At 44.0% G+C, this 72,089-nt stretch overlaps 1 protein-coding gene across 1 annotated transcript; it reads left to right on the top strand.

Annotated features, from left to right (window-relative positions):
- Positions 1-30,844: 30,844 nt before the first annotated feature.
- GRPR (gastrin releasing peptide receptor) lies at positions 30,845-50,657 on the top strand (the record flags this gene model as incomplete). The annotated part of the gene is made up of 3 exons (XM_084261970.1): positions 30,845-31,263; positions 46,326-46,677; positions 50,265-50,657. The coding sequence occupies 3 exons, from the start codon at positions 30,845-30,847 to the stop codon at positions 50,655-50,657; spliced, it is 1,164 nt and encodes a 387-aa protein (XP_084118096.1).
- Positions 50,658-72,089: the final 21,432 nt, after the last annotated feature.

The following is a 72,089-nucleotide window of genomic DNA, read 5'->3' as shown; positions in this document are numbered from 1 at the left end:
CAACCATTTGACTGCAGACAGCATTCCTCTTCCCAGGAAATATCCATCACTCAATACCACTTGCCTCCAGGCCCCCCTTGGACATGCCTACACAATGAAAGGTAAGATCAAGGTGCACACCTTGCATCTGCAGCCAGCTATCCCAGTGCTCTGAAATGGCCAAAGTACCCAGTCCATGCTGGGTCCGTGGGGCAGCCTGTCAGATGGCATGGCATCACATCCAACTGAACGTGGTTGCTGCACTCTGAGGGGTGTGGTGAAAATGTAGGTGCATGGGATCATACTCAGCTTTGGGACATATGAAGGTCTTTGCTGTTTCAGCTCTTCACCATCAATTCCATAACGAGCTGTCATCTCTGAATTTGTAGGTGTAATAGCTACTTTCTGCTTATTTCTATTGTTTCGCTGCAATTTAAGAGATGGGATAAAGCTGATGAATCAATCCCAAGAGAAGCCACCACAAATCAGCTGTGTACACCCATGCTAATGTCAGCAAATCCACAGGAGGATGTGAATAATATGAGAAATGTAGAAATAATAAGAGGAATAAGGGAAATATTTTCATTAAGGTAATTTCCCTGGAAAAAGTTATTGCCCGAAGCAATATAACAAATGATATTTTGTTTATAGCTCAATGTAAAGAAATTATTTAATGATTCCTATGAGGGTTCCATGACTTCAAAATGAATACACTGTGGTCTAAGCCTGTGCCCAGAGGCTTGTTTGGCAAAACAAAGTCTTTCAGCCCGGCTCTCACTGTCATTAAAAGCATTTTCCATTCCCCTGCCGGCTTCAAGAAGCCAGACTTTCACCAGACTTAAGAATTAGGAATTGTACTTCTCCACATTTGGATGAAGTCCAAAAAGTATCCCAATACTAAGTACATTTTAAGCAGCTGAAGGCAGCTTTACATGACGAGAACAGTGGAGAGGCTCGTTAGAGCAAACGACTACAAGGTGCGACAGTTCCAGAGATGCACACTTTGGCCCCTCAGTAGTAACAGTGTTGTGCTGTTCTTACCAATTCCCATGCTAGTTATTTAGCTACTTCCCAAGGTCAGAGACAGGCTTGGGTACCAACATCACTGGGACAGATTCAGACCTGGTGCTTCTGACTGCTCCAGTGGGCAAAGAATTTTATTGTTGTTACAGAGTGTGTTAGCTGCAGTAAGCAGAGAGTTGGGATTTAGAACACAATTGGTTATGATTTTCCCCTATTTTTGTCATTTTGCCTGCAAATTCAAGCAGTACCAGGGACATTTCTGAGTCCTGCTGCCCCCATGAGTGGAAGATTGTTAGAGGTGTCCCAGGTAAGATTCTGCTCTGGGCCAGTCAGTACCTAACAGCCCCAGGCACCGTTCAGGAGCTGGCATGGATCAAGGTCACCTACAACAGCCAACAGTTTGGATAGCACTGTCTCATTTTGGAGCATCCCCCAAAAGCACCTGATGCTGCATAAACAGGCTTTTCCACACAAGCCGGATTTGAAAGCACAGGCACAGACCCCGTGTACCACTTGAGATCCGGTCTCCCATGCATTGCATCAGCAAGTCTCCCTCTCTCTCTCCAGCTCTGCTTGATGTTACAGCCTGATGTCAGCACTCAGTAAAAGCCCACTTGCTTTGGAAAGAAAGCAGCTTATTTTATCATAAGATGTGACAGAAATACATAGCCCCCCCCCCCCCCATTTTACCCCTGATTATATGCCGACATCATGAAAAGGTCTTCAAGATGAAAGGAAAAATTAGCAGTGTTACTTTGGAAATACCTCCCAGAACCAGCTCTGCACAAAGAGAAACATAAGGTAATAACATACTACAAACTATTCTATTAATATTTTTAAGAATATGTAATGAATGCTTTCAAATCATAACACCAAAACAGGTTTGATAAACAAGCAGCCTTTCAAACATCACAGAGGATTAGAACAAACCTGAAAAATCTGTGTCTTTTCACAAAGATTGAAAAGTCATCTATATTACATGGTGAATGACTAGAGTAAGAAACCTCATCATCACAAATCACCCTTTTTCCTTTCAGTCTCTTTGAGACATGGCCAAGTGCTCAGAAATTCAGCAGTTTCTCCTGAGCTGTGTTCAAGTGGCAGTGATTTACATTTGAAGTGTCCCAGTCTTACAGCTCCAAAAATAGGCATGAATTTAAAACTGACTTTAAGTGGTCATGTCATCATCTGAATTAGTCATTTTTTTTCAGTATTGCTCCCTTCTCTGCTCAGATGAATAACCAGTCAGTCGCAGTGTAACTTTTGGATATGTAAATTGAAATACAAAAATGCATGCAGGCTCACAAGTGTCAGGCTCCCTTTTACTCATGTTTCTGCCTCTCTCAGGCTAAATTCCTTAATGTTTCACTGCATGGTATGAAGAACTGCTCCTCTAGACCTGCAAATCGAAACTGGATTTAATTCTGCAATAACCTGCCTAGACTCTACATCCTTCTGAAGAACTGCAATAAAAGAAAAACAAATATTTAAAACAATTTACTATATAACAAAGCGAATAGACTATCCTGATTAGTATAAGAACACCTCAAAGGCTGGAATGTGTTTTCTAGTTGCTTCAGCAGACTGAATAAATCTTACAAAGCTCAATAGAGTTTCCATTGTATTCTAGAGACTGATAGAAAAACCTTGATGGAAAGATATTCTTGGTAAGTAGTTCTTTGCTAGGTTTTGTGTGTTATTTTGTGCAATTTATTCTGAAGTTTACTCCTGCTTTAATGATGAAGCTCATTCTTATGAGAACGTACAGCACTGATGGGAACAGGCTGCACTGTGGATGGCACACAGCCCCCTGCTCTTAATTACCACTCTAGCTCCGTTAGCCTCTTGCAGTGCTCAGGCTTAAAGACACAGCTGAAAGAGAGAGAGGGGGGGAGAGATTTATTTCCAGTGCACTGTGGATGTCACACCTTTACTCTGCTCCTGGACATGCCTTGGTGCGTACACAGAGCATTTAATTGGTGGTATATGTGCATCTCAAATATGTACAAGCACTGACACACTGACACAAGTCTGAAGAGACAACTTGTCAAAAAGCTGTGTTCATATGTATAATCTTGGTATTTTACCTTGAAAAATGTCTTTCAACATTTCTCCCACTGATGTAAAGTGCTGTTGTATGTGATTCAGAGCCTTTCATGGGCTCCACATCGAGCCCATTTCTCACATTTCACACCCAGCCACATGTTGTCCCTGTCAATACCCCTTCAGTGCTTCATGCAAAAGCAGTAACTGGTAATAGTTAGCTGCAAGGGGCACCCCTTCACTAAAATTCATTAGCCACCCTCAACATGGCCGCTTCACAAACTGGCTTCTGAGGGTTATTATTCAAGACACATAGACAAATGAAGCTGGGCACATCCTGCATAAGGAGAGGACCTGAGTGAAAAGCCAAGATGTTATTAACAGTCAGGATGGAGGAGAGCTCCATCTCCTCGTGTCACAGACAGCTCCCTCACTGAGCCCCTGGCTTGCCCTAGCAGAGGCCAACAGCAAACAGAGAGAAATCTCATGAAAATATTGATGTGCCTGGGAGCAGCTGCCTGTTTGTCCATGCAGCTGCAGCACAGCCAGCAGGGATGGCAGCCCAGGTTTAGGTGCAGAGGTGCAAGCACTCAGTGCTGTGGCCACGGAGCCTTGCTGAAGATGAGTGTGGCAAGAGGAAAGCCAATTGCAGGATCCCTCATCTCCTGTCACCTTGCATGGCACAGCTCCCCAGCTCCTGGACTTGCCCAGCCATTCAAACCCCTCTCCTGGTATTTCCTCTGGGACCTGAGCCGTGCCCCTCTCATACCTGGGGCTGGGCTTTCCCATAGTGCAAAGCCATGCAGGTGGAGAGGTGGCATAAGGCATCTTCGTACTCCTCCTGTAGACCCAACACCTTTATCCTGGAAAAGCCCATGAAGGCCTAACCAATATTAACACGGCTATCAAACAGCACAAATTAACTTATCCCTCTCTTGAAGATGATTGCTCTTAGAGGAGCAAAGCTGCAGCAGACACAAACATTACACAAAGAGATTACTGCCTTGTAACTGAAATATAAACACCTTCTCTGATGGAAAAAGCTATGTCATAAAACAGCCCAAAGCATGTTTTGCTAAAGTGGTGAAGTCTAGCACAAAAACACAAGCCTGCTGACTTCTGTTGGGAGGGTGAAGACGTAGCTCTGCCTTATTCTACCTGTTCAGAATGTCCTCACCAAACAGCGTGACCATACTGAGTGTCTGACTCTTCAACACCTGCTTAATCCTCAAGCGTCCAGAGAAAGGGTGTTTCTGGAGCAGTCGGTGCAATTTGCCAGGGATTTTCCATAGGAGAAAATGATGGGGTACTTAAAGTTTTGACAGTGAACTGTACCAACCAAATTTCTCTGTATTTAAGTGGTTTTTTCAGTTCATTCTTCCATATGCCCTGACACGTCATACAGCCACCAGCCATCTGTGTATTCTCCTGTCAGAAGATAAGATGATGTAAGTTTCCCCAAAAATAAGTAAACTCAGTCCCACTCCACACTGGAAGGATTGTCTGGAGGAGACTAACAACTTTTTGCTCTGTCCAACCCTCTTTTCAGACTGTCACAATATATCCACTAGCAAATTTCACACACACCTTTTTCCACAGGAACTTCATTGGGTTCGTTTACATTTAATAGAAAGAGTTGAGAAAGAAGCACTTCAGGAAAGAAACCAGCAGATTCAGAACATCAGACAAGAAACTGGACCTGCCTCTGACTTGTGCTGAGTAAATATCCATATTTACTGTCCTCCATCTGGGAATGAAAAAGAAAAGAAAATAAACTGGTTTTACTTAACACACACACACATCCCCCTTATACACAGCATCAACTGGACTTCATAGTGTTGAGCAGTTTGGGAGGATATCATCAATTTTATATGGGACTTGGATGTAACACTGTGCTACGAAGCAAGCGTGTTTGCTGGCTTTGATCTACAATTTCAGCTTGCAAGGTCCTTTTCAGACACCTTTGTAGTAAGCTCCCCATTCTCAACATATGATGTAATCCCTGAGTCATATATCTAAGACATACTGGTCTTCAATGGGCTGTAAGCTGGAGCATAGGAAGTTCCGCACCAACATGCGGAAGAACTTTTTCACAGTGAGGGTGACGGAGCAGTGGAATAGGCTGCCCAGGGAGGTGGTTGAGTCTCCTTCTCTGGAGATATTCAAGTCTCGTCTGGATGCCTATCTGTGTAATATGAGATAGGGAGCCTGCTTTGGCAGGGGGGTTGGACCCGATGATCTCTTGAGGTCCCTTCCAACCCCTAAGATTCTAAGATTCTAAGATTCTAAGATTCTAAGATTCTAAGATTCAATCATCTTCCCACACTTTAAATGCAAAATAACCAATCCACTCTATCAAGAATATCTTTGCATCAATGTTAAAATCACAGTTCTAAATAAATACACTTTTTTCATCATTGAGTGCTTACTTTTATTATTTGCCAGTGGAATCATTACAAATAAAACTGGTAATAAATCTACTCCTGTAGTGAAGCATTTATGGAATCATTCTATTTTCTACAAACACATTTAATTTATGTAAGCAGTAGCAAATGTTTTCTCTGAGTATATTTCAACAGATTTATTTATTTATTTGTTTTTCTGCCTCCCAGAGCTGGTGATTGAAAGTTGGAGGCAGGTGAATAATGACTCGCGCACTCCAAGTGTTTAAAATGCAATATGGGCTCCATGGTGATACATTAAATGAAGTAAGAATTCATTACAGCTTTCCCAAATTTCAGGAAGCTGTCCTAGTTACTATAAATGATAAATATTGTTATGAAAATGAATGAAAACTAATTCACTGCTTTTGTTCCTTGGAATATTCACAGATCACTCACAGTAATGAGTCAAGATTAAATACTTATGCAGTCTAGCGGACCTGGAGTGTTGAAACTTGAGGCATGAAATACCTGTGGTTCCTGAGGCTTTGTCTCAGGTTCCCACTGCTACCAGAAGCTTTGCATAGGGTGGGATTCCCGACATCACCGAATGGCCCTTGCCCAGCACCTCAGCATACAGCACAAGGCTGGATTAAAGTGATGCCATTTCCATTTGAGAAAACTCGATGGAATTTCCCTCCTCTGACCAGAATTGTGGTCCTTGGGGATATGGATTACATCAACACCAGGGATTCCTGATGGTGGCCAAAACTTTAGAAATAGGTGTGATTCATAAGGGAAACATGGGAAATAAAGTTGTGAGCTCTGCTGACCTTTAAAGTCCTACCCCCAGTGGGGGATGCTGTGGTACGTCACGGATGTCCCACGCAGCACATGTGCAGTGCAAGACCCATGGGAAATCCTTTTGTTACTCGATTTTCTAACTGCATTTCCACCTGCTCCACAGGGATGAGATGCCCTTTCCTCTCAAATCATCCAGTTGAAAGCCGAGCTCAGCATAAAGACTCTCCACCTGTCCTTGTTGTTTGGGTTGGAGGGCGTCTTACAGAGCAAACTTATACAACAAGAAATTTGTCCCTTTTTTCCTACATAACAGAGTGCTGCCAAATTGACATTGCTGTTTTTAGCAAGACAGGTAATACCCCTGATGTCCTGTGGCATTGCTGAGCGCAGTCACCGTGATGTTACACCCTGCCCAGCGATGGCAGGTAATGGTTTAATGCAAACAGGTCAAGACTCCCCTACATCCGAAGCCCACGGGCAGCAGGAACAATGTGTAACAGCTCACATGTGGGGCCATAGTATATTAAAAGGGCTCAGGAACAGTGTCAAAACTGCTTCCAGAACTGGCAGGGAGCTTTTGGGAGGTCCAAAGGAAAGGAAGATTTCCCTTTGTAAGGACTGAAAAGGAAAGGGAGAAGGGGTTGATATGGGGGCAAACAAGGATGGTCTGCCTGCAGCACGTTCAAATAAAAGAAAGGATGCACTAAAACGTCTCTAACAGGCAATGAAAGAACTGTCACCAGTTTAAACACTTAAATAAACACTTTTTACGATTTTGGTCATGAGGCATCTTCTGTGACAGGAGACAGTAAACAGTGACTCTCGTTGAAGAGGGTTTCTTAGTGTGTGAGCTGAGTCTCTCGAGAGGTTTAAAGTCCATAGATTCTTCCCTTCTTAGTCTTCTTCCAAGGCTGGGGAAAACATGATATAAAGCCCTTAAGTGCAAAGGTAAGCGCATGGACAGGGTCACACACATGGAAGCGGTCACTGGCTGTAAATATTTCCAGCTTTATGGTAAGCAGGCAAGCCATTCCTCATTTTGAAGGAGAGCAATTGAAGATTTTAAGACTATTTCCAGCCAGACTCCTTGACTGCAGCTGTCAGAGGCTTGAAGCAAAATCCTGCCCTTCGCCTCCACTTCTTATGGGACTTACGTGTTTGAAAGCTGAGAGCTCAAGTGGGAAAACAGCTTCAAACCAAAATTTTCCCAGGGCCCAGAAAGGAAAGAACATACAAATGGGGCAGTCCATAAGAAAACAAGGTGATATTGATCCTAATTGCTTCAAGGATGCCACTGATCTGCCTCACCCACCACATGAAAAACATTCAGTATCTTTCTTGGGCTGTTTGTGGACAATCGGTCATGGCACCACGTTACTGAATGAACATCAGCTATTTTCAAGGACAAGGTCATGAGCTGTTTCATGGATTGGTTGAAGTATTTTATTAGTTGGTAGGAGATCAAGAGAGTCTTGTTGCCTCAAAAATGATGATACAGTCAGGAGGGGGTTGGGGAGCTGGTGAGGTGGGAGCAAAAAATGTAGTTTGTTGGAACTGTTCAGTTGGTTTGGAAGCCAACTGAGATTTCAACAGCCAGTTATACTGTAGTGAACAAAACCTCCTTCAGCCCTGATTTTGCAGAGGTACAAACATTTTATCAAGAGATACGGTGTAAACTGAAAAAGTGAATATATCATCCAGCCATTGAATATTAATTAACTAAGAAAAAATGAAAAGAGAAAAAAAATTAGTTGTAGCAACAAAAATTCACTCTGTGATAAATTCTGCAAAGCCAGTCTGGTCAAATTGGAAACTTTCAAATAATTCCTACCAAGACCATAAAGAGAGTTCTTGAGAAAACTGCAGTGAAGTCTGTAGCAATTAAAGGTGCGCTGCAGATGCTGGCCAGGAGAAAAACTGATGCACTTCAGTGCTTTAGCTTCAGAAGCTCTGAAAAGTTTATAGCATTGTAGATAAATCTGACTAAAAATGAGGGCTGCAGAAGAACTACTTGACTCTTTTGTTCGAAAACACTGACAGAAGGACAAGGAAAGATGATGCCTCTAGGGATGAAACCAACAGTGAGTTTCTATCAGTACCTAGAGGGACTTCAGTCTGAAAAATGTTGCTAACTGAAAGAGTGCTTTGTCAGGGTGACTGGCTCCATGTGTCTCAGTTATTAAAGAAACACTGCTGGAAAACAATTAAGAAAATAAATGATACAGACGGCAAACTGTCATCGTGGATTTTTCTAGCTGGGATAGTTACAGCAATAAAGAAGATCTATCTGACTTTAACTGCACCGAAATTCATCTTTTAACGGAATAGTACGGTGGAGTTTCTTAACTGCACTGTAGCTTAGACTTCGAGCAAGTCAGCAGTTATTGTAGATGTTCAAAGCCAGACATCCCCCAGCTTACATCTTCAGTTTATAAAATGTTTATAATAACACAAAACCGGTATTAATTCTCAGTAATTGATTAGGCCATTAAGTAGATAAAAGAAACTCGTCATTAAGAAAATCTACTCCCCTTTTTTTTCTGTCGTTCTCCGGACACCTTAGGAAAATTTGAGCTCTGCTGTATTTTTGAAGCTCCCATGCCTTTCATTGTTCAGGCTTGTTTGGACCTTTATATTCAAATCTTACAAGTAGCTCTGGTGGAAAATACAAAGCCAGCACATAATACAACGTCAGGGCCGCAGAGCGGCAGAATTGCTTTAGTACCCAACTGTTGGTGTCAAGGACATCTATAGGATGAGAGGTTCAGAAACCCAGAGAAGCTTTGAGAAAACAATGAATAAATCAATATAAAAGAAGCTGCTCAAGAATTTTGGCCATGACATGGTGAAAGAGGACACTTCTAAAATTCCCTGTAAGTATAAAAAACATTCAGAAAAGGGAAAAAGAAGCTTAAAGGGAAATTATCACCTACTACATAAAGGAAACGTAGGAACAGCATGAGAGATGTAGTGGAAAGGACACATATCAGGAGGGCTAGACAGAGGTAGCAGGTCAAACACAGCTGGGACGAAGCATTTGCAACACGTTGTCACTTACTGCATAACGTAAGAGAAATGACAATGCAGGTGAAAAGTCCCCCTCTGGAAAGGGCAAAAGAAATAGAAATTTTGGGCAAATGTCAAAGGGTGCAATTGTTCTGTTTGTACTGAATGAAAAATGTTCTGCAAAGGAGACAATTTACATAATGTGGAGGCATTGGGTATGATTTATAGCTCTGCTTTAAAGGCAGTGGAGTGAAAAAAGCTGTCATTATAAAACCTGCTTCTTATCAGAGGAATAATTGCTGTTGGAAAAGACACTTCAAGGAACATCAGGAGCTTAAAGGCCGGGGAGAAGCTGCAGGTGGCCATGTGCTGTTGCACAATACCTTTTCCCTACTACTGTTGTGGGGACCAGGAGGAAAATGCCTCACAGCCAGAGCCAGAGCACAAGAGGCATTGAACACACTTTCTCCAGTACTTTAGTGCCGCCATGGGGGTAAACCCTCCATCTTCAGCATAAAAGAGCTGCCTGCCCTGCTGCCTCCACCACCACCAAGTTGCCTGGTTGCTTGTGGTTAGCTCACTTGGGATGTATTTCCTGGCGACTTCCACACTCCAAACTAAGGGTCGTGGGATGGAGAAGACAAGGCAGTGCTGGGGTGAGAGGAGAAAATACATTGTCACGGATCTGGTTATATGTCAGATGCTTTCCTACAGGTCAGAAAGTGGGAGCACCCTTTACTTATCTAGCCTTTCTGTCACACCTCCACTGTTACAGGGGTTGGGAGGCAGAACCAAGCTGCAGTGCCAACCCCAGGGCTCACACTGCCCTCCTCATGGGATCCCAATGCACCTTCCCAGAGCTTGGTGCAGGAGGCAGCTGCTTCCTAGCTTATGGTGGAACTAGATGATCTTTGAGGTCCCTGCCAACCTAAAACATTCTACGATTCTATGATGTACCTGGGACCTCAAACACACACTGAGAGCTGGCATGAGTTGCTGAAAGATCCTGCCTCCTATTTTGCTGCACAAGGCAAGCTCTGATGCAACGCACGCTGCCTTTCTGGGCCAAACCCTTCGCCCCATTGCAGTACCTGTTGGGTGAGAAGTCTGGCCCATCCTCCTGCAGTGCAGACCTTGCCAGCTGAAGTCTCTCCAGCTTCCTTGGCCTTCTCTGGACATGGCTGGGAGCTAATCCAGCTTAAGAAAAGCTTTTTTTTATTTCTTGCCACTCCCGTTATCAGTCAGACCAGTTTCTTGAAGCTGCCCAGCTGCATGAGTGCTCAAAGGAGCACAACAGTGTATGTGGAAAATGCATGGCCCAGCAGAAGGGCAGGCAGGACTTTCCTTTAGACAGGTGCCCCCCACTTTTTGCAACTTAAAGCAGCTGCAGTACAACAGCCTCTTTCACCGCAGGGACACCTGTATGGAGGAGAGCTAAACCAGCAAGAGAAGCAACAAGGCATGAGGTTGTATCAGTCTCCAAATATAATAAATACAGCCTTCTGATCTCAATCACGTTGCACTCAAGTCAAGATAAAACATAGTTAGCTCGAACTTTCTCTGCTATGCTCATGTAACTGGGCAATCTGAAGCTCATGGCAGGAGTAACCTGGCTCAGAAGATCTGGCAGACCTTTTGAGACAGAGTTCATTGCAAGTGAGTTTCCAGATCTCAGTGGGCTGGGCTGCTTGCTGCCAGCACTCCATGCACATGCTCATGGGTGCCTGCGTGCTGCTGGGTGTCTAGAGACTAAAGTTGTACCCCAGCTTTGCTGCTGGGAGCAAAGGCCCTTCCATCCCCAGGCTACCTCTGGCCTGTGCTTTGCCCTTGCCAAGCAACTGCTTTTTGTGGGGAGATGCTACGTCAGCCACCCGCATCAATGCTTTCTGTGCCCACTCCTCTGTTTGGCAGCTCCAGGAGTGAGGCAGGATTAGCCCTTTCCAACCGGCAGGGAGCTGTTCCCATGGGCTCTGCGAGGCCTGCAGGATGCCGCCCCTCTGAGCAGAGCCAACCTGCAGCACTGCTCGCCTGGCTGCAGTGGAATTGGCCACCTGCTCATTTTGGTTTGGAGCAAAAGAGGTGATCGTCTTTTGCTTTGCCTGAGGGTATTATTTAGTGCAGGCTTTTAAAGGAAAGACTTTTTGCTTTGCTCTACGACATGTTGAGCGCTCCCAAATCTCACTCATCTAAATGAGAAACCACAATCCCCTGCCTGACAAGAGAGCTGTCTGGACCATCTTCTGGTGACAGTCATCAAGAAATGAGTGAAAGCTAGTGTTAAGTAGTCTTTCCAAACTTAACGTACTATTTACTTGCCTGAAAACGCCAGGATTAGGCTTTCTCAGCTAAGTACAAAATCATTTCTGCCAAAAAGCTACTGATGGAAGAAAGCTGTTCACATATGCTTTTGAGAGGGGTAATAAACAAAAAAAGAATGAGAACATTTTTGTGAAAACTGTCAGAGATAAAGTTTTACTGTTTACCTTCATAAAGAACAAGCTAGAATCTGCATCTCACAGTGCTGAGCTTCTGCTAACTGGGAGTTAGTTGATAATGTATGGAAAATCAATACCAGACAACTTAATTGTTCACTAATCTCAACATTCTTAAGGAAAAACATACTATGGAGCCTGCTGTTATTTTTATCCTGTTTGGTTAGTGAAAAAGGAAAAATTTGTTCAAAAAACTTGCCAGTATGTTAACTTTATAGATTGTCCTGTATAGATTGTCCTGATCTGCAAAAGTGAGGAGAGAGGAATTATACATCAGGTACAAAAGGCAGTTGGGTAATTGATAATTTGAGCTCTCTTCATAAAGGTTTTAGCTTTATAAAGTTAGAAAAAAAATTATCTTCAGATATGCAGTGTAACTCATTACCCCTGTCTGGTACTATAGTCTCCAGACTTGCCATTTGAGCACTATTTAAATAATTTAAACTCATTATGGACGGCAGTACCATCACTCAGAGTGAGCAGTGTCTTACGTCACGAGCGGTCTTCCTGATCTTGCCTATGGAATAAAGTATTGACCAATGTGGGTGCAGATAGTGCAGCAGGGTCCCAGGTGCAGCGGTAGCCATGGCAGAAAGAGCAATGAAATGTCAAGGTATTATTATGGCAGCACAAAAGGTCTTATTGTTCCCCATAGTCCTGACCACGTTCCTGTCACACGCTTGCTGTGGGATACTCAGGCTATTTCAGAGTAGCTATGACTCAGTTATAAATCTTCATAAACACAAATAATTGTCAGCATGGGCACAAGTGAATCCAGCACTTCCAAGGAGAAATAAATAGCTATTAAGAGGCGTAGTTCTCATTTCACATGTCAACTCAAGTACTATCTCACATCAGTCAGTTCTACACACTTTAAAACCTGTCCAGAGAGACTGCCACTGCACTTGTAAATGGGAGCAGAAACACTCAATAAATTGAAACAGTCACTGAAACACAGAGAGAGGGGTTGTCACAAAGCACAAAACCTGGCAAAGAGTCTCAGACAACAGCATGAGAGCCTTGACAGGGCTTGGATTGCATTAATGGCTTACAGGTAGCTGGTTGGGGGCTTTTTTTTAGGAGAAGAATCTTTGTTTCCTGGGTGGTTGAGAGTTTTATTTATGAGTTCATTCCATTCAAAACGGCACTTTGCTCGTATTTCTTTCTTTGAATCTCTCAAGCAATATACATTGCTGCTCTGAGGAAGCTTTTCTGCCAGAAGCACCACACCTAAGTTTGATAATGGTCTTGCAGGGAGATGGTTTAGATTTCAGCTGTCTTTCAGTTCATCCTCAGTGTCTGTTTCTCTCTCTGGTGGAAAAGAAGAGAGTCACCACGTACTTCACAGGACTTTGCACCAGTGGCTATAAAATTGCTGGATGATTACACTGATGAGGAGCTGCTCATCAGTGGCTGAGGCTGGTTTTCCATAAACCTTTAGTAAATATCAACAATTCCCGGATTAAACATTTCTCCTCCCCTGGCTGATGAGAATCACATTTATAAGAAAAGTCCCTTAACTTCCAGGACAAAATCCATCAGCATACACATATTTACCTCTTTATTTATAAGCTTTGATGCCTGAACCTAAAAGGAAGCATCAACCCATTTTAGATCAATAAAAAAAAAGAATTACATAAAGGAACATACATCATATCCTGCACCTCTCCCTGTGCTGCAGGGGCAGGGCCTGTAGTTTTAATCTAAAAATTTGGAATCCTTTCCTCTATTTCTATTAAATAATGAACTTTGAGGACACAAGGAGAGGGGTAGTTTTTTCGAGTCCTGGTATCTATTACAGAAAAAATGTTTGTACTTCATCCCTGACAAGTATCTGCAGAGTTTGCCAGTGTGCCAATTCCTTTTTATTAGGGCCATTTGGGCTAACTCCAGTGAAAATGTTAATGACTTTATTGAATCAACTACAGAAAGGATAAGGTGAGGGAAATTATTATTGATGGGCTGGTTGGAACAATGGCTGCTGCATTCCGGGCAGGTGCAGAGCCAAAGGCATTAACAGGGAGTGCAAGGCTCAAGAATGGGAAGAAGAAGAAAAGACGGGGTGAGAAACTGTGGATGGTCAGACACAGTGCTGTGTGTGTGCTCCACACCCTGGTCCTGGTAGTGCAGTGGGATCCAGTTTCTCATCAGCCTTGCCTATTTCCAAATTTAGCAATAGTTGCTAATCATTCGGTGAGGGAGAAGGTGTGGAGCCGTGTTTTTTTACAGGTGAAGAGGTTACAGATGAGAAAGTCTCTCTGGAAGTGCTGTGCCTCCATCACTGATGAGCTTTGTGGTCTTTAGGAGTCCCTCAGCTACCTCTGGGACCTGAGTCTGTTCTCAGGGCTTGGTCAGGATTTGGAGTTCCTGCAGTTTTATGAACCTAATTTGCTGAATATACACATTTCAGACTAAAGTTTACATGTTTGGAAACACTGACAGACAGATCCTGAAATTCTGAGCAAAGTTCCTGCCACTCTAAGTGTCCTGGTTTCAGCTGAAATGGAGTTAGTTTTCTTCACAGTACCCGGTATGGGGTTCTGCTTTGGATTTGTGCTGGAAACAATGTTGATAATACAGTGATGTTTTTGTTAATACAAGTGTTTTTTGTCACTGATGAGCAGGGCTCACACAGAGCAAAGGCCTTTGCTACTCCTCACCCCACTCCACCAGCGAGGAGGCTGGGGGTGCACAAGTAGTTGGGAGAGGACACAGCCGGGACAGCTGACCCCAGCTGACCTGAGGGATATCCCATATTATATGACAACATGCTCAACATATGTCGTGGTTTCACCCGGCTGAGGGCCAAGATCCACGCAGCTGCCTGCTCCTTAAAGGAAAAGAGCAGGTTAAAGGGAAGGGGAGGGGGGGGGTGAGGAGTAAGGGAAGGGAAAAGGAAGAGAAAGGGGCAAATAACCCCAAAATCAAGAAATTAAGAGGCCCGTGGGTTGGGATAAGGATAGTTTACTAAGATAACAGAAAAAATACAATGTAACAATACTAACAGGACTTCAAAGCAAAAATATATGAAGCTGCTGATACACAATGCAGTTTCTCACCAAACCCACAACTCAGGCCGTGCCACCCAGAGCCGTCCCAGAACCCGACCGTCCCCCAAGAACCGCGCGTCCCGGAGCCACCCCAGGCCTTCCTCCTGTCAGCCCCCGATATCCTGGGCAGGACGTAACTGGCGTGGAATACTCTCTTTGGCCAGTTGGGTCACCTGTCCTGGCTTCGCCCCTCCTTTCTCATGAAGAGCTGAGAAAGTCCTTGACTGTCTGACAGCAACTAGAAACATCAGGGTGTTATCAGCACTACTCCCATTTTACTCTCAAACACAGCATTCATCCGCTGTTACAAATGAAATTAACTCCTTCCTGACCAAAACCAGGACAACATACAAAGCTGGGGGAAGAAGAAAGAAGTGGAGGGACACATTTGGAGTGATTGTGTTTGTCTTCCCAAGTCACCGTTAGGCATGATGGATCCCAGCTTCCCTGGGAATGGCTGAACTCCAGCCTGCCTGTGGGCAGTGGGGATTGAATTCCTTGTCGCACTTTGCTTGTGCCCACGGTCTCTGCTTTGCCTACTGAACTGTCTGTATCTCAGCCCAGGAGTTTTTTTTCAACCCATGAGGTTTCTCACTTTTCCCCTTCTGATTCACTCCCCATTCCTGCCTTGGAGGAGTGAGCGAGCGGCTGTGTGGGGCTGAGCTGCCAGCTGGGATTAAACCGCGACACTAAGTAAAATTCTTTGAACTCCACGGACAGGTTGATATGTGATTTCTCAAAGTGGAAGATTTTTGCTTGTAGCGTTTTATTGTGAGTTAGTATATCCTGATGAAACACTGAATGAGCACAGTTAATAACCATTCTGAGTGAAAGAACAGCTTGGGCAGTGAGGTGAAGTGCCTTTACCTGCTGTGTTAGCCCAGATAAAAAGAGCATTTCAAATTGCCTTCACACACACAGAGGTCGCTGTCAAAAAAGGTATTTTCATCTACCAGCTCCTCACAAAGATTTAATAATGACATTTTCTAACTTTTCTGGTTCTTTAGTCTCAAATTAGAGCTATTCAGATGGGAAATGTAGGGTGTCTTCCTTTGTACAAATAACTTGATACTTCTCAGTCTCCAGTTTAGGCAAGGTTTTCATGACAGGAAAGCGCCTGTGGATAGACATTGGCAGAAAGCGCTCCCAGTTCAGCCTACCAGCATTAATGGAAAACCTCCCATTTGACAACTGAGAGTTTGAAAAAGAACTGCAAAGTCTGTACTGAGTTTTTAGACATGGCCAAAGCTTTATATTTGTTCTGGGTTGCCTCTGTCTGAAAACCTTTTTTAGATATTGCCAGGGACATAGTCTCATTTTACCTGCATCACATTTAAAAAGCTTGAAATTGTCTATTTGCATTATGCATCAGAGAGAGTAGCCTGAACTATCACTGCTGTAAAATTCCTCTTGATACTACTGATTTTATTTTTTTTTTTCATGTAAAGGACTGAATGGTTTTTACATTTGAAGGGCAAAGCATTTAATTATTTCTACTCTTTCTTCCACTAGCATTTATCATGGTATCTGTATTTTGGCAGATCCAGAAGATCAGACTGGATTAAACTGAAAGTTGAACCTCACAGAAGGTGAGTCAAAAAGCGTGTGCTCTATGTCACCTGGGAGCCTTGTGCTGTGTAACTACTAATTTTGTAGCTCCTGCCCGATGGCTGCTGAAAGGAAAACCTCTTCTAGAAGTGACACACATCTACTGAGCATACAGGAGCATATTATGATCAAAACAGTTTAATTCAGCCGGAAGCAATCTCTGTGAGCTCAAATTTACTGACAGCTATTAAGAGTTATTTTGCATTTTCTAGCACAGCAAATTATACCCAACTTAACAACACAGGAAAGCTAGAAGTATGCTAATAAGTGGATTGCACTGTGGATGAAAATCATCCTGAAATAAGTAAATGTCCTATGTGCACATGTCATAAGTAGAGGGATCAAAGGAAAGTGTCACAACTCCAGCTCCAGTTGAATGATTGCATAAAATAATTTTTTGGTAGAGGATTCTCAAAGCATTTGTCAGGTGCTTTTGTCTATTCCTTTATTCAAAGTTTCACTGAACTTCCGGGGAGATAGATTCACTTTGCACTTGAATTCCTGTCTCTTCTAATATTGCAATCTGACAGATAATAGGATTACTTCCATGAAATGCAGAAAACGCAATAGTTATACTTGTTGTATTGTAACAGAAGCCACTTACTGGGGATTTCTGTGAATAGAATGTTTGCTGAAGCACAGTGCTATGCTGAGGAAATGATTCAAAAAGTCATTTATTTTCCACCCACTTGTCTGTCTGCCCAGAAAACTAATAATTTGTTTATTTGGTTAAATAAGATGGGGACACTGACTTGCCAAAACTTAGAAACGAGTGTTGAGAGCTGTCAATACAAACATGAACGCAGATAGTTTTGTACACTAACTTTGATTTAATTTTAGCAGTGGGTTTATGCATCTTGGTGAAAGATTTTTTTCCCCTGTGGCATTCACAGTGAGGCATTCGGACGCTGTTAGGGCTGTAAACTCCAGGGACCTCTCATCTCTCTTATTTCATTTAGATAACATCCAGCCTAGGAAGATGTGGCCAGAGAAGAGCTGTATTTCAGAGGAATGACATAACTGAAATGAGGTCTTGGCAAATGATATCTGTAGGCACATCCTCCACAATGCTTTTCCAATCTTCTTTCCCAGTGAAGTTTAGGAACATGTTTATGAATGGATTCTCTGTAGAGGGAGCGGAGTTGCACACTGTGCCTTTCTTGCTTACAAAGGGGGATGAACTTTCTTCTCCTGAGTCAGGGACATCTTTTCCAAGTGCCAGCACAATTCTGTATCTCTCTGGGGTTGCTATAAATGCCGAATTGAATTTGCTGAACACACTTATGTGCATTTTTGTGGTAAATCAAGACAGTAAACCACTGAGTCAGGGAAGTTAGGCCATTAGAAAACCAGTGTGATGTCAGAATTGGCTCTCTGTCTCATTGCAAGCAAAACTATGCTCCAAATAAGACAAAGCTTGACCAATTTCACACTTTCAGGTTCTCTTCTGATGCAGTATCTATTCTAAAGATAAAAGGTCAGTTATTTCAGCCTTGTAATTCTATTTCAATACCTTTACCATCACTCTATCTTCATTGTAGTTGATCTGCAATGTTGCAAATGGTTTATGTATTTATTTTTCTTCTTTAATTTATCATCCTCAGAGATCCCACAAGACCATTATGAGTATCTGTTAACCTGTATGCTTTCAGAAGGTGTTTTATATGAAGCACTCCTCTGTACACAACATCTCTTTTGGCCAGCTAGCCTGCTTTCCTAAGAGTCTGCCCTTCACTTAAAACCACAGAGCCTGAAGCAAGTGTGTATTTTCACATGGGGAAGGCTGTAGCAGAGGTCCTGGTGGTAAGGGGTCCCGTTCAGTCCCAGTCCCCAGATGCTTGCTCCCAGCCCCACACCAGTCCATGTTGCCACAAGACCATGCTGAGTTTTCCTTGTTCACCTCTCTTCAGCACTATGGTGAAGGAAACATTCTTGCCAGGGAAGAGGGGAATTATTTAAGCTGCTGCTGTCCTCAAAGCCCTCTGGTTCAGTATAGATATCTCAGTTTTGAATAACTGTTCATTTGGTCATAACCTCCAACTTTATGCTTCATTTTGGTTTTTAACTCCCTGAAGTTTTAAATTGAAAAACCTTATCATTTTCTGTCACCTCATTGTCTTAATTTGTTAATAGAGCTCACTGAAACCAGCAGATCCTAAGCTGCAAATGTCTTTGACAATTTTGCTGTCAGGTCCACTCATTTACATCATTGTGATCTGATACAGTCATCAAATATTTCCTTCAAGTGTTCATAAACTGATAAAACAGTAGCTTGTTGCGAGCTATGCTACAAAGCAATCCAAGAGTGGGTTCATTTATTTTGCATAAATCAGTTTAGCTTTCTTCAAGGGATGATATCTTAGCTTCCTCTACTTGAATCTTAATCTTCTTCCCCTTCAAGAGCAGAAAGAGGACTGTGCCGTCTAAAGTAGGCACAAGGACAGCACGACATACATGCCACACAACAGGGGCTCTTGTGTTTTTTTCTAAGAGTGATTTTTCTGACAGAAAATACAAAAATCAAATTTACCATCAGGAAAATCCAAATTAAGTCTTTAGATTGGTTGGTTCAAACTAGAACACTCTGTTTTCCTGCTGCTGTCTCATTCAGCAGCAATTATTAAAAAAAGATAAATTAAATTATATACCATCTCAGCCCTCCCCTGCACAGGGCTGTGATTTATGGCCCTGTTCTCTTTCAGGGATGCAGATGTATTTTCCAAAGTGCAAATGTGTGTTTTTCTTGTGTAGCCAGTGATGTGGGGCATCACAGAGGACGCGGTAAGACTTAGCTTGTGAGGAGAGTTATGACAGTTGGCTCCCTGAACAAAACTGTCACCCAGTAATGTCACAAAAAGAGAAATGTAATGACTTACTCAGCTGAATCAAAACTAATTAATTTGAATTTATTGGAGAACACTGAAATGAAACGTTTTGAGTACATTGTCAATTGTCCTCATTTGGATTGAAAAAAAATCCTAGTTTATGATGGGAATCTGGGATTTCATTCAGGTGAACTGAACATGAAACTAAAAGCATGATCGCTGTCACAGCAATCCATATTTGTCTGAGGCTGTAGTCTCCTTTCATTGCCTTTCTGTCTCACTTTTATTATTTTTTTTCTAGTATTCTGACTTCTTAACCTTATGGCATCTCTAGCAGTAGACATAAACTTCACTGATGAGCAGGGCTGCAGAGCTCTTCGAGGTATCACTGAGGTGGAAATTACAGCATACATCAACTCTCTCCTCTGAACCCAAGCATGAGTATTGATAGACCTTCATCTCAGCTTGGATTCTGATAATATTGGGCTATTGTGGACAGTGATGCATTGGTTAGCACATTGGCAGAGCCCAGAGCTCATATCTGGTCTTTATAGATGAGATATGAGAGTTCATTAATGAACGTAAGCCTTGGATGTGTCGATATGTTAATTAGCACAAGAATGTCAAGAGCATCCAAATACCAGTATTTAACATTTAATCCACGTTTTATCAGTTCTGTTGGTCCATGGCCAATGATTAAGAAGTCGGCTGCAGATGACTGGATTCACAAAGCATTTAGTTGCTTAACTCCTAATGATAGCAATTGGACTTAGATTCCTAAATGCTTTTGTGGACCTGGGTCAATGGTGGTTATATGTCTTTATGACCAGACTTCTGGAGGTACAGACAACGGTGCCCATGGCTTTGGTAGCACATAACTCGCTTCTCAGCATAAGGCAATGGAAGTACTTACTTACATTCTGAAAACACAAAAAAACCCCCCAAAGATGCCTGCCAATGCTTCAGCATTTTCCAATTTGTTGCTGTACTGCAAATAAGGATGTCCCAGCAGCCTCAGACACTACCACATGATAACTGCTGGAAAATGCAGATTAAGACATTCCACTCCACACAGAGCAGCTCCCATTCTTTAATGCGATTATTGCTGTGGTTTGTAAGGGACAGGAAGCCCAGACAATTAAATTAATTACTCATTCCCTCTTCATTCCTTCATTGCTCCTTCCTTGTTGTTTACCTTTAAGTTTTTCGTGCACTGAGCTGATGTTTTCAGAGGATGAATCACAGTGATTCCAAAGTTGCTCTTCTTACTGGAAGCAAGGTGTTCAGATCCTATCAAACATGGGTATGATTAGTCAAAGTTGCTTATTCCCATGAGTATTAAATTGTGTTTCATGTAGTTTATTGTCCATCCCCTCAACCCAAGCATCAAATTTTCGGTCAGTCTTAGCAATCAGCTTTTCTTGTTATGGCCTTGAGACTCTCAGGACCACCAACAGCCTTTGGTCCCTCACAGCTCACTCCCTTTTACAGATGACTTCTGAATATCTCGGCCTGTACAGAGTGCAGGAGTGCTTCCCAGAGAGCCCCTCGTTGCCTTTCTCCTTGGCAAATAGTAACTCATTCCTACTCTTGTTATCCTACTTTTTAACTGTTATTAAACCATAAATTTCTGAAAGCTTTCAGAAATTTTAAGCACATGTTTCATCTGATTATTTGCAACCTCGCTTACTACAAACTTAAACAGTATAAGGTTTGTAAACTATTACTTCCCTCTATTAATATTGTATTCATTTTTCTCCAACACCATGTATTTTGTTTTTCAATGTACTGTCTTTTTCAGACACCAGAAGCAAGGTGCCTGTCTTGCAGCACCCTAGTTCTCTCTCCACACTTTCTGGACATCAGTGTGATATTTGTACCATCTTTCCTTTTACTACCCTTTGCAGAGCAAACCCATTTCTTGGCACAAAACCCAGTACTGTCAAATTCAGAGGAGGTGTTTTAAGAAACAATACTACACTGGTAGGTGGTTTTGCTTTCCAGAAAACCCTGCTCTTCCCTTGCTCCTTGTACAGGCTCATATCTTAAATTCAGCTAGAGTTAAGCGACAAGGATGGACCCAGTCAGACGCTTTGTTGATAGGCAAAGCCACTGAAATGAATCCTGCAAATGGGTGGTGGGGGTGAGGGAGAAACGCTCACCGAGTCAACCCCCGAGTTCCATTAAAGTGAGAAAGCTGAGTCCAATTTCTGCCACTCCTTCTCACTGCTGTGGGAGGATCCTCCAAATCCATCACTGATCAGCAGAGCTCAGTGCAGTGAGGTCGTTTGCTGGTATCTCATTTTCCCATTTCTCTGTGTCCTCCCATGAGTATGGTGACATCCTCTTAGTCATTTCTCTGTCCCAGAGGGTGGGCTTGTTTTCAGGTGTTCATGCTTTCCAGACACCTTCACAACTGGCTTGCCATCCATCTTACATGGCTTTGATTGTGACCTTACTAAAGATCTGTCTCTTTTCTTTTCTTTTCTTTTCTTTTCTTTTCTTTTCTTTTCTTTTCTTTTCTTTTCTTTTCTTTTCTTTTCTTTTCTTTTCTTTTCTCTTTTTTTTCTTTTCTTTTCTTTTCTTTTCTTTTCTTTTCTTTTCTTTTCTTTTCTTTTCTTTTCTTTTCTTTTCTTTTCTTTTCTTTTCTTTTCTTTTCTTTTCTTTTCTTTTCTTTTTCTTTTTTTTTTCTTTTTTTTTTCTTTTCTTTTCTTTTCTTTTCTTTTCTTTTCTTTTCTTTTCTTTTCTTTTCTTTTCTTTTCTTTTCTTTTCTTTTCTTTTCTTTTCTTTTCTTTTCTTTTCTTTTCTTTTCTTTTCTTTCCTTTCCTTTCCTTTCCTTTCCTTTCCTTTCCTTTCCTTTCCTTTCCTTTCCTTTCCTTTCCTTTCCTTTCCTTTCCTTTCCTTTCCTTTCCTTTCCTTTCCTTTCCTTTCCTTTCCTTTCCTTTCCTTTCCTTTCCTTTCCTTTCCTTTCCTTTCCTTTCCTTTCCTTTCCTTTCCTTTCCTTTCCTTTCCTTTCCTTTCCTTTCCTTTCCTTTCCTTTCCTTTCCTTTCCTTTCCTTTCCTTTCCTTTCCTTCTTTCCTTTCTCTTTTTCTCTCTTTTTCTCTTCTTCCCTTCCCTTTTCCATTTCACTTGGTTTTGCTCTGCTTTCTCTACGCTTGCCTGTTCCTAGCCGGCTTACTCCCCTGCTGACACAGTGACTGCAGAGAAGGGGCAGTCTCTACTCGCCCACCCGTGCATCCCCTCTGTCTCCTGTTACCTGCGGTCAGACACTGGGCTTGCTGTCCTGACCGGGAGGACAGAGTCCCCGAGATAATGAGTGCCTTGACGGCAAAAGCCGTACCCCGCCAGGAGCCCCACCATGGAGCGTGGAGACACCGCCAGGCCGTGCCAGCGCTAGGGAGGGGACAGGCCAGCTCGCACGCACCGTCCCTACCGAGGGCGAGCCCGGCAGCCGCCGCCGGGCCTGGCCCCGCGCCGGGGAGCGGAGCTCAGCCAGGAGCCCTCCTCAGCCCTGTCCTCTAGCGGCCGTGCTCACGCATCGGCCCAGGAGAGTGAGGAGGGGGTGTCCGGGGAGCCCCGGCCTACGCCGGGGGACGGCAGCCTCCCGCCTGCCAGCCCCGGGGAGAAGTGAAGGCGGCCCGGGCCCCGCCGACCGGCTTCTGCACAGGCCGATCAGTCTGAATAAATCACGAAGGGCTTTCTCAAGCCAAACTCCAGCCCACTCGTTTCTCCTGGAGAGAGTCCAGCGGAGGCTACAAAGATGATTAAGGGACTGGATCATCTCCCCTACGAGGAAAGGCTGAAGGAACTGGGGCTGTTCAGCCTCGAGAAAAGAAGACTGAGAGGGGATCTGATCAATGTTTATAAATATCTCGTGTGTGGGACACGGGGAAAATGGGCAGCCCCTTTTCAGTGGTCTGTGGGGACAGGACAAGGGGCAATGGCTGCAAGTTGGAGCACAGAAAGTTCCTCACCAATATGTGGAAGAACTTTTACACAGTGAGGGTGACAGAGCCCTGGCACAGGTTGTGGAGTCTCCTCTGGAGATACTCAAGACCCATCTGGACACCTACCTGTGCGACCTGTCCTAGGGAACCTGCTTTGGCAGGAGGGTTGGATTTGATGATCTGTGGAGGTCCCCTCCAACCCCTATGATTCTGTGATTCTGTGATTCTGTAAGGGTTTGGACGAGTGTGTGTCCCACACCCCTACTGTGGGAAGCTGCTGTTGCACACTGCAGGGGTGCAAGCCGGGGCTAAGGGGTGCAAGCCTCATGCTGGGGTTAATCCAGAGTTCCAGCATCTGCTGCTTCTTACCTGTCATGGCTGAGGCTGCCCCCCTCCCCCCCAGTTGTAATTTAGGAATTTAGGAGACAAAATCATTGCCCTTATCTGAGATCTCTCTTTCTCATGTGAGAGAAGATAAACAGAAAGCAAATCAGGGGCTAGACATACAGAAAAACATTTTGTTCAGTTATTCTTATTGAATGCCTCTGTATTATGATTTTTCTTTCGGAAATATCCCTCAAGTACAATACCAAGGCAGTAAATGGTAATGTTACATCGCCATGTTCCTCTAGTACATTTCTCAGTGATTTTCACCAGCTAGCTTTGCAATCACTTGTTTTGAAAATAAAAAGTTTAAACAGCCCTGTTGACAATGTGCCTCAATGTTTTTTTCCTAAAATATATATTTGATGCAGTGTTGTTTCCTTTGTTCCCACCTCCCAGAGTACAACTTTTATTATTAATAAGAACAATATCACCATTTCTATCTGTTTTTCTGTTAGGTGGTGGGGAATAGTCCTCTCCCATGACAACTAAGATGGAAAAATAAAAAAGAAAAAGTATATCTTCAGTATATCTTTTCTTATAAAAGCAAAAGAATAGCATGTACTCAGCAATAATTTATTGTGCTAGCTGCTTGTCAGTGATGGCACTGGAAGAAAAATACATTCCAACCCCAAGTACCCACAGGAGGGCATTGGGATGTAGGAGGGAAGTGGGAGTGAAACTGGGGGTGAAACTACCAGCACTGCCTAGCCAAGGAAGGTGCTACAGGTGATGGGAGGGCCAGAATCATAGAACATGTTAGGTTAGAAGAGACCTTCAAAGGTCAACTAATCCAGCCCCCCTGCTGTAAGCAGGGACACCTTTAGCTAGATCAGGTTGCTCAGAGCATTGTCCAAGCCTGGCCTTGAATGCCTCCAGGGATGGGGCCTCCACCACCGCTCTGGGCAACCTGTTCCAGTGTCTTACCCCCCTCATAGTGAAGAACTTCCTAATCTCTAATCTAAAACTACCCATTGCCCCTTGTACTATTTTTATATGCTTTTACATGCTCTCCATCTTTCCTGTAGGCCCTTTCAGGTACTGGACGGCCCCTATAAAGGTCTCCCCTCAGCCTTCTCTTCTCCAGGCTGAACAAGCCCAACTCTTTCAGCTCGTCTTCAAAGAAGAGGTGCTCCAGCCCTCTGATCATTCTTGTTGTCTTCCTCTGGACCTACTCCAAGAGGTCCCTGTCCTTCGTGTGTTGAGGGCTACGGAGTTGGATGCAGTACTTCAGGTGAGGTCTCACCAGAGCAGAGTAGAGGGGTACCATCACCTCTCTAGATCTGCTGGCCACACTTCTTTTGATGTGATCCGGGATCCATCCCTCTGGTGTGTTGACTGCACCACTCAGTTTGGTGTCATCTGCAATCCCACAGTCTATGTCATTGATGAAGATATTAAACAACACTAGTCCTGGTAGAGATCACTGAGGGACACCACTTGTCACCCCTTTCCAGCTGGACATCAAGCCACTGACCACTACCCACTGGATGTGTCCATCCAGCCAATTCTGCTTCTGTGTGCCAGGGGCCAGAAGGGGAGATTTAATCTCCTTAAATCAGCACCTATAGGTGTCAGTGAAGTGATGGTCGCTTTGAGGTGTCAATGTAGATCTTACGGCCTTTAGCATTCCTGCCTGGACTTGCCAGAGTTGATATCTGAATGATCACTCAGGCTTACTCTGCCAAGATTCCAGCTACCAAGTTTTTTAAGTTGGTACTGAGGTAGCCCCGAATGGTCCCCCTGGAGTTCAGTGCTCTCTGGGAGAAAGTCCTGAAAACATGTGTTAGTAGAATAGAGCAGTGTGTATGTCCCCTGCTCTGCTTCCCTCAGCTGTCTCCCTAGGGATACAGCTTTCACATCCCTGCTAAGGGCCAGGAACCTCAGGGAAGCCCTGACTCCAGTGGCAGCCAAGAGCAGATGTGCTCCTTCCAGGAGTTTTTGACCAATGTGCCAGACTACTTAGTGCCTTCCAAAAGAATTCGGGTCCTGAGGACAATCATGGGATACGCGCACTTTCCTTGCTCTTTCTGATGCTCCTGTCTTCAACCTCCTTGCCCCCAGCTTCTCTACTTTTTCTCTTACTCTGGAAAACTGATTGCATGGAAGAAGAGTGTCTTCTTTTTAAGCTCCAGCCCAGACCTGTTACCTGGCTTTCTCCCCTTCCCCTGCACCGAAATTTCTTGCACAGAAGTCTGTAATTCTTTCTTTTTAGCCTGACCTAGCCTAACCTGTGCCACTAGCCTCGCGTTCCTTAGCCAGGCATTTACTTGGAAAGATGTATTTGCTTATACATTTAACCCAATTTCATGGCTCCCCCTGCTTCCCTTGGCTGCCTCACTTTTTCTGCCCACTTTTTCCCCTTCTGCAGCATCTTTGATGTTTTCTTCTCCCCTTAACTGTTTGTGGGATATTGGGATGCTCTTCCCTTCTTTGCCCCTCTGAAATGTCTCCATCCACAAATGTATGCCTTCTGTTCATGTAGAGGACTTTCAGATCTTTGTGACTTTGCCTCAATCTATCAGAATAGGAATCTTGTCCTGCAGTGTTTCCTTGGGAATGATCAGTTGCCAGCAGTTCAGCACGCTTAAGAGAGATGTAAATGTTTTCTCTGCACCAAGGTGGCAGCACTTTTCTTGACTGCTTGTCACCCAATGCTGCTTTCTACACATAGCTCTCTCTGGATCCTCAGGTGAGAGTTTCTGTATAAAGCAGGTGGGATGGAGCTTTTCCTATCCTTTTCATAGCTAAGGTTTCTTGCCCAGATGCCTGCTGTGTTGCATCTTGCCTGCTGCAGTATTCTTTGCTCTCAATAACTGCGATGTTTCTCCTCCAGTATGTGCAGAGAGCTACTGCCATGGTCCTTTTCCCTGCAACTGGCTCACACTTTTTCCAGCTCTCCTCTCCTTGAGACCATCTCACACAGGCAGCAGTCTTCATTTTCAAGTTCCTTCTCAACCTTCATTTGCCAGGCACATTCTGCATCCTTCCTCCTTCTGGCCCACTGTGCAGCCTTCCTCTCTCACCTGCTGAGTTTTCAGATGCCATTATGGTTCTGGCTGTGTTGCTCTTCAAGCCTGGCAGGAGATACCTGTAAATACATGTCTGCGTGGTCTCTCCTTCAAATACTTCTTTGTGAGCGTGCATCGTAGGTGTCGCCCGGCTCAGACAGCCCTTCCAGCTGTGTCAGTTTTTGATGACTGTGTGTCACGATGAGATGCTGGGAGTGAGTAGGGGATTTATGAAGTTCAATAGCAAACTGAAGGAGTTGTCTAATTTAGGATGAATAAGCCATTTTCAAAGGCACAGTGGGAGTGCTTCACATCATTGCGTGGCCTGCATCTTCATTTGCTGAACAGGCTGTGCACCAGCAAGGCTGCACGATGAAGGAGACAACTTGGAAATACTTCATTTGAATTTCCACACATGCAAGAAACCAGGACAGGGTATCCACTCAGGGAAATTTTACACAGCAGGTTGTACTCAGGTCCCTCCGCAGCCTCTCTGATGTCCAGTCATGCAGGTCTGAGCCCATATCCCTGTTAAAAGAATAGTGTATATATATATAATGAATGATTTCTTCTAATTAACTGTCTGTAGAGCCATGCTGTAAATCTGGTCCCTGAAATGGACCGGGTTAGAAAATTACTCTTTTGTGCAAAGTTATTGTTAATGCTGGTGGCTGAAAGAGAGTGGTGAACAGAGACCCAGAGCGTGGTGTGAGCAGGTAGGGGTGACAGCAATAAAAATGAAGAATTTGCTTGAACAGATCATAGGCAGGATGCTTCCCACCACTCTGCTCCCTCTGGGAGATGAAGGGTTTGCAGACGGAGCATATCTGGTAAATCAGCGGATGTTGCACTGCACAAGCTCAGCGGGGAGCAGTCCCTGGTCACTGGCTCCTACCCCCAGTAATCCACTTACTGAGAAACAGCAGAGCCCTGGGCATGGGGACTTCTCTTCTGACACTTGGCTGTGGAAGGGAGTTTATGTGTCTCCTCTGGGGAGATGGGTGAGAGGCCGCTGCAAACAAAAGTCATATTGTGGCAAGGTAACAAACGTGACACCTCGGTGAAGAGCAGGGAGATGATCCCCATCACCACCCCTGTCCCTGGGTGCTGGAGGTGCCTGCTGTGAGGGGCACTGCGTGGGCTGCCTGATTCCCACATGCTCCAGCCCTCCGAGGTGATGGCTGCGCCAGCCCCAGTGAGCCTCAGGGTCTGCAGGTGGCCGCAGTGGTATCCTCTGGCCCCCATCACCAGAGCATATCCTGCAGGAACTCACAAGGGACCAGAAACCCCCCCTTCACTAGATTTTCAAAAGAAGTCCACTTAGGTATGTAGAATAAATGATCAGTGTCTCTCAGAAGGGCCTTGGTACACGAGGTATTTGGGTTCTTTGAAAATCTGCCTCTCGCTGTCAGTGTGGCAGCTGCAGCTCTCCAAATTGCCTTTGAAAAACAGGTCCTCATGAGCTGTTCTCTGTGCCGATTGCATCTGTTCTCAACCTGGCTCCATCTCTGGGTGGTGAGTTCATGAGCAATGCAGAAGCTTAAATTTCATTAACTTTCTAATAGGTTTAACTGCTTTTGAAAATTTTACCCGTCGAGCTCTTTTACCAATCTCCCCCATTGTGCACAATTAAGGGGACAGAAGATTGCGCCTTTGCAGCTGCTGTTTAGAGGCTGGAAAAAAAAATCTATTGAAATTATCTATGGAATCTCTCATTGTCCAGCAGAAAAACATTATAATGCAGGGCCAGGCTCGGGAGACCTACATTATTCAATTCACAACTCTGCCAAGAGACTGTCGAGTAACTTTGTGCCAGTCGCTTCTTTTTCAGTTATTCCTCCAGTGAAATGTGGGTGTTGACCCTTACCTTCCTTTGGAGAGGGGCTTGTGACCCTGGAATGAGCACCACAGCAGAGGCTCATACAACTGCCCGGACGCTTTGCCTGCAGCCCCTCTGACCAGACTCCCAAACGTCTGGGAACTTCTGGGAGAGGTGTCCCACCACGTGGTGTTGGCTGGGCTGCTTCAGTAGCTGCACGGTGCCTCTCAGTGCCTTCAGCAAGTCCTGCTGCACCGAAGGCTGGCACCTACCCAACCTGGCAGCCTTGCCCAGACCTGGCCCTGACCCACCGACGTGTTTTCGCCCGTGCGCCCTGATCAGACTGTGCCCAGTAGCTCTCTGTGTACTCTGTATTTAACGGTGGCAACCTCAGGTCTATTTTTAAAAGCAGGCTTTTGTCTGAAAGGCATACCAGAAAATTTGGCTGCTTCTTCTGTTCCCTCGAGCTCCCAGCACAGCGCTCTCTCGGGTGCTTGGCTTGAAAGAAAATAATAATTAATGTAAGGAGCCCTACTTAAAGTTAAGGGTACACATAAGTCCTTTGTTGACTTAGAGCGAACAGCGGCAAAGCAGCTGAAAACACTGACCCGGGTCACAAGAACGAGGCAGAAAAACAGCTACTGAAGTCTCCCGCTCAGAATCCCACCCTGGGACACGGCTCCCAAACGCCTGGAGATTTTCCAGGTCATGTCCTGAAATGCTTCTTCCTTTATCTAGAAGCCAGTGATCACAGTGTAGTGTGTCTGATTTGAATTACCTCACACACACACACACACCCCACCCCCCTTCACTTCCAAGCAATTCCAGCGGTCGGTAAAACATACTTTTGCCTGCCAAAATGAGCAGTTTCGGGGGGGGGGGGAAATGTAAATTGCAGCTTCATTTAATTCTGCAGGCTGGTTTCCAGACTAACTGCATTTCTCTGCAGTCCGGAAAGCCCTTGTATATCACCACAAATAGCCTACCTGTTATAAAGCACGAAGGCATTGGTGAGAGTGATGTTAACTAAGCTCTGTGAAGGTGCGTTTTCAGGCTGTTACCAGCCAGGCAAGCCTCTCTCTAAGCATGCATGGCCTGTCACTGCTGCCAGCATGAAGAGCACTTCATAAATAGAAGTGACCACACCGAATGGCAAACTTTGTCCCTCGTTACTGTTACCTGCAGATGAAAATGCGAACAAAACCAAAACCACACAGAGTTCAGGCTTCCCTGGTTAACTGCGGGTGCGTGGTGCTGATACTCATTTGCCTACCTGAACTGTGGTGTTGGGTTTATCTTAATTGGCTTTATTCACTTCATGTGCCCCCAGGGGGAAGGGAAAGGAAGGGAGGGGGCCGGGGGGAGTGGGATATGAATTTGGCTTTGTGTCATTATTCTCTTTCATTGGAGCAATTGAATACCCGAGTGCAAGCAAAGTACGTGTGCTCCTATTTAAGAAGGTGCAGTGCCCTTTCTGATCACATTATTTGCGGTATGGAGTAAACTAATATTATGTTTTTCTCTCCCTCCCCACCCCCCACCCCCCACCCCCCCCTTTCTTTTTTTTCCCCACTGTTTGGCGAGGGGGGTGCAGAACTTTATCTCCCGAGCCACAAACGAGCAGGCTCGTTGTTTGTTGCTGCCGGCGTCGTTTCCTTGTCAGTTGTTAGACGTAAGGAGTTAACGGCGATGCTGGCGTGCCCCCCCCCCCCCCTCCCCGCTCCCCCCGGCCCCGCTCCGTTCCCAGGCAGGCAGTGATGACACTGGCCGGTAGGTGGCTGGCATTCCCCGGCGCTCGCCGGCGGCTCCCCCGCTATTACCGCAGCCGTTTAAGCCAGAGCCCGCTCTCCTCATGGGAAGAAGCAAGGGGAAAGAATTGACGTCCGGAAGATCCTGCCTATAGGATCCGAGCCGTCCGCGGAGCCCTTCTTGTCTCCTGACTTTAAATCCAGCTGGCCGAGGGCAGGTGCTGAAAGTCGGGGAGTGTGTGTGGGGGGGAAGGCTGGCGATGCTGCCTGACGGCAACTACCAAAAGTTCTTGCTTCTTGTGATTCCCGTGTTTTGGACTCGGTCCTGCTCAGCAGACGTGGAGCTGGGAATTTAACAAGCCTCGGTTTTGAAAATGCCTCCCGCTTACTGGTCTTTGAATTTGATAAATGGCCTTCCAGAGCTGAGGAATACCTAACAGCGAGGCAAGTCAGTGAGGAAAAGGCAAGTTTCAGGATTCAAACTATGCTAAAAGATGTTCTCCCTTCACCTTATGGAAACAGTACTGTTAAGCAAGCTGCAGTTGCTTTTTGGTTGCTTATTTTCAAGATGTGTGACAGTGATATGACTTTCACAAAATGACAGGACTCTTAAACTTTTCTGACTGACTAAAGCCAGCCAGCAGCAGCAAAATTAAAGCAAGACATACTATTTGAGGATTTTCAAAGAAGAAAGTTGTCTTCTGAGAAGAGCAAAGTAGGACAATGGCATCTGGAGAGTGCCTTCTGCTAGACCTAGAAACAGATAACTTCATCCTCTACAACATCTCCGTCAACCAGAGTGCAAACCTCTCCCTCCTTGGTGACGACTGGTTCTACCCGGCGTTCCTCTACGCCATCCCCACCATCTACGGGATCATCATTTTGATAGGCCTTATCGGCAACATCACTTTGATTAAGATCTTCTGCACCGTGAAATCCATGAGAAACGTCCCTAATTTGTTCATCTCCAGTTTGGCTCTGGGAGACCTCCTGCTCTTAGTGACTTGCGTGCCCGTGGATGCCAGCAGGTACCTTGCTGACGAGTGGCTGTTCGGCAGAACTGGATGCAAACTTATCCCCTTCATACAGCTCACTTCTGTAGGGGTGTCAGTCTTCACTCTCACTGCTCTCTCAGCTGACAGGTAAGCTGGTTGCTGTACCCTTGAAAAGAAGCCTGCAGATTTATGACTCCATAAAGCACACGGTTACGAATGCATGTTTTCAGGTAACAAGTGCATTTTTAGTCTAATGAGGGAAAAAGAACAACTTTGGTTAATTTCTGGTGGTTATGAGCACAGAACTTGAGGAGGAAGAGGCAGGGTGAACGCAGGATACTTTTCTAAGCTAAACTAAGTGTTTGTGCTGTTTACCTAATAGTCTAGCTTAATTAAAAGGAAAAAAAACAAAACACAAGGGCAGATAAAACTAAAGACCAGAGAGACAATGCCACTAATGAAGGAGGCTCTGTTAAAAGATAGCATGTTCACATGTGCCCAAAAGATAATTGATCCATATTTCATGGAGCGTGAAGGCACTGGAGCAGCAATTTAAAATGCAGTTAGAATCAATTCTTTCTAGTGGCTTGCTTCCTTAAGGCTAATTACATATGAGGCACTATTTCGTGAAATATGTTCCAAATATTCTAATGAAGATGCCTGAAGCCAGGCAGCTGAGTTTGCTATAGCCAGTATATTTCCCTTGATTAAACCTTCTGCTCCTTGCCCAATCAAAATTGATCTTTGCTGTTGGTTTGGAAACTTAGTCTTCCAATAACATTGGGTAAAAATAACATGTAATAGCTATGCTATTTTAGAATATGTGAAAACAAGTTTGATTTTAACAAATTACATGCTTCTAAAAAAGCCAGCTCTATTTTAGATTTCTGTGAGGCTTTGGAAAACTGTCTCAAAGCATTCAGATTTAAATTTAAAGGACATTTTATCTAAATGTTATTTGGAACCATGAAGCCTACTTTTCTGGAAAGGTTTTGAGTATTTATCAGACTGTTGGCTTTTATAAAAACTGCTACGTACATCAGAAAAGCCAGGAAATTTTGTGTCTGATTTGAATGCTTCAGAAAGACATAAGGAATACATTGTCACCATACTAAAGTTACAGAATCTCAGAGAAGTACTAAGATTCCCAACAAGAAAAACTATTTCAGTTTTGTTTTCCTCATAAAAGTCCTGGGGATTGTATTTCTTGGTCACAAAGGAGTGAAACCAGGTTTGCTTTAAGTAGTCCCTTCCATGCCACTCTCTGTTTCTCCTCCTAATCTAACTTTAAAGCATCAGGCTATTTTTGTTCAGTTTTCAGGGTAGTTTGCACATGTATTTCAGTATAGAGTGTGTGGTCTCAATGAAACCAGGTGACTCCATAGCATTTCAGAGACAGAACGGCCAATTTGTTCATTAACTCCTCCATGTTGGTATATGTATAAAAATAGCACTGTCTGCCCCAGTAGCAGGTGACAAATAGGCCTTTGTGTAGGCAAAAGTCTTCACACAACTCACCCTAAAAGAGTTGGGAAAATAGGAAGAGTTGCACAAATCCTCTAGCAAAGGACCTATGCTTTCATTCCTGAGTTTCATGTGGTGGCTGGACCCCCCTGCCTGCTCTAAAGAAAATATTGGAAAAATAGTAGGCATTGCTCCAGGAAACTCATCTTTCAAAAGCTTTAATGTAAGCTGTGTTAAGGAGTGTCAGGAAAAGAAAAATGCTTCATAAGGAAGATTATGCTGGAGAGATTTGTTGCTATCTGATCACGTGCCACATAAAGTAAACATTGCAAATGCTTTTACTGAGCAGCACATCAATAGCGTTTTTTGCCTGAAGTGAGCAAACAACAGAAAACAACACCTGTGGCAAGCTTGGGTTCTGGTGACTTTAAATTCTCATTTTTAGCTTTATCTGGGCCCTGTTAACCATCGTGCTGCACTGGTAAACTGGTAAACTTCATCACACTTTCCAGTGGCACTTAGGGAAGACAGGCAAGCACATGGGAGAAGGCTTTATGTTCCCATTTCCAAGGGAGCATTTTGCCCTTTTCTAATGCATCTGTTGTCCACTGCAGAAGGAGATAATAGCAAAACCTTTGCCTTTATGAGCCCTATGAATCTTAAACGCTGGAGTGGTTTCATACACAACCACTTCAGAGGTCAGGAATGGTCTTGCATTGAGCAGCAGCTCAGCCCTGCATGGTAACACCTGCAGAAGACGAGGGTGTGGTGGTGAGACCAGGGTAACACAAAGACTCAGGAGTGCAGCAGGTAAGACTGCTCAGGCATGACTCATCTCACTTGGCTTTTGCTGTCTGAGGTGAGGAGCGACTCCAGGATAGTCAGCAAGGTGTCCCCAAGGCCATGGATAGAGACACCTCCAGAGGAGACAGGATGAATCACTATAGCAGGACCTATCTTCCTCCTTGGGTATAGAGGAAGCCGTGTTGTTGAGCATGGATTAGGTGCCCATTAGCCATATGATGGCTAATTTTCCGTGACATGAACCCTATCTGAGTTGCTCGCATGAGGTACGTGAATGTCCCTGTTCTCATGAATCAAAGCCATGGATGATGGGAGAGGGAAACATAAACCATCTGCTGTGAATAGCATCACATGCCATTGCCTCCAAGGAAAGGGAAACTTGTCACTGCACCACAGACCTTTTTATCTTCTATTAAAAAAAAAAAAATACTAAAACCCCCTCAGTTCATTTTCTTCCATTAACAAAGCAAGTGGGAATGACTGCTAGTGTTACTGAAGGTATTGTGATGATGCTTAGAGAGATCTGGCATCTCTAGGATCCGAGATCTGTTGTGTAAAGAAAAGCATTGGAATCTGATACAACAGGGTCATTTCCAAAAGATGACAATCAAAACACAAGATGAAAGGCGGTAGGTAGGTGTGATAGGCAGGTGCAGTACATGAGAGACAGTAATGGACATATTCTACCATGCCACATGTGCTACCATGAGACATGTATGCTACGAGACATGTATGCTACTGTGAGGGTGGTGAGACACTGGAACAGGTTACCCTGAGTGGTGGTGTAGGCCCCATTCCTGGAGACACTCAAGGTCAGGCTTGATGAAGCTCTGAGCGACCTGATCTAGTGAAGATGTCCCTGCTTCCTGCAGGGGTGTTGGACTAGGTGACCTTCAAAGGTCCCCTCCAACCTAAAGCATTCTGTGATTCTATGCTATAACAACTCTATTAATCATCTTGGTGTCTTTGGATCACCTTCTGAAAATGAGGGGCCCAGTTCTAACAGATTTTTGCACTGTTCACGTCATGGGCACAAGGGTGTTCCTTCCTGAAGTACACTTCTATGCTGTCCCTTTCCACTTTCCCATGTGTTGGCTGGGGTTAAATGTACTTAATCTGTCATCTGCAAGCGCTCAGCCAAGCGCTGGCTTCTACCACAGAGAACCTAAAGCTGCCTGGTGGTTGGACCTGCTGAGACCTCGTTGCTGTCCAGAGGTTTGGCTGCTCACATGCAAACTTTTAACAAGTGGAAATGGAGAGAGAGACTGCTGATTTCAGCTCTTCCTGCAGCAGGAGCCTCCTGGTCTTCAAGTTGCTCTGTGTGCACGTGGACGCACGCGAGAGCGGGCCTGCACAGGTCTGGTTAGGTAGGCCACACACAAAGGGTCCCTGGTGCTTAGGCTGTCTCTGTGTACAATCATGAGATCCCATCAGACTAAGGTTAAATTATTCAAGACCGTGTGGGAAAAAGGGCCAAGGAGGGTTAAAATAGATTATAAATTTGTTTTCTTTGGGATGTCTCCTCTGGGTGCGTGGATCTTGCGTCTGTATAGCTGCATTTGTAGGAGCAGTGGGGGCTGTTGGCGAGACCCATTTCCCTGCCAGCTTTAGAAACCTGTGGAGCGGCCAGGAGAGGGTTAAGGCCTGTGGTGTGCTTACAGCCACCCTCCATGAGTGATAAGGCGCCAGGGCTGAGTATACAGCAGCGAGGAAACAAGCAGCCCATGTGTGTGTATGCGTGTTTGTGTGTTTTAGGACTGTAAATGGGGTTGGCAGGGGAAGGACATCTGTCTGCCCTGCTGCTCTGCTCTGTGGAGGCAGCAGATTTCTTCAGCTGCCTCTCAGCTTGTCCCCACAAAGAGGGAGTTGGAGTTCCCCTGTGTCCCTGTTCTCCTCCTCCTCTGTGCAAGTGGAAGGGGTATGGAGGAGCCTGTGAGAGCAGCCACACCTGGGCTGGTAGCCCAGGCAGAAAAGCCAAGGCTGGCTCAGCAAGTGACAGGAAATTAAGGACAATCTTTGCACAGTAAGAGGAAAACCAGCCCATTTAATTGCCCTTGTCATGGGAGATGTCTTTATTTAATTGACTGTTTCTCCCATGAGTGACAAGGTTTGTACATTTGCATTTGAATTACCCAAGCCGTCAAGCCCCCATCACACTTCCCCACTGTTTTGCTGAGATGGTAAAAAAATCTAAATGCCCTGGTACTCATGCAGCGAAAGCTTTATGAAGTAATGCTGTTTTTACAAGCACACAGCAGTGTGAAGTGTAACGAGTAATTGGAGTTTGCAAGCAGCATCTTTATTTTAAGCACCTTGGATTATGGAGATTTTAGTGGTGGAAAACTGCAGCAGTGTTTGCCATCTGGGGCTTCCCTCTGGCCTGTGGTGGAAGGAAGTGACAACATAGTGAGACACATGGGGTGACACTAAAGGTGAGGTTAGGTGGCTTACCTTGGTAAGACCAGCTGCAGACAGCAGGAATTGCAATCACATGTGAGCCCTGTGACCTGAAATGAGGACATTAGCTTTGGAAATGGTGACCACAGTGGTTGGATGCAGGGATGGATGCAGGGATGCTGTGGTGCTTCCAGCTGCTCTGGGTCCCTTGGAGTAAGTCACAGCTACAGCTTTTGATGTTCTTCTCAACTCCTATGACAGTTTGTTTGTCTAAGAAATAAAAAACTTCAAACAAGTCTCTTTCCCAAAAAAACAGTAGTGGAAGGAAAGAAACAAATCTAGAATGTCTGGAAAGATATTTTTAAATATGCAAAAACCTTTGTTTAGTAGAATCATCTCTTCTGTGATTTGGATGTCTCCACTCCCTACTACTAATACTATGTACAGTATCAAGGGAGGAATAATACCTACATATCATTTATTTATTTTATTTTACAATCACTGGATTATGTTTCCACAAGAGGATTAAGGATTAACCCTGAAATAAAGCTATGGAAAGCCAAAACAGATTTCCATTGGGTTGATTTACAGAGTAATACATTTGTGGCTGTTTTTTAGAAACATCAGTTGCAAACTGTTAGGTTCATAGTGGTTATGAATTTGTTCTGGGCAGTCTAGTCACAGCATTCACCAAAATCCCTTCAGGTCACCAAAGGCACTATTTTGGGGAAATTTACTGTAATTTCCTGTTCAGCCTTGGGAAGACTTTGAAAGGGTCATGGCAAAAGCCACTCTGAACTACCAAGACAGCCCCTATCCCAGTCAATGCGAGTCGGCAGTATGATACTCCCTCATGTACATTTTGCATCCACTGACGTGATCCCAGCCAGAACATCGCTCCGTCCAAGCAAGGGAAGGAAAATGGAGGGGCTTCAAAACCCGTCCCAAAGCCTTCCTCCCCACTGAGGGACTGGGCAGCCCCTCCTTGACTCTTTCCTCTTGTGCAGCGTCTGTGCTGCTGCTCTTCCTCTGCTGATGGCACAGGGTACGTGCAGACAGAGATACACATTTCTGTCTTGGCCAATGTAGAGAGTCTTAGATCCTGTGTTGCTGGCCGCTGTGCCAATGCAATGTAAACATTCTTAACACCCTTGGGTTTAGCTCTCATTTCCTCAGCCCCTGTGTCCGCCTGCACCAAGAGAAACAGATCAAACAGCACAAACTTTCTGAATATCTTGATTAGCCCGAGCAGATGGCCAAAATACAATAGATGCACTTGTATAACCAGGAACATTAGAGCTCCCATTTATATCAGTGGGACTGCTGCGCAAATCCGAGGTTAGAGTCAGTGCTAATGTGCTGGAGACTGTCAATATTTAAGCAATCAAAAGGAAGAAATGTTGGATTACCTATTGTTTACATTTCAGTAAAACCTAAAAACCCCAATCAGTTGTCATGGTCTCGCGGTACGAGGTGCTGTACACACCGCTAGTAGGAGAGTGACTGGCTGCGGAGGATTTGCCGACTGTGTGTCAGACTGAATGTGCTGGGCTGGGACGTCAGCATCGCCCACAATGGTCCCCTCAGCTCAGGTGCTGGTACTTGGTGTTCAGAGGTGGACAGCAGCCTGGCCGAGAAGAGTAGGAGTTTGGCTGAGAAAGGAGAAGCAGGGTGAAAGGAGATTTTACTAAGGCCTGTCCTGTACATCCAATGAAACATCCAGTAGCTGCTTGGCTCACGGGACAGCCATTCCATCAACCTATTTTCCTTTTATTTTTAAAAAAGACCCCAGCTCTCGCCCTGCTGAGCCCCCAATCCTTGTTTCTCACAGTTCTGCACCCACATGCCCAGCTCACCCAATGCCCTGTGAGACACCAGGGGCCATTAGACCCTGTCTGAGCTCCTGCTCATAGCAGGCTCTTTGATTTGCCCTCATGCTGCCTACTGCGTACAATCTCGGGTAGAGCAGGGGATTTCCAAATCCAGAAGACCAGCCTGTACCCTGGGACAGAAAACAAGGATGGTGCCTGGGGCAGAAAGGCAGCAAGCCAGCTCCTTGAAGGAGACTTCCCTCTTGACGCCAGGCCAGTGATCAGTTTAACCAGAGTGCCAAAGACTGTGGAGTGTGAAAGGGAGAAACGTCAGAGCTTTGCCCAACCTGTCCTTGCCTGACTTCCTTCTGTGGCCAGTCTCTGCAGCTTTGTGGGAAGGCAGGAGAGAAAACACTACCATGACACCCTGAGAGGAAATCCTGTTTCTTCACACTTGCAGACAGCCCCCCCGAAGAGTGAGATTTAGACATGGATGGTCAAATGACCTGGGAAAGCCCGAGATGCTAAGGCTGGGTTAGCACTTACTGCACTAGCCATGCAGTTCAGCAGTCCTTGCGCCAACCCATGCACAAAGGCTGATGAGTATCTCATACCATTTGGACTAAACCAGATAATTTCAGTGAAAGAAGGTAACTTTCTGAGTGTTCAGACCAAAGGGGTAGGTATCACTCTCTCCCCCTCATGTGTCTCCAACACCGAGTTATTCTCACTGCAAAGAATGTAGGTCATTTTTCAAATTGAAATTTATCTCTCCTCTAACTGCTGCAAAATAACCTAACCAATAGCACAACTGAAAGTCTGAGAAAGTTAGCATTGCAGGAGAGAAGTCTGTGGAGACCTTATTGGGGCCTTTTGATATAAAAAGGGGACTTGTAGGAAAGAGATTTGACCAAGGCATGTAGTGACAGGACAAGGGGCAAGAGTTTTCAACTGAAAGAGTGTAGATTTAGGTTGGACGTAAGGAAGAAACCCTTTACAATGAGGGTGGTGAGACACTGGAACAGCTTGCCTAGAGATCTTGTAGATGCCCCATCACTGGAATGTGTATGGTGAAGTTGGACAGGGCTCAGCCCAATCTGATCTAGTGAGCAATGTCCCTACATGATCTTTAAACTACATGATCTTTAAAGGTCCCATCCAACCCAAACCATACTGTGATTCTATGGTAAAAGCAGTCAAGGATAGCACTGGATTTTTCAGCCCTGACATGCAGCTGAAATTTCACATGGAGGTGACGGTCTCTTATGACATCTATGCTTACTGAAGCCACAGAAAGGACTTAAGCATCGTATCAGTGACTTATCTTTATACTAGCTAGTTCAGGTACTGGTTACACTAAAGCCATGACACAGCAAGAATAGCACAGGATATCTCATTTTCTCAGGTGCAGAAGAGACACTCCAGTGTCTTCCCTTGGAGTCCTCTTTCCTTGAAAGAGCCACACTTTGTCTGCATTATCTGCTCACTTGGGTCTTAAGTATAATATTTTACACCTGGCTGAGTTAAAATGGCTTCTGCTAGATTATGTCCATTTATCCCAATGATTCTGCAATATCTTTACAGTCTGGTCAGCCACTGTGTCATCTGCAACCTTTCCCAGCGAAGGTTTTATAGCCTGCTCAAGGCAGCTGATATACACGATAAATAACACGGCAGATAGAGCAGGTTCCCAGGACCCCGGCTAGAAATGGCTCCACACATCTGCTACCTTTTTACTGGCATGTTTGAGGACCTGACCAGGAGGTCATGGAGCTTGTCATCCCCTCCTAACATGACTCCACCTCCTAGGCCAGGACGACTAATTTCAACCCTTGTCCCATGGGAGAAGGGCTGAGATTGCATGGGCATGCACAGGAGAGGGTGGGCACACGTGTGTGCATATCTACATGCCTAGACATCCATGGCAATGTGCCCATGCAGGTTGTGCCTCCCTTGTACACCAGCCTGGCCCACACCCTTTTTACTTCACCTACAATGGCGTGAACAAAAATTTTAAAACCCCTAAATCTGCCATGCGTTAACAAGACAGATAAATTAATTGTCCCCTGTTAATTAAGCTCTCCGTTACTCTATCCAGCTGTTCTTGGGCAATCCAAATACTTGCAGTTTTCTTGATCACACCTCACAGTTTTCTGAACATCACAACTTTGGAGCTGCTTCTTGGGAATTTCTCCACTTTTTCAAGATTTGTTAAAAAAAATAAAATAAATTAACACTGGTTGTTCTCCAGCTCGTTCCTTTAATATTCTTAGGTGTAAATTACTCAGGCCTGCTGGTGTGAAAGTGTTTTGTGATAGCAGATGTTGGCTCACATCTTCTTTAACATAGCTGACAAGTTTCCTGCTACATCTATAGCACTGCACACACGGCATAGATACCTCCTCCTCGTTTGCTCTTAAAGACAAATATCTAGTCATTGCTTTTCACCTTGTCTCATCATTGTCCATATCTTCACCATTTGTGTATGTGCCTGAATTACTGATTTATTTTTTCTTCCTGATGCATTTAAAATGCACGTTTGTCTGTAACACAGTGACCTTTGATATTTTGTTGGCTCTTCCAGCTTCTCTTATCAGTCACCAACATTTTTAGACTCCGATATTTGCTGTCATTTACTTTTGCTTTTTTCCCATCTGTTGTATATCGATTTTTTTTAATTACTTCTTTGAGATTTTAACATGACTCCTCATTTTCTCTTATTCAGGGCAGCTTTTTGTCCTGCACTGTTTGGGTTTTTTTCTCAGGGAGAGGTGGGGGAGACAAGGGAAGAGGCTGGGTTGTCCTCTTTACGTTTGTGTTCCCAATCAGTTGATCTGACAACTGCTTTTAATGTGAGGGAACCCATTTCTCTAAAATTACATATAGATATATATTTGTATTTATTCTCTTTGCACAAAATTAAGGTGAGCACACTGCAGCTGCTGTAGCTTAAGGAACAGCTAATTCTTAGGTCAATGATGAACTCTTCTTACTCCATCAGAACAAGGTACAATATTGATTTATTGCTTATCATGGGCAGGACTTATTTGGTTGAGAAACTGCCACTTTTAGAAACTCCAATGAATTTTTATAACTGGCTCTGTGAGATAGCCAACAATTAGTCCACATGTTTAGGTTACCCAGTGATGCTGGGTTTATGCACTGAGGGCACATTTACTCCTTCAAGAGAACTATGGCTGATTCTATAGCCATTGAATATCCTGGATATTTGGGCCAAGACAGCAAAGCCTTGGATGGAGAGCAATACCAGGACTTGCTGTTTCTTGTGCCTGGTGGCCCAGGCTCAGGTCTGGAAGCAGACCACATTGCAGACCTGGCACCAGGAAGCTGCTCGGCCAGGGTGTAAGTGTGAGCATGGGTACATCCCTCTGCCTGTACCAGGCACCGAGCACTGAGCACATAGAAATGTGCACTGAGGAGCTGAAGCATCGGCTCCATGGGGGAACTCGCTGGTTTTGAAGTCAAAGGATTTTTTTAAATAAATGGGTCCCACCCGTCCCTCAGACAGTGGGTCTCACATCCAATTTCAAGGACTGTGACAAGCTGTAACTTAAATTTTTCACTTGGGATCCGAGTTTTATTGAGAGGCTTGGCTGAAGCTCACTTACAGGGAATAAATACCCTGGGTACAGAGCAGATCTTTCCAATAGGGGACAGCATCATCCATGGGACACCCACTATTTCCTGCAGTAACCTTTACATACATTGTTTTCCATAAACATAGTTCATTTCGGAAATACTTAATCCTCTGGGTGGTCATGATTAGGAATAGCAGAGTTGCTGTGAAATGGTTACTATTTCAGCTCCCCTTCCTCAATGTGCAGTGCATTTCAGTGGTCTCTAATACACTGTGTCTCAACTTTGACCTAGTCATTTGTGGTCAAAGATTCCCATTCATCCAAATTCCAGGATGATGTAGCAGTATGCAGGTATACAGACTGAAATTTGAACACACACACACACTTGAAAAACTGAGAACTACTCCACCTTCATCAAAGCATGCTTTTTCTTCCTATTTAAATGTTAATTAATAAAAAGAGAAAGAAAGTAGGCAGTACCTGCCAATGTGTGTAAGACTAGCCCATTAGAGACATCTTTATGCCCATATGCAATTTAATAAAGTAAAGATTTTAATAACAGATGTTCAGCCAAGAATCATGCATAATAATGATAATCTTAACTAAGTATGCAGAAAGCAGACAGACCCAGAATAGATTGTCGGAGTGTGTTGATGGGTTAGACAGTCCAGCAGTTTTGTGGATTTATTGAATTATTTGTCTTCACAGCTATAAATATTCATAACATGTATAGTGGGAACAATAAAGAAAGTTTTAGGCATTGCATCTCTCATAAATTTCTTCAGATATTTAGCAAAACTTTTTCTTTTGCTTTCCAAGTGGGACTTCAGACTCAACAAGGCTCCAAGTTCTTAATTTAAGCAGTCTTCGCCTAGCATCAACTTTTTCTCTGTTGCTTGAGGCTTTTTTTGCATGGTAATTGAGCGAGTCCTTCATGTTGTGTGGGCAAAACAATAATGTGATCCTAGTAGTACATAATTACATAATTTTAATGAGAAGGGTTTTGTTCAGTCTATTCATGGGCCAAGACAAGATCAATGTGCGCGCATTAAGCTTACAAATGGGAATAGATGACTGGGGATCAGAGGAACTGTGAATTGTACGTATTTTTTCCCTCTTTCAGTTACAGATGAGAACAGAAGAAATATGGGGACGTGCTGACTGAGAGGCCGTTCTTTCATCATTACAATAGGAAGTGGTGGCAATTTCGGGAGCTCATTTTCTAGAGCTGGGAAGAACTCGGCATTTTCACTTCACAGCAATTTACATGACTATTTTTGTAAGACATCAGTCCATTCCAACTAATCCCTGCTCCTTTATTTAAGTTTCAGGTTCACATTAGCCCAACATCTCAAAATAGAGCTCACTTTAAACAGATTTAAAAGTTTGTAAGTGGATTTCTCTCTTCAGAGAAAAAAACAGAAAGCGGCAACGTGGCAAAATCTTTCCACCAGCCTGATGCAGTCTAAACAGTGAGGCTGGTGATGAAGCAAGGGTAGGCAAACCTTCTGAAATTTTGTTTGAACAGGTTTTAATACACTTGGGGTTTTTTTAACAGTTATACAAATTCAGGAGTGGGGCCCAGGATCATTTTTATATATAAATGGTGTAGGACATAGTAATGGATGATGTTATTTCCTTGAAAATTAAGTGCCTTGGGAAATTTGTTTTTCCCTTTTCCCTGTGGGAAGAATTCTTTTTTTTTTTCCCCCCTCATATTCCTTGCAAGCATGAGGTTTGGATGCAGGAAGATAGGTGTTCTTGGAAAGACTCCAATAGAAAAGGGCAGCACTCTGTGGCAGAGCCTCTTTCAGACATTTTCTCTTACTTAGAGTTGTGAAAGAAACTTACTGCTCTTTTTAGGTCAAATTCAATAAATGAGGGACACTTAGTGGCTAGAACATAACTGCTAGACAATCCTTGCTGTTGTATTCAGCCACCAGGAACATCTTGGACAGCTGCCTACCTGTGTGACCTGCTGTCTTCTCTGTCATAAGGGAGGGATGTTTCTTCCCCATTGCCACTGGCAGCATCTGCAGCCACACACTGGTATGTTCTATTATAAGACTGATAGCTTGTGGCCACAGAGGTACTATTATCACAGAGGACACAAGTTATTTTGGCTGAAATTAGGATCTACTGTTGTACTACTTGTAAAGATACTGTAGAAGGTGGTATCTCCCAGCCTAAAAAAAAAACCCCTGCCTCATTTTTGAAACCCAAACCCACAATATGTACAGTGAGAACTGTTGTATGGGCCATCTATACTAGCTTCAATTGCTAACATAAGGGACAAGGGAAAGACAAAGCAAACATAAAGGAGGAAAGCAAGCTCGGGCTGCTTTCAGTACCAGCTTCCCCACACAGCTCGAAGATACCTCCCTAAAAAAGCAAAAAACAGACGGGGAGACATATGGAGATAAATTAAGTTAAAATCCAAGAAAAACATCTGATTTTTCTTCCATGCTTTAGCTGTTTTAATTTAATTTTTGTGGCTGCTGCAGCAGGCACATGTAAGTGGTGAAGGCGACAGGAAAAAAAGCCACAAGGGATGCACTGAAGCTTCCACTTTAGGGATAAGGTCCTTTCTTCCCCAGTGTGAGATCAAAATTGCAACTCTTCATATCTCTAAGCTTAGGAACATATAGGCAGTGTGGCTTTGAAGGCAAAGTCTGCTTATACTTCAGCTGTTATGTATTTTCTTGGCTCAGCTGAGGAGCATCAATATTTTGCACCAGCAAGAGAAGTGGCATCTAGGAAACTTTAGCATCCATTTGGGGCCTTATTTTGATCTGTGTCTTTGGAGAGCATATCTGTAACTGTCTTTTCTTCGTGATAAAGCTGCTGCTGTGTTTATATCTGAAGTTGCAGCTTTGGGGCTAAGTGTATGGTATTAACCAGTGTTTGCATAGTCGAAGTTTTAGAGTGCATTAGGTGGTTTTATCGTTAGCTACATTATTATTAAAACACAAGGATAATGTCACACTTTTCCAGTTTCCCTGGCATATTAACCACAGTGGGAAAAGTATTTCCCACAGAGAAGCCTTGTGTGTGACACGTTTTAGTGGTTTATGGTTACTTCAGCAGTTTTGGTTGTAAGAAACAATTATTGAATGAGCACGATAGAGTTCCTAAGAGATGTGTATAAGACATTTTCCAGGATTCAGTGAAGAAGCATGCACTCTGTGGGCTCCCAGCAATCCCCCATCCCTCCATTCTGGGAATGAAGTGATCACATATTATATGTTATGGAATTTTTTCATTCTGGGTTGAAGCAACCCTCTTACCAGACTCCTCTTGGAGGCCTGGACACTGGAGAAGAGGGACAGCACTGGAGTCACTGTGGCTGGTGGAAGGTAGGATTGCCCTACGGGGTGAATTCGCATAGTTCCTCATGAACTGTGATTATATTAATTGCACTTACTATAGCCCCATGTGTAAATTCTTTGTGTGGGCTTCTTTGAAAGAGACTGCAAGACACAGAGATCCCTGGCATCCACCCTGGCCAGGTCACTGGCAGCCTCGGTGCGCGAGGCAGGTTGCTGCTTCACAGGCACAATGGGAGCACAGAAGTTCAAAGACTGAGCAGTAGTAAAGGTCAGCATCTCTTTCATATTTCCTATCAGATTGGCAACCCAGTCATTTTTGTCTGGGCCATCTGTCAACTGGAGACAGATTGAGTTGACACAGGTTCTGGACTGAATAGTTTTTTTATTTAACTGAATCTTCAGAAGGCATATCTTTCTTTTTGAGTTTTGGCCTTTGTTGTAGGACATGAATCATACCTCTGGTTTTTAATCTTTTACAGGAATTTCTGTAAAAGCAGGTTGGGAAAGGTGTTCAGCTGAAAAAAAAAGGTTATAATATCAAACATTAATCAGAGAGACTGAATGAGAGAGCAGGCAGAGGTCCAGGACCATGCAGACATCTACTGCAGACAAGCTGAGCATGCAATGTGACACATAACTCTTGGAGTCCATGTTACTGCATGGGTTGAAGACAATGCTGCTGTGAGACCTTTGCATGAGGGCTCACTCAGCTTCCTGCCTAGGTCTATGACTCCACTGAGGTATATAGGCATACTCATCAGTGCCCTCTTCAAAGTGTGTCAGATTATTCAAATACTGCATGTTCAGTGTGGAAAAGTTACTTTCCTCAGGCTGATGCCTAAGTTCAGCCATCAAAAATTAGCTATGATACCAGTCACCTCATTGCTTGGGCTCCATCTACAGAAAGCAGAAAGAGGGGCAACTCCAGAGGAGCTACCACCCTACTCAGTCATCTACTTCTGGCTTGGAGGTATCACACCCCAGAGTTGCTGCTTTCTCTCCATTGACTATAGCAGCTGCCTAGGCTGATACCCTGCATTTGAGCAGCTGTAGTGGCACCACCATAGCCTAATGCAGACACAGAGGACTGGATTAAATTGGTCCAGCCTCAGTTTGCCTTCAGGTGACTATTCCCACCTCAGCTACTTGACCCTGTACCATGCTCATCACAGGAGGCAAAATGGAGTGCTATGACATGAACAGATGCTGAAAGAGTTAAAAGATGTTTGCTGGGAAGACAGCAAACAGCTGGGAAGACAGCGTAGTTGCCTGCTATGCCACCAAACAGCAATTAAAACAGGCAACGTGTTCTTTGCAGCTTGAGAAAACATAAGATTTGGTTTGCAAGAGCTCAGTGTGCTCACATATCAAAATGAAATGTGTGGCAAAAGCTTCCATCCCATTTTCTTCCACGCTGTTCTGTGAAGGGTTGTAAACTGCTCGATGCTTTTGAAGAGAAGTCTATGATTGCACTTCCTATCTTAATGCTATTTGGACACATACGTACTAATGTCAGGCAGCACTGGGCTTCGTTGGGTCGATTACAAATTAAATGAACTCAGAATCAATAGACATGAAACTGAATGGACCCGTGACAGGTGGCTCAGGTTTAAAGTGAGAAATCTATTGAAAACATCAAAATTTAAAAGACCAGGAATAAACCTCACATTCTTGATTAAAGAAGGATTTTGTATGGTTTTGTTTGGTTTTGTGGGTGTTTTTTTTCCTAAATGAAAGGGACAAGTAAGGATGCAATGCCTGAGGTTTGAGGACAATAAATTCTTTCTTTCTTTTTTATGTTTTAGGTATAAAGCTATAGTAAGGCCGATGGAGATCCAAGCATCCCATGCACTGATGAAGATTTGTGTGAGAGCTGCTATAATCTGGATTGTATCCATGTTGCTTGCCATCCCTGAAGCAGTGTTTTCGGATCTGCACCCTTTTCATGACAAAGGGACTAATAAAACCTTTGTCAGCTGTGCCCCTTATCCGCATTCTGATGGGCTGCATCCCAAAATCCACTCAATGGCATCATTTCTGATCTTCTATATCATTCCTCTCTCTGTCATTTCAGTATATTATTATTTCATTGCTAAGAACTTGATCCGCAGCGCTTACAACATCCCCGTGGAAGGAAACGTGCACGTGAGAAAACAGGTAGAGACTTGAATTTCTTCCAAAATCCACATTCCCCATGAATCCAGGAATAAAGAATGCACATACAGGGAAATTTACACTGGGAGAGAAGAGATGGCATCCGTTGTACTAATTTTAATAGATAAGATGGGCTGAAAGAATTAAAATGGTTGATAGTAGCCATGGCACAGCTCTAAATAGTTAAAGCATCTTCTCCTGTTTCTAAGTTCAGAGACTTTGGCAGGGTGGTTACCATGGTGAACACAGCAGGACACCCATGCCAAAGCCTGGGAAGGTATTGACTAGGATACAGGGAAAGAGGCAGAGCTGGGGACAGTGTGTGGAGATTGAAGCAGAAGGGTGATGCAGCAGAAAGTCAGAACTTCTCATAAATGCTTTGTCAGAGAAAGGAGCTTGGATAAAGTCTTGCTCCAAGAAGCAGTTCCTTTTCATACAGAGGTAAATATTGGCTCTGGAATTAGGTCCCCCAGACTGAGAAGAAAATGGGAGTTACCAATGGGGAAGCAGGGGTGGGGGAAGCCTGTTGTGCAAGACTGTCCCATGGTCAGGAGCACCAGTTCACCAGGGCAGAAGGCATATGGCTGCTTCACAAGAGTGGCAATGCCTCTCACACTCACCACAGCTCCAGCTCTTGTCTGCTGGTGCTGTGCCATGTTTAGAAAACAATGCAGGCTAGAGAGTGACTGGAGGAGCAGAGACCAGAGGAAGACCATGGTGGGCCCAAGGTTCCCAGAAAGGAGAAGAGAGCAGGACAGTGTGGGGTCCTCACAGGTTCACTGAAGATACCTTCATGGTGGATGGTGTGATCTTTGCAGTGTGGAATCTCAGGACGAGAATTAAGGCTTCTTCCCTTAAAACATTTGGTCATTATAATTGTCCTTCTAAAAATGCCTTTTTTTCTCAGGTCTCTGGAGGGGAGTGGTGTTGGACAGAGTAACCTGTCCACTTGTTATTTGCCCCATAATAAGTCTGACTGGTCTATCTTCTTCTGGTCCAATAACTGATAGTCTCAGGCTTCACCTTAAGACCATCTTTATTCATATCATCAGGCCATTTTCTCCAGAACAATGCAGTCTTTTCATCTTCCCTTTATACCCTTGACAGCAGAGTTACTTCTGTTACTGTAATTTCTGAGTAGGGGTTGTTATAAACCTCCCCAAACTGTCCCACAGCACATCTCACAGTTGGACTGGCTCAGCTGGGACCCATGTATTTCAATTGAGTTTCATGCTCTGGCTAAAAACGTGCGACGCCTGACTGAAGTGAAGGAATTGAGCCAGGGTTTGGCCAACCTAATTCCAGCCTTTCAACAGGAGACTTGTTTCTTCTTGACTGTTCCTGTTGTAAGCATCTGGAGAGAAAAAGAGTAATCTCCAGGGGGAAATCCAAATCCTCATGAGCAACTAGATATTTCATGTCACTGCTTAGATTTGAATGCCTTAGGCTGTCTATGTAAGAAAGCAACAGCGGGGTAACTTGTCTCTAAACTTCTTTACCGTGACATATTTACCTTGCTTACCTTACTTCCTTTCAGCTGAGGTGTGCTTCAAGCTGAGTTAAACTGACACAAGCCATTCTTCATGAACAAATAGCCATATAATTGCACCCAACTGACATCCCCGTCTTAGGCTGATCTAACACAATCATCTCACGTAGCCTTCAGATGATAAGGTGAAACCATCAGGGCTGGAAAACTCTGTTTTCTGCCCATTAAGTGATGCACGACCCCTGAAATCCCTTTCCCCTTCTAAAGGTGCACAAATCCTTCTCCCCTGCATGCCATTTTTCTGCTGAGTCGATGACTGTTTTGATTAGTGACAATAAAACGAGTAGTAAAAGCAGCCCTTTTCCCCTTTGGTTTTGGGGAGAGAGCTCTAAAGAAAGCAAAAAGCCCCGCTGCACCATCAGTCCATCACTCTTGTCCTGCAGTGCGTTCAGCAGCTACAGGTCTCCACCTGAAATAACTGGTATCGATTTCTTTATTGCGTTGCTTCCTTTCTTTATAGTGCAGATGTGTTCTCAACAGCCCTATATCAAATTAAGGATACATTTAAAAAGAATATATGGTTTAGCCAAGGAGAGCCCTTTCTCAAAGGATTTAATTTTCAGCCTGCTCTCTGTAGATGTTATCATCTGGTACATGTCAATCCTTCCTAAGCTTAATGGCAGGTTTTCAGGTGGTGCCATTAAAGGGGCACAAAATAAAGTCAAAATGGGCTTGTCAGGTCTGTCTTGCTTAATCCCTGCTTGCAGCTGTCCTGAGGAAAGATCAGCCTGCATGAGCTGCTCCTGCTGTTTCTGATGTACCTGTGCCACTCGGAAAGGGACTGAGGGTGTACAAGTGTCCCAGGAACCTGGTCAGGCACTGTGGACATACCATGGCAGGAGCAAAGACTAGGGGCAGTTTCAGGCCATTCAGGTCCTACTGAAATACAGGCTGCCAACAGATTCCCTGGGGATGCCTGGGAAGAGGTACAGAGATTGCCAGAAAAGAGAACATTAAGAAGCCCTGCAAAGTCAGCAGTGTTACACTTCCCGTGCTTGCGAAACCTCTGGCTGCACAACCTCTCCCAGGGAGCGGTGTATTTCAGCAGGTCTTTCTGGGCAAGTCTGTCTGTCCTCTCCTTTTGGGCAACCTCTGTCATGGCACTTGCTTTCGTTAGGAAGACAGATGTGTTTTTCAGCGGCATTGTTATCTTAGTGAGTGGTGCTGGTAGACAAAAGGCAAGGTACAGTTTACCTCAGCTCCCCTCGGTTGAGCAATACCTTTGGGTTGACTCCAAGCCTGTAGACAAAAGTACAACAAAAGCGTGGCTTGTCTGTGTGAAGGTTACACTGCGTGCTAGCTGGTGTTGGAAAACCACCATTCTCTACCAAATATCAAATTACGCTACTAGAGGTAGCCATCCATCTACTCATCGCCTACACCCACCTTCTCGTTGGTGTCCCAGTTCTTCCAGCTGAAGGGTCTGCCCTGCCTTGCTGCTGCCTGGGTGTTTCTCCAAGCACAGAGTTCCCTCTCTCTTGGCTTCCCTGCCTCCTCCAGCCTCCGCATGCTGCACTCAGTCTCTGAGGGCCCTGAGCTGCTGGCTGTGTACATACACCACATGGCCCCAAGGCACAAAGCCCTGCCTCTGGGCTCTGTGAAATATCCCAGACCCCTACTCCATAATTAATAACAATAATAATAATGATAGTAATAATAATAAGTTAACATGGAAAAATCACATAATAACAGATATATTATATGGGGGTAATTAATGCAGGTGTCTGCACTTTTATGCCTGGGCTGGGATTTTACAAAGCGACGAGCCACTGGAGTTTCATCCCGACACTGGAAAGGACATACTACTTCCTTATTGAAGAAATTTTGAGATCGAATTTTGTTTGGTTTTGGAAAAGGGGGTTGAGGACAGACAAGGAGGGTTCCTTACACTGTTTGCGTTCACGTGCTGTCCATGTTGCCCTGCTCTGGCCATGCCACCCACTCCACTCTAGCCCCCGAAGCTGCAGCATCGGGAAAAATACTTAGCTCCTGGTCTGAGCTAGGAATGGCTGCTAATCTGCACTACTCTTTCTTCTCCCAGATTGAATCCCGCAAGCGCCTGGCCAGGACAGTGCTGGTCTTTGTGTGCCTCTTTGCCTTCTGCTGGCTTCCCACTCACATCATCTATTTATACCGGTCCTACCACTACTCGGAGGTGGACACCTCAGTGCTGCATTTCATCGCCAGCATCTGCGCCCGGATCCTGGCGTTCACTAACTCGTGTGTCAACCCCTTTGCTCTCTACTTGCTCAGCAAGAGCTTTCGGAAACAGTTCAACAACCAGCTCTTCTGCTGCAGAGCTCGCCTCCTCATCCGGTCCCAGAGCATGGCCAGGAGCACCACACGAATGACCTCCCTCAAGAGCACCAACCATTCCCTGGCCACCTTCAGCCTTATCAATGGCAACCATGTCTGCCACGACGGCTACGTCTAAAGGGCACAGCCAGGGACCGCCACATCACGTACCTAGCACTGGTGCTTGGTTTCTTGCTCCATGGGGATGGTGAGTAGCACACACACGTGCATGTGAAGAAGACTGATGTGCTTCAAGAGCTCAGAGGAGCTTGAGGCATCCAGCATTTCATCCTGGGCTGAGGCATCACCGGAGCAGCAGATCACTGAGCACCAGCCCACAGGAACTCCCTGGGAATCGCTGCGTTGCCTCGAGACCTGCTGTGTTTAATGAGAGCAAAGTGAGCATCTTAAGATCAAATCTAGTTTGACTCTGCAGGTTTTTTGTGACTTTCTGCTCAATCCTGAACTCGGGCACACTTACAGCAGTGACAAAGACCATACCAGGTGCACAAAATTTGTCCAGACAGTTGCATCCAGCAGTTCATGGTATAATATATTTTGACACCAAAATAAATCAATTTCAATAAGGTAAATGCTTTTACGAAGGAGATCAGTGTAGGTCATTTACAGACTTTTCAAGTATTTATTAATGTTCTGAGTACAGTATTAATTCATGGTATGAAAGAAATCAAGAGTTTACTGGGGCATGTCGGTGGCCCCATCTGAAACAAGCAGTATGTTGCACCACATCAATGTGAAAGCAGTAACATGAATAAATGTGAGTTGGAATATGTTTACAGTTTTCAAATGTGTGAGCTTTTGCCATGTTGTGGAGGAGACAGCAGGGGCATTTTCCAAGCATTACTGTTTTGCTCTTGTTGTCTAGAAGGTGTGAGCTAACAAATGTTTCATCACCAGAGGGGTATCACAAAATTTTAGTTGGGTTTGGCCAAGGGCAGGCAATTAGCAGAAAATTAAGCCCAACTGTTTTCTTTTCATGCATTAGTGCTTTGTAAAACACCCTAGCTTTTCAGTAAAAGCTATCAGAAAAGCAAGGTCTGATCTCCAGCCCCTAGGTTTTTTCCTTCTGTCTTCTCAGAAATCTGTGGAGACAGAGTGCCAAAACTGTCTAACAGGTTGGAGAACTGGGTCTCATGCAATGTTCACTCCAGGGCAGTTCCTGTGTCAGGTACCAGCCCTTCTGGGAATAGGAGCAGAGTGTCCTGCAGATAACAAACTCCTGAAGTGCGTGGGCTACAGGACAGGCAATGAAGCCACACACCTGATAAAGAGCCTGCTGCAAAATGAGGCCATAAACCAATCACAGTAGCTGAATATTGAGTTTTTAATGGCCCTTATCCTCTTTGATGATGATCCTCTTTCCCTACCGTGACAAAAGAAAATGAAAGCCAGTGAAACTTTGTGCTGGTCTTGCTCTGTGAATGTAGGAAAAGCCATGTGTGTGATCTAGCTGAGGCTGCCCAGGGAGGCTGGTGGGAGCTGCTGTCTCCAGGGACAGTGACAGGGCTGTGATGCCCAAGGCCGAACTCTGAAAACTCTGATTTTACCTTTGAGAGCGGTGCCTTCTGGGTGAGGCTCAAGATGTGTGCATGTGAGCTCAGGATGTGGCCACACCACCACACTGATGTGCTGCTAAGGGCACTCCTGCCCTGTTCCCCCACCTTATCCCCGGCCACGACCACCCAGCTCATCCTCTCCTGCTCCCACACCCCAGTAGGCCTGATGGGGTTATTTTACAGCCAAGTCAATTCCCTTCCTTCACTGGTTGTGGAGATACGATGTTAATTTCTATTTACTGGGCAATCCAAGGTCCTAATTTACTAAAATTTTCAGCAGAAGGGCATTTTCCCTGATCTGTAACATGAAGCCACACAGAGCATCAACCAGTCTGTGACCATTTCAGAGAGCCTGGGCGTGCTTTGAGATGCTTATAACATTGCAAAATGAGAAAAATATATCTGGCCTGAGATATTTCAACGAAATATTTTCTTCAATTTTACAAGAACTTAATCGAAGGCAAGCAGGAGTTGCATGCTTCGACAGCAGCCACACCATCTGTGCTACAAGAGGCTCCAGTAGTTTCTGACTTTTTGTTTCTGAGGGAAAGGGGGAGGGAATTTTCTGAATTTTTGTTTCTGAATTTTTGCTTCCAAGGGAGAGGGCACAGCTATGATGTGAAAAAATGGTAAAAATGGGGAAAAGAGCATTGCTCTAGCCCCCTCAGGGCTAAGCTGAGCACAGACCCTGCCTCCCTGAGAAAGATGCTGTTTTGAATGCAGGAGAGCTGTGAAGATATGGCATCACAGAATTAAACAAGTGCTATTTCTTCCTGACAGGGCTAGTGACTCCTCCGAGGACAGGAAAGAATGGTTTTGGCTCCAATCTGGAAAGTGCTTTCCAGAAACACAGCCGCAGGTGTTCACATGTGTCACAGCCTCACCATTGCTTCATTTGCTCAGTGTTCCTTTTTGCTTTGTTTTCGTAGCTGACAGCAAAACTTTTGTGGGAGTTCTGTACAAAATGTGATTCTTTCATCAGAATCTAAGATACTAAGATACCAACAACTTTTTAAATTTCTAGAAACTTAGAGCAAGCTGTTTCTGATGAGAAATTTATTAACATTCTTCATTTTATTCAGATCCCTGCTCCCCTTCTCATTTAATACTTTTAGGACAGTCAGGTGGTTCTGTGAGAAAAAAACACACAAAGAAGAGAAATCCATTGGGAAAAGATTCCTTGCAAAAAGAAGTTTTGGATGTATTTCACAAACTTGAACACATTTTTTAAATACCACAGGAAGAGCAAATCAGAGGTTGAAATTGTTTCTATTTCATCCTCGTGGTAAAATAAAGAAAAAATTCAGTGCAGCAGCTGAACTCAGGGAAGGAAGATTCAATAAAGTTTTCTGAAATATCTCAGCAAGTCATTACAATACTTGCAGCAGTAATTGTGGGGTTTTTTTCCTATTTCCTTGTCTCCTTGCCTCATTGCCTTGGTTTCAGAACCATGACGTGCTTCAGACCGCTGCAGCAGCCTCACCCCTTAACCAGAGCTGCATCGGTGTGTGCTCGCACACCCGCAGCGCTGGTGTTTTTCAACCCGGAGCGTTGTCTGCTGCGCTTTGCGTGTTGGATAAATTCAAAGTGCCCAAGGTAAAAGCCCTGCCCTAGCAGGTTCTTGGCTCGGCTCTCTCCACCCAGAACTGGGATCATTGCCGTGGCTTCTCAGACCACATTGTTTGGGAAACAGCTACATTTCCAGGGCTCTGAAAAGCGGCATTCCCGGAATGCCTCGCTTCTGGGAGGCTGAGCGATTTCTTGCTTGTGGGCCACATGTATCCCCCTCAAAACTGGAAACACATGAAATTGAAACAGATAGCCCTTTGGACCTGCTCTGTCCCGTCTGACACGTGGCAGTTGTGTCATGTTCAACCAGCTGCAGGGTGTGGGTGGGGGAAAAATGGTCTCTGGGTCAGGATGCTGTACGTTGCACGCCAAGGGAGTATTGCTATTTACTACAGTGCAGCCACGCTTTTGTCCTGGGTCAGAAGTGCTACAGGTCAGAGGATTATTAAAAATATGTAGCTGCCACATGATGAATCGGCATGAAATACAAAACTAATATTAAACAGGGATCTAGTGAGTTGTGTAGCCATGCTTTCTCAGGAGAAATCAAATAGGGCAAAACATTGTTCTTCATTAGAAATTGGAATTTTTGGGGGATTCCTGAATTCCCTTTGCTCCCATTGAACATGGTGTGAGATGAAGATGCTGAGTAAATCACAGCTTCCAGCTGTTCTTGCCTTAGTTTAGGATTATTCTGTGCAGTTTGGCTCTAAAACAATTTCTCTTAAGTTTGGAAAATCGCTGCAAAGAATTGAAAAGTATAGAAACTTTCTAATACTGACACTAAGGGAAGGGTTCAGAGTTCCTCAGTTCTACCTACAAAGGGCATTTCTGCTGCAGTGTTTCCAAACATTGCCTTTTAGGAAATGTTTAAATATGAGAAATCAAAGGGATGTGTGTGATTCTGCTGCATGGCAACAATAGCTGTAAACAAAAAAAAAGTCACATGGTGGAAAGGAAGGGTTATATTGTTGAACACTAATATTTATTTATGGAAATATTTGTTGTACCCAAATATTTATTTTATTGAAAAAACCCACCAAATAATATATAACGTAATGAATTTTTCTTTGTTTAAAACAAACAACAAAAAAATCAAAGAGCATCTATTTATTTAACAAGAAAACAGGAAATCTGTTATTGATATGTGTAATCCTGATTCTCTCAATTAGCTGCATTTATATGGAATGAATGTTATCGTTTAAAACCATAAAGATTGCGGTTTTATGCATGGCTTGACAGAAATAATATGCCTTTTTCCTCATTTTTCTGGCAAAATACATTTTTTTTTTACAGCAGAAAAACATCTGTGTGTATTCAATTGGGAAACAACTGTCTTTCGGCCTTCTTTAAAGGCTAGAAGTTCAGTGCTGCTTATCTGAGCGGTACCCAGTCCCCTGGATCTTAACTGCATGATGGCTCATTGTTAGTGCTAGGCACCACAGTGATAACAGGGCAGCCTCTCCTCTCCATCCTGGGAAACCACAGCAGGTGATGGGCTTGTATCATCCACAATAAACCATTAGAGAATTTCTTATATTGCCCTTTCCAGTCCAAAGGGGTTCAAGGAGATATTAAGATGGCATTATTCAAAGCTGAAAGTTTTCTACACCTTTACTGAAATATTTGTGCTTTCCTCACTCCACTTTAATTCTCCATTTTTATTTTTACACCTTCTTTATACACTGTACTGTCTTTTAAGCTTGAAAAATGTAGATGTAGAGATAGCTATTTTGGGCCTTCTATAAATTCATATTTATTTAGGAACAGAAAAGTTGTTGTTGGGCTGTAAAATTTATTTTAGCTTGGGCAACTACAGACATCCCTCACAAGAGAGTTCAGCCAGCCTGGAGCTCGGTCTCCATGGCAGGTGGTGAGCCAGATGAGGCTCTCCCTTGCACACAGCATTCCTTCATGTGAGCCATACAGCTCGCATGCACAGACCACAGCCAGGCTGCTCCCCCACAGCCAGTGGCCCTGCACCAGCTGTGAGCCCACACAACTCTTCTGGGAAGACCACCTGTCCCAAACCCCTCTCTCTTCTCAAAAGAGCTCATAGGGGTTTGTCCCTGCTTGTCCTGCCTTCAGCTGGGGCTGTAAGTGACTAGGTGGGAAGAGCACTGGGATACGCAGGAGGTGGGCACAGCATCCTGCCAGACCCTTAGAAGGAGAGGAAATACTCATCTTCAAATTAACTTGGGCCCACTGTACAGATCATATTTATAAATAACTTGTTTCTCCTCTGTAATAGTTTCCCTAGAAAGCCCAAAGTTTAATTGCATAGGCCACCTTGAAAGCTCGGCACCTTGAACCTGGTGGAATCAGATGGGGATTCACACTTAACCCATGAGCCCTCACCCAGGTAGGGCGTCTGTGTGGGTCATACTAGAAGAGAGAGAGTCCCCTTTGGAAAGGATCTGCCCAGGGAGAGTGCGTCACTGCTGCCTGGCTGGATGAGTGCTTATGTGTCCATCTTGCTCTTCTTAACAATTGATGGCTCCAATTGTGAAATCTTTCAAGAATAGAGACTGAACAGCACTCTGCTTAATGTTAAGATTATCAATGAAGACTATATCTAATTTTATATTAAAATAATTTTTAAAGTGCCTAATTGCTTGTTTATGGAAATAGCTACTTCAAATGATTTCTGTGATTAATCTGACTACTTTACCATAAGTGGATATGAATTAAAGAGAATTGATCATAGAATTCTTTTGAAATAACAGATTTAATCTATCTTAATGTAAATTAATCACACTTAATGGTAAATTGCCTGCCTTATATTGAACATCTCTTTGCAAGTGCTTCTCTGTGTTTTCAAGGCAAGTCAGTCCCTCAGGTCCGTCCAGTATGTTGCTTTGAAATGGGTGGTCCTTGGCTTTTATGTCAGCATTTCCAGCTCTGGAGTCAGATGGCGTATTATTGCCGTTCACACCACCATCTCCACGCAGTTGTTACTTTGCAGGAGGTGGGATTGACACCAGTCTCTGTGCTATGAGGTGGAGAATGACGATTATGATACCTGCTTATTGACCACTCTCATCCAAAGGATTCAAGAAATTTTGAAAGAAAAAAAAAAAAAGAATAAGTTGATATTTCCACCTGTGTTTTATGACTGGCTTAAACCCAAGACAAAGCAGGTAGAAATGGATGGACTACTGGCCCTTAAGGCCAGAAACAAAGTTAAGCATAGTCCAACAGGGATGGGGTGTCTCTATCCTACCTGTTGCCCTGAAAAATCAGGCACCCTAACCTCGATGTACTGATAACTCTTCACCATCTGTGGAGATGGACAAGCACATCCAGTGCACATCATACTTCTTGTTTTGGACACCTCCTTTTACATGAGACACAGCACCCCTTCTCTCACCACCCAGATCAACTCCAGGTGACCAGCACAGATTATGTCCTACCACACCTTTCCAGAACCTCAGCTAGCAGAAAGGCACACAACATGCCCCATTCTTCTGTCTTTACTATCTGCTGCTTGCAGCCCTGTCACCACCATCTAATGCCACATTAGGCAGGCTGTTAAGATGGTTTAACAAGCAGAAATGTCCTTTTACTTCTCATAAGTCACCTTAATGAGGCACATAGGACAGCTCTTTAGGTGATGGTTCAGGTCTTTGCTCACTTGGCTGGCTCTCTGGCGTTGTCTAGCTCGCCACTGGCATGAACTTGATGTGAATACACTCCTGATGTCCTCAGTCATCCTTTGGGATGATGCTCAACACAGTGCTCAAGCCCCAAGAGACTGTAAGTCTAACAGAGCAGTGGCCCGACTTCCCTGTGCCATGTGGTTACTCAAGTAGCAGACTGAATGGGAGGAAAACTCAGAAGAAAAACATCTTCACTGCCATAGACTCACTCAGGAGTAGGTAATAGCCAATGCAGAACATTCTTAGGCCAACCTCATGCGCCCAGTGCTTACACCTGTGCCACCAGAGGTTGAAGGTGAAGATCGAGACCAAAGGCTAGTCATGGCCCTTTGCCTGGGACACACTAATACCGTCTCTGCCACAAAAGGAGCAACCTGTAGGAAGAAGATAATTTACAGATGCCTGGAAGGAAATGTGGCACTCTTTGGGAAAGGTCTGTGTGTTTCTCCCTTTAAGTCTTGTGTTGCATTTCAGGGAAGCAGTAAACTGTGTGGTACAGTCTGAGGGACAGTGTCCAGGCTGAAAAGACCTTCTAATTTTACACATGTAAAACACTTCCCTCCACAGTTAGAAGTCTCCAAGGGGAACCCATCTCATTCCCAAGAAGCAGAGCCCTATGAATGGGAGGTAAACTCTGAATCCCAGAGGGGCATTTTCAGTTCTGTTGGCTGCTCCTGGAGGAAAAGTCATCGTGCAATTCTAATCGTTGCTGAATGTGTGTTCAGGACCAGCTGCTGGTAGTCTGGAACAAGCCAGGTGTCAATTCAGGAAGCATAGCAATCCATTACCATGACATGCACTAAAAAAATATCTGCAAGAGACCACACAATATTTGCTTTTATAAAAACTCTGAAAAAAAGCAGCAGTTACAAGCCATAGACTGGCTTTACCAGCTGCACGCTCCAGGGACAGCTGAAGGCACAACCCACTTCATACCATTTTCCAAATTCATGTGTGCAAAAACTGAGCTCCAAGCTACAGGACTGTACATATTTCATCAGGCGTGTGTAAATTTGATGCCTACTATAAGCATCACTTACTTGCTTTGTAAAGTAAAGTATGTATGCATTCAGCCGTCTGTATGGGATGCTAATGTCCTGAATTGCTGTGTACAGAGGCAACGCAGTTTGTTTTACTTGAAACATGCTTTGCTTTCTCTTTTCCAGAGGCTGTGTAATCTGGTATAAAGCCCACTGAAAATTAATTTCCTTATCAAATTAAAATTTGCATAAATGTTAATATCTCAACTCCCTTGAAATAGAAATTCAGAAGGAAAAAGTCAAGAAGTGAAAGCATCTGTTCCCATTTAGGTTTTTCCTTTGCCTTTGGGTATATTTTTCAAATTTTATAACCATGCTTTTAAAAATAGTTATGAATCACCTCAATAGAAATATGAACTCAAACTGAACACTCTATCAAAAGGTAAACACTGAATTACACAAACCTTAAAGCTAATAAAGCATGACAGAAGAAATAAGAAAGCTATTGCTACTTTTTAGTTAGAAAACCTTTCAGGTTTCATATACACTTTTGCTCACCTTTTTTTGTCAATTCTCGAGCATTAGAAAAGGTTACTTTCAGTGACCAGATAGACAATGGCAGAGGTGGTTTCACCAACTACACCCTCCCTCCCTCCTCTCCAGTATTCTCTTTTCCTGCTGAGAATACCATATCCAGATTGCTCCCATGGTCAACACTGGACTGACAACAGATATACAGACCCTAAGGGCTCAGCAGAGGTTTTTTTACATTTTTAGAGGTCTCATTGCTACCACCATGGATCTGCAACAGCAATGAAGATGCAAGGCGAGAGGGCTGCAGATGGAGCAGGGGGCAGAAGAGGCCATAGCTGGAGAGAGTGACAAAAAGCTGCAGTCATTGTCACCTGTAAAAACAAAAGGCTCAGAGCAAGTGTGTTAGGATACTTGGACGCATCTAACAATTACTGCCTGTGAAACAGAGCTACATTAGTTTGATCAACTAAAGGAAAAATACACAGCCATGTTATGGAAGCTCCCCCATGCTACTCTGGCATCAGTGGGCTTGGTGTCTGGCTCACTAGAAAGAAACTAAATCTGCTTTAACATGCATCCCACTTGGAACACCTACTACACAAGAGTTTTCACCCTCCAAGAACCAGCTGCAGCTTGCAACTTGGAGGAGATGATGCTCTTGTTGAGCATGATTGCACCTGAGGTCATCAATCCATTCCACCAATCCTTTAATATCTTTTCCATTCTTCTCACAAGCAACACTGTGAGCTGAGTGCAGGCATTATGCGCTAGGAGTGCCTCAGGAGGCAAAATGTCATATTCACAGATGCTGTTTGAGTCTCTTATACTTCAGTTTCTTCTGCTTGGCATTGTTTGATTCAGATTCATATTGTTGCTCACACTTTGTTCCATGTTTGACTTAGCATTATGTAAAGCTTAAACAGTATAGGTAACTGACAAAGGACTGTTTACTGAAGGAGTTCTCCTTACAAGTTTGCTCTATCCGTCATTTAAAGCTTGAATTACTTTTTCCATCCTGTTGGTTACACTTCTGTTATGTATTATCACATGAAACTACTTCTTGTATTGCATTTTTGTGCAAGTGATCCGTGTATTGTAATAATAAACACTGTGACATAAGCAGTACACTGCATTTGAGTAGGTATTTCCAGTCACTATGGATATCAAAACTCAGACCTTTCACTGTGAATTTGACATGAAAAGGTATGGAGCCCAACTCTCTCCCATTCAATTTTTTTGTGTGTGTTTTCTATGTAGCAGTTTTTGCACATACTGGCAAGTCCCCAGTACTCCTTGGCAAGCCTGTAGTGTGGAGACAAGTGTTGCAGTATTTCTGTTAGCACTGGATGTGTTGAAGTGCCCAGAGATTGCAAATCCATATGTCTGCAGCCTTTTTTCTTTCTGCTCAGGCAGGCAAGGCTAGCACGAACTGTGCTGGCACCTCAGCTGCCTCATCAGCTTGCACATGAAAGAGTAAAGAAATAATTTGGCATCTTTGCAGGGCTTTTTAGACTGGGAATTTTAAAGAGATCCGAATGCCTAGGGGTATTTTAAAAGAATCCTGGAATATGAGAAATTATCTGAATAGCTTTAAAATGTAAACAAGGCATTTGATATTAGTGCCAGATCGTATCTTCTGGAATGATACTAAATTGGCTGTTAATTAACCTTAGGGAAGTTGGGTCCCTTGGCATGGTAATTCTGCATGGAAGCATGCCCAAGCTTCACCAGGCAATGCAGAGAAGGAGTTGCCTGATGCTGCCTTACATCACGTGCAGAGAGCAGAGGTGTTCCCGAGCAATGCTCCTCTCCCTACCCACTGCTCTGTGCTTCTCCTTGCTTCTGTTGCATGGCCTCCAATGCCAACATCCATCACCAGTTCACAGGTATTGCCATTTATTTGTGTGGGAGACTCTCTACTGGGAAAACGTAGCTCTGTGATGTTTCCTACCAGAGACTGAAGGGTTTATGAAGATACTCATTAAGAAAATACTTCAAATCTCTTCTTAGTGGTTTCTCAGATTATTGGGGTTTATTAAGTTTTCTGCCATGGGTTTAAAGGAGACCCTTACCAGGCAATGGGGCTAATGAAGCTCCTTTTCCTGTGTTATATTTGTATTAGGAGGATTAGCTGCGCTCTCATTCAGAGCTGGTCAGATGTGGCTAAGGGTATTTTTACTGGGATTTACTGTAGGGTCCTTCAGGCCACTTAATCAGTTTGGTTTAATGAATATGATTTAGAACTGATCCTTACGCTTTCCCCACCCCCTTTTAATATAAGGCACAGGCCTGCCAGGTATTGCATAACCTCAGCTGCTTGCTAGTCCTGCTGGAGCAGAGACTATTAGCCTTTGGTTTTGGTAGATTATTATTATTTTCATTATTATCAGTTAGAACTTATTAGTTCTAAGTGTTCCTGAATTTATTAAAACTCCAAGAGAGAGACACCAGCAAATTTGGGACTGTAGCTCTCATGTCAGAAGATCAGAAGTCACTATACATTCACACAAACACAAACAGATCTTGGAAAGTACTGTGAAATGCAAATTAAGGCAGAGGATCCACAGAAACTTTCTGAAGAAAGAAAGGGAACATAACATATGGTGTTGAGGGAAAGGCAGAAATGTTTGCTGACAAAAAAATGTGCCCTCCCCGCTGTCTTGCCAGCCCAGGATAACTTTCCTCAGTGACGTTCTTCAAAGTCCACCCGGTACCTAGAACTTTTCCAGGAACAAACATGAGGTTGTACAGGAAGGACCTGCTGAAGCACTGCTACAAACGGGCTGTGGTGTGTCAGCAGTTGAGAAATTTGTGCTGAAACATTTCCGACGTTGGAGATAAAATGTTCCCTTCGGAAAGGAAACACCTCCTATTCGTTCCATCTAATCTCATTTAACCTAGCCTGCTAACAAGCCTCTCTCAGTCCAAGGCTGCAGGGGCAGATCAATCTTAAAGTAGGAGCTTAAAAAACCTCTATCACCCTACCTAAGCCTTTTTTTCAGCTCTGAATGTGAGAGCACAAAGGCAGTTCTGCAGAAGTGTACATCCACCTGCACAACCCTGTGCCACCCTGCTGCTCCCACAGCAAGCCTTCTTCTACCACAAACAGCGGGAGCTGAGCCAGCACTCACTAATGTTGTAAGACCCTATAATGTACCCTAATTAATTAAATGTGCTGTCTTCTCTTTACTCTCTCCAATGGTGCCTTGCCAGAGTGTGTGCATACAAGCAGGCATGGACTGCAAGCATCAGAACTGGTGAGCTGCTGATGGGTGATTGGGACAGGAGATTGGAAGACCATCTGCCAGCATACTGGGGGTACACAAGCACAGGGGTGATGGAAAAACAATCCCTGTTGGTTCCTTCCAGCAGCACTCACTTAGCTGATTTCTTCTAGATGTCTGTGATGTGAAAATAAGGCTTCAAAGAAAACGGTGGTGAGGAACAAGTGGCATCTTCTCAGGCAGTGCAAGTTGTTTTTTGAGAAAAGCAGGCCAAGTGGCTGTGCCTGGGGAAATAGGCAGGAGACAACTGGGGTGGGTGGTGAAGTGATGGAGAAATTTAAGAGGAAAGCTGAAGTTTTCAAACGTGACCGGCCACACAGGATAGCATTACTTTCAGTGAAAAAAACAGGGTTACCCTACTCTCATTTTCAGAGTCAAAACATCAAGACACTTCTCAAAACATCCCAGTCCCTGCAGTTTCCTCCAGCGTGGGCACTGTAGTGAGCAAGAGCTGTGGCTTACCTACCCTCAGCTGAACCTGCTCAGGGAAAAGAGGGAATCATGCGATTTCACTCCTGCTAAACATTTAGATCTTTTCCATTACATTACAGGAATGGGCTTGTTATGCTGACTTCTACTGGTGCAGATCAGCTTCTCATCTGAAAATAACTGTTGACACCATACAGAGCATGTTAAGGTGGGTCTAAACATAATTTCCAAAGCAAAAATCACATGGCTACTAAGACAAAAATGTGGGGTTTGAGTTGTTTGTTTTTGGGTTAGATTTTGCTTCTTACCACAGTGAATTTTATGTTAAAATTGGTACAGTGTGGACGAAATGCAAATACCAGAAAAATGCTGGTTCTGTGCTACTGTTATCACAAGAGCTGCATCTCCACAGATACCAGGGAAGGCTTTGGCTTTATGCCAACACGAAGCAAAAAGTTAATTTTAATTTTCATTCTTCTAAATGATGAGTTGTTGGGAAGCCTGACAGCTCTATTGTAAAATAGTCATTTTGATTAAGCACTTACCAGTCTTGTCAGTCAGTTTAAACCATAGTCCCAATGACAATCAAAGTTCATCTTCTCCCCGTGTGCTGCCATGATCATAAGCTGGATACACTGCAGAGCACAGCACTGCCCCTCACGGTGGGGATGGGTGGTCTGTCAGCCTCAAGGATACCATGAGGACACAATATGCTCTTCTTACTGAAAGATCATGGGAGTTAGGGATTGAATATAGCCTTCAGCACATTCCAAAGTGAAGGAACATGGATGGATCTGTCTTAAATACTGAGACATGTGAGTGTTGGCCCTGCCCTGGGTGTATCCAAATGGTCCTTGTCCACTGATGGTTACCTCTGTGTTTCTCTGTCAGTGTTCATAAATTGGCTGTACAGGGTCTTGTTAGGACCCTTTTCCACAAATGGTAGAAGTCCAAGGTGGCAGCTAGTCATGCTGGTGTGGATTTAGAGATGTGAAAAGCAAAAAGTCCTCAAACTGCAATCTTTAGTTGTTATTTGAGCCAGGTACATGATGAGTCATTCCTGTGATGAGTGTTGGCAAACAATAAATTCTCACCTTAAAGGATATATTCTTCATCACGAATATTGGCAATGGACCACCTTGGGGCATCCCATGACAGTTCCTATTTGTGCCACTGAAGTCCATTCTAATCTTTGATGTTAACACCATCAAGGCTGAAGGCTTAAATCACAGGTTCAAACTTCTTTTCAACAGATTTTTGATGAATACATGGTCTCTGATAGTGGTAAAAGGGCAGGGGAAGAGGATTCATGCTTGATGAGATATGGGTCTGTTATTTTTCACAAGTTTGTCAAAGGTCAGTACCCATAGTTTTTTTCTGGTATCTTATTCTGATATTGTATTTTGCACAAAGCTGGGATTTTTAGAATACTTCCATATGGAATCATAGAATCCCAGTCTGTTTTGTGGTGGAAGTGACCTCAAAGACCATCTAGTTCCAACCCCCCTGCTATGGGCAGGGACACCCTCCACTAGACCAGGTTGCCCAAAGCCCCATCCAGCCTGACCTTGGACTCTGCCAGGGAGGGGACAGCCACAGCTTCTCTGGGCAGCCTGTGCCAGGCCCTCACTGCCCCCACATGGAAGAATGTTTTTCATAACATCTAGTTTAAATCTACCCTCTTCCATACAACTGTGGTAATCTGTTTTGTTTTAAAATGTCTCTAGTCTGCCTACAGCTGCTGGTGGCATACATGCCTACTAGCAATCTGAGGCAGGCACAGGTCCTATCCGATACTAGCTCGTGGCAGCATTTTCCCAAGGAAGTTCCAAGACACAATTCTGTCAGTGCCTACAGAAGTGCCCAGGAGCTTTTCCGCAGGGAGCTACAGAAGTAGCATCAGTCAGGGTATGGGCATCATGACACCAGGCCTTCTGCCAGCTCTTTGCCTGTGGGACCTGGCTGAGACACACTGCTCTTCTCACCCTGGGGTCAGCAGCCTCACACCTAACCGTGGAGAGGGAGTGTGTGTATGCCCAGTTCTGTCCGGGCACCGCAAGCTCACACTTCAGGTCGCCTTCCAGTAACTTGTTTGTGTGGCAGTTTTTGTGAGGAAAACACTAAACACCAGTCATGCTGAGGCATTCAAGGGCACTTTTCAGTAGGGGCATGCTTGTGTTTAAGATTTATAGCCCCCTGCATAAAATCATGACTTAACTGCTTATGCCATGGAAATTTCAATTCCCATGACAAGCCAATCTTCTCCAAACCTTGTTAAGAGATGCCTTATTATACCTCTTGAAGTAGATCACAAAGCCTAAAATTCCCATTAGATTAATTAAGCAACACTTTGAAGGCACGCTTCTAAGACACTTTGTGAGAGCCCGAGATGAGAAATAAATTTCATCATGACACCTGCTCTGGTATCACCTTCCAAAACGCCCAAGCCTTTCAGGGTAGCTCATCACTCATGTGCCACAAGTGAAACACTTATTAGATATTCTGCATCTGTCCTTCCTGTCTTTGCAGAATCTTTGCTTGAATCTCTCTAGGCACAAATTCTATTGCTATTACTGAACTTGTAAAACTTACAGATTTTTCAGTAATTATACAAAACTCTGTATTCCTGAAGGAGTATATTAGTGTCATAAATATCAGAAATGTTATTTAAATATCAGTTTTAATCTGAATTTTAATAAAATATTAATATCAGAAGGAAATTAGGATATAATACAGGAAAATATGCAGAAACCTCAGACACAAATAGCAGCATTGAGCAAGAATCCTTCCTATAACTTCAAGTGAAATATTTGTGATATTTATTGCACATTATTTTGATTATTTGTCATGTTGGTATCTCTGGAGGTGCTGGAAAGAAGTGAGAGAAAAATCTCTTGTGCTATGGCTTTATCTGCCAGATCTTGCTGTCATTCAGAGTGACCTGGAACAGATGGAGGAGCAGACTCAACTTCCCACTCTTGTGATGTGCTGCCAAGCCACAAAAATATGTTAATTTTGTCCCCCTAGCTGAGGTCTGCGTTTGTGGGATGGGAGGGGGTGAGGCAGAGGTTAATACACAACTCCTCTTACCGCTTCTCTCACCTGTGCCATCTGAGCTAGAACAGACAATGTAAAGGGGTGTCCCTCCAGTGCTCTCTTGACAGGTGCAAATTTCCCATGTACAGACACAGACCCCAAGAAGCTAGAATAAAGGGTAAGAAAATGTCTTTTTGTTTACTCTGCTTTTTATATTTTGGGCTGCATCCCTGTGGAGAGCCTGTCAAGCATCTGTCATTACCTCTTTCTCCCTCTGAGAAGTTTCCCAGCTAAAAGTGATCCAATTTACAATGTGTGACACCACACAGCTGTGCACACCCCCATTCATGCCCCACCTCACCTTTTCCTTGGGTCATCTGGCTTCATGGACTCTTTCAAATGTGTCTACTGACAGTTGGAGCCAAAGGTTTTTGCAGCTAATTAAAAAATACCATTGGGTCTCAGTGACCTCTAGTTCATGCCCTGATTCCTTGAAAGCTCTAGTAATAACTTTTGCTACCTCAGACGGCGACGTGCCATGAGTGGTGCTCTCAGAGATGATAGAATCATAGAATGCTTTGGGTTGAAAGGGACCTCAAAGATTCTCTAGTCAACCTTTCCCAAACATTTCATTATGCTGGTTGACCCAGCAAAAAGACTTAGGAAATGAGATGCTTAGAGAGCTGTGAGAGAAGGATGAGTGAATGGGCATGAAATGAAAAGGGCTTCTTCCCTGCAGCGGTTCCTCCTGCACTGACTCAGGAGGAGCTGGCTGAGAAGGGACTCGAGTTCTTCTGACGTCTCCATTACCTGGTCAGCATGTACCTGCTGCTCCTTCTTGCTGCCCTGGAAATATTTTTTTCTCTCTTCTTCTGCAGTTGGAGACACAAAGAAATCCTACTGTCTGCGTGTATGTGCTGGGTTTGGCTGGGGTAGCGTTAATGATTTTCACAGTAGCTACTACTGGGCTTTATTTTGACTTGTGCTGCAAACAGCACAGCTTAACAGAGGGATGTTGTCATCACTACTGAGCAGGGCTCACACAGAGCCAAGGCTGTTGCTGCTTCTCACCCCATCCCACCAGCGAGGAGGCTGGGGGTGCACAAGGAGTTGGGAGAGGACACAGCCAGGACAGCTGACCCCAGCTGACCTGAGGGATATCCCGTACCATATGACATCATGCTCAGTGTATAAAGTCAGGGGAAAAAAGAGTAAGGGAGCCACATTTGGAGTGATGGCATTTGTCCTCCCAAGTCACCATTAGGCATGATGGATCCCTGATTCCCTGGGAATGGCTGAACTCCAGCCTGCCTGTGGGCAGTGGGGATTGAATTCCTTGTCGCACTTTGCTTGTGCCCACAGCCTCTGCTTTGCCTACTGAACTGTCTGTATCTCAGCCCAGGAGTTTTTCTTCAACCCATGAGGCTTCTCACTTTTCCCCTTCTGATTCTCTCCCCATTCCTGCCATGATGGGGAAAGTGAGTGAGTGACTGTGTGGGGCTGAGCTGCGGGCTGAGGTTAAACCATGACAGGGTTTTAAGTACTTGGTGATCTGTATGCAAGTTGTACAACAGTTGTACATACTGTACTGTAAATATGCATGATACTCAGTTGTCTTATGTACATTTAAAAGATATATAAAGCTTCTATTGAACATTTTGTTTGTCTGATTATTTCAACTGTTTATAGATGATCTCTCAGCCAACTAAATTACAATAGATGCAAACTGAATATATTCTAGAGACTAGATACTGTGCTCTGAATGCTGTTGGATGCAGGTGGAAGAAGGGAAGAGGGCAAACCTAACAATACTAAGCACATGACTGTGTAGTCTCATGTAATGACCTTTAAGCTGTGAGAGCTAGAGGTGGGTGGTGATGAACAGTTGAGAGACTGGCCATGGGGAAGTGTCACAAGGTTAAGTCCTAGTAACCCAGTTTAGCAAACTGAAAATAGCAGGTTGGCTCAGTGGTAGGTTTTAAGAATGGTAAATGAAGCTTTCTCACTTCCATTTTGCCTATCTTGCATTTATTCCATTCTCTCTAGCTTGGCAAAACCACCAAATAAACTATTGTAGCTGCTTTTGTATTTCTTTACTACAAGATAGGACCCACAGGATTCAATTAGCATAGTACTGCTGGGCAGCAACACACATCTGGGGCAAACATTTGCTGTAGACTTTGTTCATGCAGCAATGATGTTACAAGTCACATTAACTATATCAGGATGAAAATTTTCAACTGCTGTTCTCTGCAACAGTCACAGACTGTCTCTACTGAAAAGTGCAGAAATCAGGATACACTTCAGAAGGATGCATTGAGGGATCTAAGTATCTTCTCCTGTGAGAATGAGACAGTGCTGCTTTGGGTGGCTGAATGGAGAGATTTTTACAGACCCCTTTCAGGACCACAATTCTTTGTGTCCAATAGCAAATCCCTCACCTTGTGATCTACTCCTTGGATAGCTTCACTTGGTGAAGGGTTTCTGTTTGATCCACACTTTATCCCACTCCAGTTTACAATGGTGTCTCACTGGAAGAGAGATGGCTGTGTACTGAGGAACAGGGGTTATCTCACTGCACCAAACATGAGGAACACCTGTTGCCTCCTCAAATCCCTTTGGGAGCCTTCCACTGGCTCTGGTTTGTCAGGGAAGAGGAATCTATTCATTGTGAGTGATTTCAGCAGATTTCTTACCCCAAAAAACACCACACATTGACTTAGCTGTCTTCCTCTTTTCCACCCAAGCCACCTCTCAGTTCAGTAACTTCCTTCTTGACATTAGCCCGAGTATATCTGCCGTGTGGAAAGGGATGTGCACTCCGTCTCCTCTGAGTCATGCAAGTGCCGAGTATGAAGATTTTGGTGGGTAATTAATGATGATAAAATTATTTCTCAAAGGTTCACAGAGGGGGTTAGACAAAGCACAGGTTCAATACAGCGCAGTGTCCGTTGGCAGAGCTTCATCCTCCTCTGAGGAGGACCTTAGAGATTGTAGCATGGTCATCCTTGTCTCTAGTGCCCTCCATTCCCTTTGTATCCCCAGAAGGGATCAGGACACTCTTTCATCCTAGTTTGCCCCTTGTGTGCACAAGGACCAGTACTAGCAGGAGAGCTGTGATGGGGAGCAGGGCGCAGAACTGTGCTGCTTCTTTAACCCAAATTCCTGGCTCCAATGTGACCTTTTGTTCTGCACCATCTAATGGGGTGGAGGATGTCCTGCAGGCAAGCATCTTTATTAATGTGCAGTAATTCCTGATCTGTAAATGCCACAGACCAAAACTGAGAGAGGGGGAATAAAACCATGAATATCATCCTCCTCCAGCTGCCCCAAGGAGAGTGAACAATGAATGCTCTCGTGGCTAGGTACTCCCACGGAGAACATCCTCTTCTCTGTGCTGGGAGGGCCTCAGAGGCCTAATGAAGCACATCACTTCTTGATGCTGCACCTGGGACTGTACACTGCCATGACATCGTGCCTGGAAAAAATTCAGTTGCCGAAGCCTGGCCTCAAATGCTGATGAAAAGAAAGGGACTGCATATGTGTATGTCCCAAAGCAGACATTAAAACTGAAATATGGTTGACAGTACACCAGTCCTCTGATTAACCAGAAATCTACTGTATACAGTGCAAGAGGCTTCAGAAAGAGGAATAGCTGCTGAATACAAATTAGCTGTCTAAGAGACCATCAATAGGTCCTTTCTGAAAAGTTCTGTATTACCCAGCCCTTCACTGTATTTGGGAGGAAGGGCAGTGATTGCGATGGAGAAACTCTTGTCTGTGCTATGGGGCTAGTGGAACAAACAAAAGACAAGACATGTAAGCACAGCATGCCACAATACTTGCTTGAAAACACCATTGCAAGGCATGAATTAGAGAATTATCATTCTGCGACTCTAGAAGTGAAAAGCAGAGGATGAAAATGAAAAACATGTCTCTGGGTCAGATGATGAGAAGCTCAAGTATGATATGGCATGAAGGACCAGTAACACCCATTGAGTGATAAATGAGGTCTTGCAGAGCAGAGCATACTATTTTGCAAAAGTAGCACCAGTGCAAATAACCAAAGATGTAAAAGGCAGAATCTTTAGAAAAACTCAATGATATCCTCTGTAGATATCCCTCCATCTGAGTCCCCAGAGAACCCCTAAAAGAAAAAAAAAAAAAAAAAAGGCAGAGAGACCATCTACTGCTTAACTATTAAGAAATTCCTTTTATCTCACTGCATGTGCTTATATCATTAAGTTAACAGACAGACTTTGCACTTTGTAGCTCTTTGAAAGGATCTGTGCTGGAGCTCACGTTAACCCACATGTTCATAAGTTATCTGGAAAAATGAAGTAATGAAATTTCCTGATGATACTCTATTATTTAAGGCAATAAAATGGAATTCAACTGTGAAGAGTTGCAGATGGCTCACAATGCAGAATGATTGGGGAAAAATGGCAGATGAGATGCCATAAATTGCACGTGGGTAAAACCATTCTTAACTATGCATAACACTGATAGACTCTAAATTAGCTATCAGTACCCAGTGAAGGGAAAAAAAAAGATCTTTGAGTTATTGCTGACAATTTCATTAAAATCTCAATGCCATGTTCAGGATCCATAGAAAAAGTAAATAAAACATTAGACATTCTTTGACAGGAACAGGGAACAAACAGAATCACAATCCTTTGCTGCTGTATGCATGGAAGGCATGCTCGTATTGTGAATGTTATGTGCTATTCTGAGTCTTCCTCCAAGAGGACAGAAGCAAAAAATACAGAAAGGCAAGAGCAGTAAATGGTATAGAGTAACTTTCATAGGAGAAAAGATGAAAGAACTCAAAATGTTCTCATCTTTGAAAGAAAAAGCTCAGAGAGGAGCCTTGTGTATGTTCACACACTCACAGCTATGAATGGCATGTAGGAGTGCGTAAGAACTCACATTCACTCTTTCTCTCAACAAAATATGCAAAAGTGAAGCAATTAAATTCTCAGGTAGCATATTTTAAATTTTAAAAGAGATGGCGGGGAGGCTGCTGAATGAATAATTAAGCCATGGATTAATCATCACATCACTTTGTGGCTGCCTGAAGTTTAGAATGTTTCAGAAGTTGAATAGGTGGGTTAGTGGGGAGAAACTCTCTCTTCATACATACACTATTTTTCTACCATTTATCTAAAGGTCTTTTACTGGCCCAAATCGTGGTCAGGACACAGGTTTAGCTGTGACTTTCTTACACAAAATATGGGCTGTACGATGTTCATTTTTAAAGTGTGGTTTTGAAAAATGGAGCACATAGAACTCCCTTCTCTTGCTCAAGACATTGTGATCAAACCCTCCCATCATGTCCTGTGGCTTTTTTCCACTGTGTTCTCAAGATGTCTCTCTTGTGGGACCTTGGAGATCTAGATGAGATTCCCCAAAACATCAAAGGGAACAGAGATGCAAAGTTTTGAGAAAATCAAGGGCCAGCCACCTCTCAAGGTCTGTATGTGTCTCTGTGGGACAAAGGCAAGTTCAGACCCAAGTACCTTCCCTGAGCAAAATCAGAAAAGAAGACCCAAGTGTCACGCAAGGCATCTTTGGGGAGATAGCAGAACTGCTACATCATTCAGATTAAAAATCTCTTCACTTACAAGAATGGTGGTCAAGGAACAAGCCAATACAGATGCTCCTCAAAAACCAGCATTGCCAAGTCATGTCATTATTTGAAAGCTATTTGAGACATTAATGAGATGGATTTCTCCTCTCTCCTAGGTTGCACTCTCTGAGCTTTCCAAAAGCATGCACTTCTTGGGGAGCCAGGCTTTTCTCACCTGGACCCTCTTAATCTTCATCCAAGTTCTCCATGAGAGTTGATTGTGGAGATGGTCCAAGACCTCTTCACCAAGTGTGTATGTGTATATTGCTCTACATACCAGTGAGACTCAGACTTACTGATTTCAGACCAAAGAGATGAAATCCACAGATTGTTCTGAGGACCAAAGGCACCACTAAGCATCATACCCCGAAACTATTACTTCAGGCATTTGTTTCAAAGATCCTTACCAGTTTGCACAGAAAAAAGCTCTATTTTATATGGGGATGACAGGTGGTTTATACCCAAATCAAGGTTATAAAAGCATAGATTTTGTCTATTTTTATAGTTCAAATGATATCGGAAAATATTTCTGAGCAGTAGGTGTTAGACTAGTGATGTGAGCAGCCATAAAGATGATCAGGTTAGAAAGGAAAAATTACTGAACAGAAGAAAATGCCTGCTGAAAGATATTTACAGCAAAAATGTCTGCCAGCCTGGAAGCTGTGAGCTAGACCTGTGAACCAGAAACATCCTTGAAAGGTGCAGCTGGACTCTTTAAAGTACACCCAGCATACCTAGAAATCAAAGAAATCCAAAGATACCATCAATAAGTGCAAGTGTGGCATTTGTGGTAATCGATAGTAAAATAGAGAAATTGAGAGGATAAAGCCTCCATGTCCTTGAATCCTGCAAAACCACAGTCATGATTTCTATA

This window comes from Gallinula chloropus (genome assembly GCF_964237585.1).
Source record: "Gallinula chloropus genome assembly, chromosome: 1".
Classification (NCBI taxonomy): domain Eukaryota; kingdom Metazoa; phylum Chordata; class Aves; order Gruiformes; family Rallidae; genus Gallinula; species Gallinula chloropus.
The sequence above is the reverse complement of the archived record's forward strand: the minus strand, read 5'-3'. Positions and strand labels throughout refer to the sequence as shown.